Genomic DNA, 65,237 nt, shown 5'->3' with positions numbered 1-65,237 from the left:
ACCCATAGGGCGCTGCAGCCCAAACCAGAAGGTGGCCCCTAGCCAGGCCAGGCGCAGGGCCAGAGCTGCTCAAACTTTTCCACAGAGGTGTCCTTCTCAAAAGAACTCCAGTGGAGACCCGCATGGGGTTCTGAAACAGAATACCCTCCCCCTACCCTGCAAGAAAGAAGTTCCTTTGAAGTCTGGAATTTCGTCATTTTTAAACTGTGAATTTTGCATTCTCTGCCATAATTTAACCTAGTTTCTTTTAATGTAAAAATATTTTCCCTGTCTGAGTAAAATTGATGCGCCAGGAATATATGCAGTCCAACTGCCCCGTTTAGAGAAGGCTTCTAACTGGACAGGGCTTTGTCTTTTGTTTGCTTTTCCTAATGAGAATATGGGCGGTATGGGGCTGAGAGCGGAGGCACTGCTCTGGATCTGGGAATTGGAGGACAAAGTTTCCAGAAAAAGGCAAAATGAACAAGGCCCCTGCGTTCCTCAGCAACTTCATTAAGAAAACCGCAACATTCAAGACAGAATAAATCTTAGCCCAGAAACTCAGGCATGCAAGAAGCGTCACATATCCATTATTTTACGTAAATAACTCAGTTATTATATATTAGTAGCTGCCCCTAGCAGCTTATCTACTGGAGACTAAGGGAGTCAGCCTTCATCCTTCCTGGAGTTAGTTCCTAACACCAGGGCTATACACAGTCCCATGTAGTGGGTTGGGAGAAGGGACGGCACATCCATTTGGTCCTCTGTTCCCAAAAGATATGGCTGAGTTGTTTCCACTGCCCAAGCTGATGTGGCTGCTTGGGTTGATGAGCTCCCTACTACTTCTGTATCCCACTAGGGGCACAGGAATTTGGGGTGGGGTGGCGGTGGCTATTGTCTCATCTGCTAAGACATCCCCTGCAGCCATTCCTCCCGGGGGTCCTGCAGTTTCCAAGATGGTATTCCAGGGACACAAGTCACACATACCCTCAGCCTCAGGACCCACTGACCTCTGTTTGTCTTCCTCCCGCCCCTGGGCAATCTCCTTTTCAGTCTAGAGAAAATCTGTCTTTTCCATGTTTCTTCCTCACACTGTGCCCACAAACACCTTAAACCAGAGCCACAAACTCAAATGCCTCCAGGGGCCACTCAGGGATATGAAACAAGTAGTGGGAACTGTGGCAAATTGAGTTCATCTGTCCATTTGTGGCACAAGTGCACGCGGCCACTGCACATTTATGATTCCCCCCATCCATGGGATAGGGTTGATGGCAGGAAGTGGCTGCTCAGACCGGCTTCATGTTTCCCAGCTCCCTTTGCATCTAGGTGAGCCACATGACTGGGTTCCCCCAGTGGGATGTGGGCCAAGTGGATGTGTGTCACTTTCAGGCCAGGGCGGTTGAGAAATGGGTGTGCTTCTCCACTTCCTTTTTCCCATTCCACAGGCTGAAAACAAAAAACTCCCTGGCCCCTAAGGACAGTGGAGACACAGCAAAGAGGGAGCCCCAGGTCCCTGAATCACCTGCACCAGACTTGTCATATGTAAGTGAGAAATCAACTTCTTTTGTGCTATGTCACTGAAATATGAGAGGCGATTTGTTACAGCAGCTCACATTATCCTAATTATTATGCCATCCTAAATGCAACAGCTGAAGTTCAGATCCAGCTGGTTGTTGCCAAGCAGGCAAATGAAGTTGCTTGAGCTATCTTCACATTTTGAAAGAAAACCCAGGAACCCAGATTTTTATGTGACACCTCATTTTTAAACATCTACAAATGTAGATTTCAGCAAAACACTGTACAGATCAATATTTTGAGGGGCAAACTCCAGCTTATCTGAGGCCTTATTGAGCCTACAGGTAACAAGCTCTCTGAAGGACTGTTTATAGTGTTCTGCCCCCAAATTTCCTCCAGTTCAACAAGGAACACCCTCAGCTAAGTGCTTGAATAAAGCAGCAGCAAAGGAGGAAACATAATTTAATCTCAAAATATTATTTTGTCCTTCTTGCCTATTTTGCACTGATCTATAAAGACAGTCCAGGCCGGGCACGGTGGCTCACGCCTGTAATCCTAGCACTTTGGGAGGTGGAAGCAGGCGGATCATGAGGTCAGGAGATCGAGACCATCCTGGCTAACATGGTGAAACCCTGTCTCTACTAAAAATACAAAAAATGAGCTGGGCATGGTGGCGGGCGCCTGTAGTCCCAGCTACTTGGGAGGCTGAGGCAGGAGAATGGCATGAACCCGGGAGGCGGAGCTTGCAGTGAGCCAAGATCACACCACTACACTCTAGCCTGGGAGACAGAGTGAGACTCCGTCTCAAAAAAAAAAGACAGTCCAGAGGAACCCCTGCATGTGGGAGGGATCCTCCCCTCTTAGTAGAGTCTCATTTAGCAAGTACAAAGAAGCTTCTTTATGAAATACATATTTCGTAAAAAGGCAGAAATTCAATTTTCACAAATATTATTCATTGAGTACTTCTATATGTGAAAGATGCTGGGCTCTGCTGCGATTGCCAATCAGATCCAGCCATCCTGTTTAGAGAGGAGTGAGAAGAGAAGTAGGCAACATGAGCAGGGGAGAAATTCTGTTTGGAATGAGACAAGATTATATCTGCTGCCCTTTTTGTAGTTGGAGCTAAAGATCCTTTTCCCTTATCATTATTCCCAGAGAACGTGAGGAAGGGAAGATGGGCACGGTGGCTGACGCCTATAATCCCAGCACTTTGGGAAGCCTAGGCAGGCGGATCACTTGAGGTCCGAAGTTTGAGACCAGCCTGGCCAACGTGGTGAAATCCCGTCTCTACTAAAAAAAAAAAAAAAAAAATTTAAAAATTAGCCTTGCATGGTGTCTCGCACCCGTAGTCCCAGCTACTCAGGAGGCTGAGGGAGGAGAATTGCTGCCCCCAGCTCCAGCAACCACCATTCTACTTCCTGTCTCTATGAATCTGACCACTCTAAGTACCTCCTGTATGTGGAATCATACAGAATGATTGATCCCGGGAGGTGGAGGTTGCAATGAGCAAAGATTGCACCACTGCACTCCAGCCTGGGTGACAGAGTGAGACCCTGTCTCAAAAACAAACAACAATTTTAAAAAGTGGGAGAGAGGCAGTGATCATAGTTTATGTAGCAAAAAGAAACCAAAAGTCAAAGTCCTATTACTTTCTTTATTCTGACCCCAACAGATAGGAAAAGATATCCATCCTACTCTCTTTACCTCAATTTATTTCCTTGCCTACTTTGCTTCATTTCTTTATTGACAAAATATGCATAACATAAAATTTACCATTTTCAAGTGTACAGTTAAGTGGCAGTAAGTACAGTCATATTTTTGTGCAATCGTCACCACCATCCACCACCAGAACCTTTTCATCTTCCCACACTGAAACTCTGTACACATTAAACTATAACTCCCGCCACTCCCCAGCTCCAGCAACTACCATTCGACTTCCTGTCTGTATGAATTTGACCACTCTAAGTACCACCTATAAGTGGAATCATAAAGAATTTGCCCTTTTGTATGACTGGTTTATTTCACTTAGCATAATGTCTTCAAGGTTTACCCATTGTGCTTCACATTTTTTTTGTAGAGGTAGGGGTCTCGCTATGTTGCCCAGGATGGTCTCGAATTCCTGCCCTCAAGTGATCCTCCCACCTTGGTCCAACAAAGTCCTGGGATTACAGGCATGAGCCATTTTGCTGGCCTCATTTTGCTTTATTTTTAAAGATTAGTATAGATCTTTAAAAGATCTTTAAGCTTCGCACAAGTGAAACCCCTAAAGAGGTTATTTAAGAGGCATGCTCTCTGTGGACTAGTGGGCAGAATTACACAGGGGATGCACACTGCTTCTACCTCTTACATCCTAAAAAGATTTCAAAGTGGAAAAAGCATCAGAATTTATTTTTATTTTTTTTTAGAGAAAAGGGCACAACTCCTGGCACCATCTCTGTAACGAGTTTACACACTGGTATTCTCCACTCCCAGCCCCGCTGGCTCTGCTCATACGCGTGTGCATTTTTGGGATCAGCACTCTTCATGAGGGCTGCCTCACAGAAGGGTTCCACATGGAAGCCTGAAAACTAGCCACAGACCACTCATTTCACCACCTGTGCAAAGTCAACACATGCCTATTTCAGACAACCATCCAGGCTGTTTGAGAACGACTTTTGTAGAGTTAATAATCTGTGGGTTGTTTTGTTCTTTCCTTTTCTTTATGAGGCCAGAGGAAATACTAAGGCAAAGCACAGAGAGAGAAAATCCAGGGATGATGGGAGCAGAAGCCAGTTCAGGATGTGAAAATTCTTGCTTTTTCCTCTTCTTTTTCTCATGCTTCAAACTGAGTGCCAGCTCCAAAGAACCATGCACACTGCCTCAGAGATAAGCAGGGACTGTCATTTAATTGTATTGTTTGGCTTATGTCTTGTACAGAAAGGCAGCAAAGATTAATTAAAAATAACAAGAATTCAAAGCTGCTGGGGGTGAGAGGCATTTCTGTAACCATCAAAACGAACTGGGCAGGGGCAAGGGGAGCAGCTGGCTTGAGGGGAGGGAGCTGGAGGGGAGGGAAGACTGGCTCAGCATGTTGTGGTGTGTGCATCTGAGGCATATCCAAGCAGGGTGTGTGTGAAGATTTTTTAATGACGTAAGAATACGCCTCATATGAAATATCAAAATGAAAGAAAAAGCTGCTTCTCATCAGCACAACAATTAACTATCTCCAAAAACAATTTTTTTAAGCCCACCTCCTTGGAGTCACAAATTCTACTCAAACTTAGACAACAAATTATAGTCCCAAACCAGAACATCAACAGATGTGTTCAGATTCATTCATTCAACAAGTACCGTCACGCATCGCTTAACAACTGGGATATGTTTTGAGAAATGCATCCTTGGGTGATTTCATCGTTGTGTGAACATCATAGAGTGTGCTTACACAAACCTAGATGGCACAGCCTGCACACACCTAGGCTATATGATACAGCCTAAGCCTATACAGCATGTTACTGTACTGAATACAGTGAAGATTTGTTGAATGAAAGAATGAGGTTACATATACTATACCTATTGTGATAATTCTGCTAAAACAAGGAGAGGTCTGTTCCAAAGTTGATGTCTTCACCCCTAGAGACAGAAAACTGCTTATTATTATTAATTATCCTGCACCCCTTTCAGCAGAGTTTCAAAGGAGGTTTCATCTTTCCTCATTCTCAAATTCAATCTGTTCTGCTTCACAACTTTTCTCTGCTCTATCGACTTCTATCTTCATGCTGCCTGCCTCGTCCAAGCTCCCATGATCTCTTCTAGACTCCTGGGCCTGGACTCCTTGCATTGACATCACTGACTTAGAATCCAATCTCCAAACTGCAACCACAGTGAACTTTTGAAAACATACGTAAGGTAGATCATGTAGCTCCTCTGCTCAAAGCCCTCTAACAGCTTCCCGTTACATTTAGAACAACCATCAGACTCCTAATGGGCCCACAAGACCATACTTAGCCTGGTTCTTGGTCATCTCTTGGCTCAGCCCTTGCTTGTTTCTCTGGAAACTCACCAGCCTCTGCAATAGTACTTGTTTGTTGTCCATTTCCACACTAGACCGTAACTTCCCAGAGAAGCTGAGACTGCACCTGCCTTTTTCACTGCTGTATCCCCAGCATCAAGCATATTAGGTGCTTGATAAATATTTCTTGAGTGAATGTACAGGGCAGGAAGAAGGAAATTAATGAAAATGCTAACAGTCTGTTGCTGGGTTGATAATTCTAAAAGAGTGAGGTGAGGATAGGCATAAGACCACCAAAAACCCCTGAAGATCCTAGGACGCCACTCTGCACCCTTTGAGAGCCTGTGGTTCTCCAGGCTCATCCTCCCACAAGTCGTTTCTGCCAAGGCTGAAGGCCTCATCAAGTCCTAACATGTTGCCATGCAATTAGGATTCTAGGTCAGTTTCTTCAATGCTGAGTGAAGCTGCATGTGGAAGCTTACCAAATGATATGGTTTGGCTCTGTGTCCCCACTTAAATCTCATGCTGACTTGTAATTCCCAATATTGGGCGAGGGGCCTGGTGGGAGGTGATTGGATCATGGGGGCAGATTTCCCCCCATGCTGTTCTCATGCTAGTGAGTAAGTTCTCATGAGATCTAATGGTTTAAAAGTGTACGGCACTTCCCCCTACCACCCACCACCACTTTGCCATATTAAGACGTGCTTGTTTTCCCCTTGCCTTCTGCCATGATTGTAAGTTTCCTGAGGCCTCCCAGCCATGCCTCCTGTACAGCCCATGGAACTCTGCATCAACTAAAACTCTTTTCTTTATAAATTACCCAGTCTCAGGTAGTTCTCAGCAGTGCGAGAGTGGACGAATACACCAAATAATTCACCTCCATTCAGCTTGCACTAGATGCAGTCACACTTGTCTGAAATTGCACAACCACTCAAAGTTCATGGCAGACAATGGCAAGTTGCAGGTTGTTGAAGGGATGTATTTTGTGGAGGGCCCACAAAATACCCAGGCCCACAGGGTAGCATATGTTTGTTTCTCAAACTCACAGAACTGGAATGAATCTTGGAATGTCATTTAGAATCATCTACCCATGCATTCTGAGAACCAGTCTCTCCCAGCATTGTCCTGAGGCAGTGGGAAGGAGAAATTACATTGCCCTGTAAATCAGTACAAAGCCATTCCCAGATGACTGCCCAAGGATTTGGGTGGAGGTTTGCAGAACTGAGGAGTGAGATGAAAGAATTTTTAAAGTAATAACATTTATGCTGATTCTGTATATCCCTGCATACTTTAACTTTCATCGCCAAAATGGAACCCTTAGGTAACATAGAATGATTTGGTGTCCCCCGGCTGGCCCCAGTGTCTCAAGTCGTTAAACATGCATAAACTTCCTTGGACAGTCAAAGATGATTAATGAATCCTAATCAGGTATACTAACCATGTGGAATTAAGGAGCCAAAAGGAACTCTGTAAGCATTCTAAACTGTAAGGTTAGAGATCAAAGAAAATCACCAAGTGTGCTTATGACAAATAATGTCAAGAGCACCCACTCTCTTCCAGACAACACAGGGTCATTTTCATGTATGAAAATATAAAGTATTTCCAGTGTGTCTTACATACATTTTGGGGTGTTTGTGATTGAATTATCCAATTTGACTCACAAATCTCAGGAGTTCAGGCCAACTCCTTCACTTTCTGATGACAAAAATGGTGCAAGGAGGTAAAGTGATGCTGCGAGGCTGGGCCAGTTATTTCACCTGTGGCTTCATACATGGACGTCCTGGAACCTATTGGTAACGTATTTTTCCATTTCATAGAAAGAAAAGCCAAAACTCAGATCCAGGATTTGTCCAGGATCACCAGGAGTCTGTTCTGGGCTTTGAACCACGGAGAGAACATCAAATCACTGCATTTCCATTCCAAAGAATACAACTCTTTCTGTTAGGCACACTGCCCTATTTTAAAAATGATGTAAAGGTGTCAGTAATTTAAATTGTCCCAGAAGAGAGCAAGCTCCGAGTAATACAAGCTGAACCTGAGCAATCAGATGGGATCTAAGAAGTCAAGGGTGTGAGCCGAGAAAGCTGTTGCACAAGCGTGTGACATGCCCTGTCTTGCCCTGCTGCCTGGGGATGCTGCCGCTCCCTCAATAAAACGCTGCATCCTTTCCAAAAGGGAGACAAGGGCCTCAAAGAGTGCTCCTGTGGCTTTTTGCTGGTGATGCCCTTCTATCCCTCCACCCCCAGATTTTATCCAGAGTCTCTTAAGCAGCCTGGGTTAAGGTTTTCCATTTTTCTCTGCACGTTTCCTCTTTTCATGCTCAGCTAATTTTTACCTCTCATTGCCTAACATCAAGTTAGTTGTTGCCATTGTCCTGGACTTTGATGTTTCTGCGATTGCTGAGTGCCATAGGGAAATGTCTAACCATCCTAGGGGTATGGCTCAGAGGAGAAGCTATTGGTTTGCAATAAAAATCTTGAGATGTGTTTATGTAGAAGACCCAGTGAACGGAAGAGTCTCTCTCCTTCTCTAACTGGTTGAACTTGACATGTTTATACACTGTCTAGTACCTGTTTCTTCAGGCACTAAAATACTTTGCCTTTGTTTTTCTAGATCTCCTTATGTAGGAAAAATGTTAATAGCATTTGTTGTTCCATAACTGTTTTATCCCTTTTAAGGTTTCCTGAGGCAAATGTGATACATGATCACTTTTTTTTTTTTTTTTTTGAGACGGAGTCTTGCTCTGTCGCCCAGGCTGGAGTGCAGTGGCGGGATCTCAGCTCACTGCAACCTCCGCCTCCTGGGTTCAAATGATTCTCCTGCCTCAGCCTCCTGAGCAGCTGGGATTACAGGTGTGTGCCACCATGCCCGGCTAATTTTTGTATTTTTAGTAGAGACAGGGTTTCACCATCTTGGTCAGGCTGGTCTCGAACTCCTGATTTCGTGATCCAACCACCTCGGCCTCCCAAAATGCTGGGATTACAGGTGTGAGCCACCATGCCTGGCCACATGATCACTTTTAAATGTTCAAATACACAGAAAGTTGGAGTGTAGAAAGGGAAGAACCAGAAAGTAACTCACCCAAGATTAACCGCACATTAACGGTGGGAGTGGAAACCGGATCTCTCTCGTTTGCTCTTAGTCTAGGGTTCAAGATACTTTTCGTGCTACTCCTTGTTTTCTCATGAAAAGCAGGCAATAGCCTAGTCTCCTCCACCCTATAGGAATGCTGGGTGGCCTGAGCCTAATGCCCTGAGCTGTACCCCTGGACTCTTTTAATTGAAAGTGACAGATATCCAACTCCAACCAGCTTGGGCAGAAGAGAAATGGATCCATGCATGGAACCTGAAACCAAACCTCAGGGTGGGCAGACAAGGGTAAGTAAGGCTGCACTTCTAGGTCAACCCAAACAGAAAACCCAAATGCTGTGAGGTATGCATCTCTGTATGTCTTTCTGTTTTGTTTGTTTGTTTAGAGACAGGGTATTGCTCTGTTGCTCAGGCTGGAGTCCAGTAGCATCACCACAGCTCAATGCACCTTGAACTCCTGAACTCAAGCAATCCTCCCACCTCAGCCTTCCAACTGGCAAAGATTACAGGCACATGCCACTGCACCTGACCATCTGTGTATGTCTTTCTTTGGTTTTGTTTTTTCTCTTTTTTCTTTTCTTTTCTTTTTTTTGAAACAGGGTCTTACTCTGTTGCTTAGGCTGGAGTGCAGTGGCGCAACCTCAGCTCAATGCAACCTCCACCTCCTGGGTTCAAGTGATTCTTCTGCCGCAGCCTCCCTGGTAGCTGGGATTACAGGCGCCCGCCACTGCACCTGGCTAATTTTTGTATTTTTAGTAGAGACAGGGTTTCACCATGTTGGCCAGGTTAGTCTTGAACTCCTGACTTCAGTGATCCGCCCGCCTCGGCCTCCCAAAGTGCAGGGACTACAGGCTTAAGCCACTTTACCCAGCCTATATCTTTCCTTTCTAACTTTGCTTCTCTCTTCACATCATTTTATCCACTCAAACTGGCATTCTCCTCAAGCCTATAACCATGGCCAGTGATTGTATCATCTTTGCTGTGAGAGAGGAAGGGACTCTCTTCCCTTGTTTCCAGGTTAAACATCATCTCTCAAGGATTTCAATGCCTTTGAGTCACACACCCATCCTGTACCCAGGAAAGCAGAGCAATCAGATTGGGACCCACTGAACCACAATACTGAAGTGAGGTAGACACAGTTCAATCCTAAAAGGGGATGCTCTTGGCAGAAGAACCACAGAGGGCTGGGAAGGCAAATGCTGTATGTACCTCCCCTTCCCTCCTCCTTTACACAGCTCTGCCCAGTGACTCCGTTTCAAGGGTAAGGCTGCACTTCTGGGTCAACCCAAACAGAAAACCCAAATGCTGTGAGGTATGCATCTCTGTATGTCTTTATTTTCTGTTTTGTTTGTTTGTTTAGAGACAGGGTATTGCTCTGTTGCTCAGGCTGGAGTCCAGTAGCATCACCACAGCTCAATGCAGCCTTGAACTCCTGGACTCAAGCAATCCTCCCACCTCAGCCTTCCAACTGGCAAAGATTACAGGCACATGCCACTGCACCTGACCATCTGTGTATGTCTTTCTTTGGTTTTGTTTTCTCTTTTCTTTCTCTCTCTCTTTTTTTTTTTTTTGAAACAGGGTCTTACTCTGTTGCTTAGGCTGGAATGCAGTGGCGCAATCTCAGCTCAATGCAACCTCCGCCTCCTGGGTTCAAGTGATTCTTCTGCCGCAGCCTCCCTAGTAGCTGGGATTACAGGCGCCCGCCACTGTGCCTGGCTAATTTTTGTATTTTTAGTAGAGACAGGGTTTCACCATGTTGGCCAGGTTAGTCTTGAACTCCTGACTTCAGTGATCCGCCCGCCTTGGCCTCCCAAAGTGCAGGGACTACAGGCTTAAGCCACTTTACCCAGCCTGTATCTTTCCTTTCTAACTTTGCTTCTCTCTTCACATCATTTTATCCACTCAAACTGGCATTCTCCTCAAGCCTATAACCATGGCCAGTGATTGTATCATCTTTGCTGTGAGAGAAGGGACTCTCTTCCCTTGTTTCCAGGTTAAACATCATCTCTCAAGGATTTCAATGTTTTGAGTCACACACCCATCCTGTACCCAGCAAAGGGTACAGGAATCAGATTGGGACCCACTGAACCACAATACTGAAGTGAGGTAGAAACAGTTCAACCCCAAAAGGGGATGCTCTTGGCAGAAGAACCACAGAGGGCTGGGAAGGCAAATGCTGTATGTACCTCCCCTTCCCTCCTCCTTTACACAGCTCTGCCCAGTGACTCCATCTCAATTTTCATCAATAATCTGAATCCTGAGGTGTTTTGCTGATATACACTGTCTCCCAGACAGTCCAGTTCATCATCCACACAGGAAGACTACTTAGAATGAGTTACTAGCCCAGCAGAAATCTGAGTTTCAACAGAAAATCAATGATTAACATTTTATCCCAAAGTGCTAGGTAATATTACAAAAGCAAGAAGTTTTTATTTTAAAATCACTGAATCCTTATTGCTCTGAATTGCACATGACTTCAAATGGCTGAACTCAAAAGACCATACCTCATTGAGAAATATTTACCATGCAAGAATTCTTTATCTATCCCAGAGCTTTAGCAAAAAGCTCATCTTTCCTGCACTCCCTGTCCTGTCATCTCAGATTGTACTACTGAGATTTATTAGTTTTATATCTCTGACTAGGACAACTCAAAAATAATAAATATTTCACCTCTTTCTTTTGTTAGAAAACTACAGAATTGTTACTTCTGCAGAAATCTCAATGAATCTTCACTTCCATTTATGAATTGCATTGTTACAGATATTTTTCAGCCTCAGGATTCGAGCTTCCCCACATCTCACTAGTTTCAAATTATATGAAGGTCAGCAGTAGTGAACATTCAATGCTCTTCCCTCCACATGAATGCGGGCTCCTGTGTTCTGAGCTCACTGCCTGTTGGCCACGATTGGTTGCTTCAGGATAGATCTCCTGATCCAGGGGGTGTTCATCAAAAATCTTTCCCAAGATTTTTGTTTTAATTGTGGTAATAAACACCTAACATTAAATTTACAACTTTAAACATTTTTCAAGTGTATAGATCCGTTGTGTTAAGAACATTCACATTGTTGTTCAATCAATCTCTAGAACTTTTTCATCTTGCAAAGCTGAAACTCATTAAACATTAAAGCTGAAACCCATTAAACACCTCTCCATTCTCCTTTCTCCAGCCCCTGGCAACCACCATTCTACTTTCTGTCTCTATGAATTTGACTACTCTAGGTACCTCCCATAAGTGGTATCATATAGTATGTGTCTTTTTGTGACTGGCTTCTTTCACTTAGCATAAGGTCCTCAAGGTTCATCCATGTTGTAGCATGTGTCAGAACATCCTTCCTATTAAAGGCTGAAAAATATTTCATTGTATGTATTGTATATACCACATTTTAAAAATCCATTCATCCATCAGTGGACACCTTTGGGCTCTTGTGAATAATGCTGCTATCGACATGGGTGTACAAATATCTCTTCGAGCCCCTGCTTTCAATTCTTTTGGATATATACCTAAAAGTGGTATTACTGAATCATATGGCAGCTCTATTTTGATTTTTTGTTTGTTTTTGCATTTAAAGAAGTTTAAATAGACATAAGGTCTCACTTTGTTACTCAGGCTGGTCTCAAACTCCTGGCCTCAAGTAATCCTCTCAAAGTGCTACAATTATAGGAATGAGCCACCGTACCCTGTTCTATTTTATTTTAGTTTTTTAGGAAGCTTCATACTTTTTCCCATAGTGGCTACCTCATTTTACACTCTCATCAACAGTGCACAAGGATTCCAATTTCTTCATACCCTTGCTAACATTTATTGTCTGTTTTGTTTTGTTAATAATAGCTATCCTAATAGATGTAAGACACTTTCCCAGGATTTTAAACTGGAACTGAGAAAATCAGTCTTTCCTATGACAGAAGGTATGCTGTGGAGGTGGAACTCTACAGTTAATTGTTATGTTTCTTTTTCTTTTTCTTTTTTTTTTCTTTTTTTGAGTCAGCATCTCACTCTGTCGCCAAGGTGGTGCGATCACACACAGCTCACTGCAGCCTTGACCTCCCCAGGCTCAGGTGATCCTCCCACCTCAACCTCCCAAGTAGCTGGTGAGAGGTGAAGCTGGCTAGGCTTCTGGGTCGGGTAGGGACTTGGAGAACTTTTCTGTCTAGCTGAAGGATTGTAAACACACCAATCAGCGCTCTGTGTCTAGCTAAAGGTTTGTAAACACACCAATCAGCACTCTGTAAAAACACACCAATCAGCGCTCTGTGTCTAGCTAAAGGTTTGTAAATGCACCAATCAGCACTCTGTAAAAACGCACCAATCAGCACTCTGTGTCTAGCTAAAGGTTTGTAAATGCACCAATTAGCACTCTGTAAAATGGACCAATCAGCACTCTGTAAAATGGACCAATCAGCAGGACGTTGGCAGGGCCAAATAAGAGAATAAAAGCTGGCCACTGGAGCCAGCAGCAGCAACCCCACCTGGGTCCCCTTCCACACTGTGGAAGTTTTGTTCTTTTGCTCTTCATAATAAATCTTGCTGCTGCTCATTCTTTGGGTCCGCACCACCTTTATGAGCTGTAACACTCACCGCGAGGGTCTGCGGCTTCATTCCTGAAGTCAGTGAGACCACAAACCCACTGGGAGGAACAAACAACTCTGAAAGAGCCACCTTTAAGAGTTGTAACACTCACTGCGAAGCTCTGCAGCTTCACTCCTGAAGTCAGCGAGACCATGAACCCACTGGAAGGAAAAAACTCCAGACACATCTGAACAGCTGAAGGAACAAACTCCAGACACACCATCTTTAAGAACTGTAACACTCACCGCGAGGGTCTGCGGCTTCATTCCTGAAGTCAGCGAGACCATGAACCCACTGGAAGGAAGAAACTCCAGACACATCTGAACAGCTGAAGGAAAAAACTCTGGACACACCATCTTTAAGAACTGTAACACTCACTGCAAGGATCTGCAGCTTCATTCCTGAAGTCAGTAAGACCACGAACCCACTGGAAGGAAGAAACTCCAGACACATCTGAACAGCTGAAGGGACAAACTCCGGACACATCATCTTTTAGAACTGTAACACTCACCGCAAGGGTCCGCGGCTTCATTCTTCAAGTCAGCGAGGCCAAGAACCCACCAGAAGGAACCAATTCCGGACACACTGGGACTATAGGTGTGTGCCACCAGACCTTCCTAATTTTTGTGTTTTTTGTAGAGACGGGGTTTTGCCATGTTGCTCAGGCTGGTCTCAAACTCCTGGGCTCAAGTGATCCACCTGCCTCTGCTTCCCAAAGTGCTGGGATTACAGGAGTGAGCCACCATGCCCAGTCACTGTCATATTTCTTGACATGTGAAGGAAGATGATCCATGTTGTGTTTAGGGTACTAATTAATACTAATTTAGAGAGGACTTTAGGGTCCCCTCTAAAGTTCTGAATTCAACTGAAACCTGTTCACAGCAGCACAATAGACTCAAATAAAGATGGTAATAGCAGCTTCAGTCCTTTTTAAGGTGGATTGGAGACTGTGACTGGAAGCCAAATCCAGGTTGGTCTTCCCATTCCTCTTCCCCCAGCAAATGGAATTTACTTACAAGGCAGTGACAAGCCTGCTATGTCCTGCCTTGCAACAGAGGCAGAGAAGGCCCCCATGAATCAACTACAGAAAATGAACAAGACCAAAGGGAAGACTGCATGCTACTTGGGGACAGGCAAGATCCAAAAGAGAACCAGAGGAAGGAGGCCAGTCTGCATATTGAGACTTTAGCAATCTCAGCAGCCTGAATGAGTCACTCCTTCATCCTGCGAGGATACAGGGAGTCTGAAAAGAAGAAGGCTTAGTCCCCAAAACATCTGAGGAAGCCAACACTCATCTTTATGGACTTAGGCTGACATCTGAAGAGAGAGGGAAATGTCCCTCTCCCTTGCCTCCCCAGTGTTTGGCTTATGTTTGGCTTTCTTAGTTTTTGTTTTTGTTTTTGTTTTGGAGATAGGGTCTCGGTCTGTTGCCCAGGCTGGAATGCAATCGTACTATCACCATTCACTGCAACCTCCACCTCCCGGGCTGAAGTGATCCTCCTACCTCAGCCTCCCAAGTAGCTAGGATTACAGGCGTGGACCACCAGGCCTGGCTAATTTTTATTATTTTTAAAATTTGTATTTACTTTAAGTTCGGGGACACGTGCAGAATGTGCAGGTTTGTTACACAGGTACACATGTACATTTTTAAACTTTTTGTAGAGACAGGGTCTTGCCATGTTGCCTAGGCTGGTCTCAAACTCCTAGATACAAGCAATCCACATGCCTAAACCTCCCAAAGTGCTGCGATTCCAAGTGTGAGCCATGGAGTGTTGGTGTGCTGGCTTCGTTTGGCTTTCTTAACCCCTAGGGCGCAGCACAGCCAGATGCAGCTGCTCCCCCTGGGTAAGGGTGCTGAGTGTCCCTGAGCCTTCCCCCTCACCTGGAAGCCTGCTCCGGGCCATCATCACGACTCCTTCAGGAGTCCTCCTGAGGTCAGTGATTGGACCCTGAAGGTTCTGAAATGGGTAAGAACAGAACATTGGCTGCATTTACTGAAGGTCATAAATGCCATAGGTTGGAAATTCACTCCGTAGTCTGTTCTTCATTTTACATTTCCTCAGGTAGGACATTCAATAGAGCTCACTGGAGATTATGCAGTGAATGCAAATGAAGGCATAAAACTTCTCCAAATAATAAATGCCAGCAATATTAAAATGCCCTGATTTGAACTATATGAAATACTTCACATTATTAAATTCTCAGGGAGGTATTAAGGTCTAAAAAAAAAAGGCATTTTTCTTGAAAATTGCGGTCTAAAGAAATTAAAAGTCCCCAAATTATTCTGTCCAATTTTTTTTTTTTTTTGGTTTGGGGTCAGCCAGAGGGCTCATTTAGCAATGGTGGTAGACTCTGACTCCTTCTGCACAGCTGCAGTCCCCTGCAGAAGAACCTTGGCTTCAGGCTCTCCAAAATGCCACTCAAGATCTTGGGCAGCTGTCCTGAGTCCATGACTTATGAACTTAACTGGGAGAAATCCAGTCTTGTGAAGTCAGTCCTGCTGCTGTGGGGCCCTCCCTAACCCTGGCGGAAGTCCAGGGCTGGCTGAGGCCTGTGTTCCTGCTGGGGTAGATCTCCTCTGAAGCTGCTGCTTCTCAAAACCATTGAAAGTAAACCCAAGAGGCTTCTCTGCCTCTTTTGAGGTAAGACTTCCCCAGCTCTAGCAAGCACCTGCCTCGTCCACGTGGGACTGTGAAGTCCTTGGAGAAATGAAGTTATTTCTCATTTCCCTGGGAGTTTCTCTTGATAGGAGGCTCACTAGTGCTTCAGCCTGCAGAGCTATGACAGATATAGGAGGCCAAGGACCAGCAAGGCCAGTGCTTTCCAACTAAGGCCAAAGGCATGAGGCTTTCCTTCTAGAGAGAACAGGTGAGATAGAATAGCCAGAAGGGGAAGAATCCTGTTATGGTAGAGAAAAATCACAGTTTCCTGATGACAAACATGGAGAAATCCTAAATGATTATAATCTTTGTAAACTGTGAAGATGATTTAACTCAGATTTGTGGAAAGTTTCATCATGGTCCTCTTTAAGAAAGCAATCACTTGAAAAGCATGGCAAAATCACAGGCAATTGATGGTGGTGCCCGCCACCACGGCTGGCTAATTTTTTCTATTTTTAGTAGAGACGGGGTTTCACCATGTTAGCCAGGATGGTCTCGATGTCCTGACCTCATGATCTGTCCCCCTCGGCCTCCCAAAGTGCTGGGATTACAGGCTTGAGCCACCGCGCCCGGCCCAAATCTACTCTTATTAGTGAGAGAAAACACCGCACTGTAGCTTGTCTATTATATTCAACCACTAGGCCTTAAATACTATGGACTTCACATATAAGACGACTGATTTCCGGCTGGGCACAGTGGCTCACGCCTGTAATCCCAGCACTCTGGGAGGCTGAGGCAGGCAGATCACAAGGTCAAGAGATTGAGACCAGTCTGGCCAACATGGTGAAACCCCATCTCTACTAAAAATACAAAAATTAGCTGGGCGTGGTGATGTGCACCTGTAGTCCCAGCTACTCAGGAGGCTGAGGCAGGAGAATCGCTTGAATCCAGGAGGTGGAGGCTGCAGTGAGCCAGGATCGTGCCACTGCACTCCAGCCTGGCCACAGAGCAAGACTGTCTCAAAAAAAAAAAAAAAAAAAAAAGACTGATTTCAGCGAAAAGTTATTTAATATTTTTAAATATTTAATTTTTAAAAAACAAAAATGAATGGAATGGAAAGCCATAACAAAACATTTTGAGGCATTAGCCAATTTAAACTTGTAATTGTTATACCAACTAAATTGGAATTGGAAAAGAGAGCAACTGTAGAAAGTGATATAAGCCTAGGTGTCTCTAAAGAAGAGAAAATGAATACCATTTTTTTTTTTTTTTTTTTTTGAGACAGAGTCTCGCTGTCACCCAGGCTGGAGTGCAGTGGCGCGATCTCGGCTCACTGCAAGCTCTGCCTCCCAGGTTCACGCCCTTCTCCTGCCTCAACCTCCCGAGTAGCTGGGATTACAGGCGCCCGCCACCACGCCCGGCTAATTTTTTTGTATTTTTAGCAGAGACGGGTTTTCGCCGTGTTAGCCAGGATGGTCTCAATCTCCGGACCTCGTGATCTGCCCGCCTCGGCCTCCCAAAGTGCTGGGATTACAGGCGTGAGCCACCGTGCCCAGCCAATGAATACCATGCCTCACTTGCCGTTCCAGCCAGGCATCACAAAAACGGCCTGCAGTTTACTTGACTGTGAGCAGCAGTGTGGACCTGGGTAGAACTCACTCCTGCAGCCTCTCTGATACATAGTTCTGTTCTTTTGTTATAGTTGGTGACAATAAAAATTTGTGGAATAATATTTGTGTGGGAAAGATGCAAAGGCCACATGGTGAAGGAAGAAAACAGGTTTGGAAGTCAACAAATCCTGCTTCTGCCTTGTGCTACTTGAAGCCCTCAACCAAGTGAATCAATACCTCTCAGGCCTCATTCCTTCTTCTTTAAAATAATAACACCTTTTACTCCTTGTAGGTTTGCAATATTTGGAATAATATACAAAAGTGTCTCCTATCTGATTACAATAAGGAACTCAATTCTTAGGTAAGATTTAGGTAAAGTTTGGCTTTGGTATAAAGAAATTAGAGCTGGTTATTTGGCAAACTGATTTTAGTGTTTTCAAACCCTACTCAAATTTTATCATTTAAGCTAGGATTATCTAGCTTTGAAGATTTTGTGGAGTTTTCTTGTTTTCTTAAGGAGATAAAAGCCACCTTCACATTTCAAGGACTTTGAGGACCATCTTTCTAACACATTAAATAAACCAACTAATCTTCACTGGTCTCTCTGGAACAAGCTAATTATTATTTAATCTATAAGTGGGTCCTTATCTATTTCTAAACTACCAAGGTTGCCTTTTTTTTTTTTTTTTTCAGTTCACAGTGGTTTAAAATGTACAAACTGTACTAAGAGAACTCAGGCATTCTCTGAGCCTTTTCAGCCCCTATCACTCACTATGTGCCTTTGTGAGCAGCCAGCCATACCTTCTGAGCACCTCAGTCACAGGGCAAAGTCTTCTTATTTTTTAACTTTTTGACCAAATTATATGTGAAAATTCTCAGGTAGATGTATCAGTTTGAAAACTCAGGTTTTCAGTGTCACAAAAGGGTTCTGAAAACGGAAATCTAAAGAAAATTACCATAAGACTATAGAGAGTTAAAGAGCTCAAGGAAGGTAGGCTTTGGAAGTAATTTGCAAATGCAGAAATGACTTTTAGCCATAAAATAAAACAAACGTGGGAAAGACTTGCATTGCCCCACGAGTAGCAGTTTTGTCAGGGGTAAACAGAGCAGATGTTTGAAACACTCTAGCCAGTGTTTCCAAACAGTAGGACATGACCCATTAGTGGATTGTGAAACATACTTCGTGAGTTGCCAACATAATTTTCTTTAAAGGCAAGGAATAGAACAGAACATGAATTAGTCACTAGAAGTACAATCAGAGTTGTTTGATGCAATTTTCCATTAATTATACGTGCACACAAGGAAGGTGGGGCCAGGACTACTACTTTTAACTTTGCAGAAAACTTCATTTTTACTATGGGTTGTGGTTAAGTTAAAAACATTTGACTATGCCATGTAGGCGACTCCAACACTTCAGGAATACAAAGCTCTGAAAAGAGGTTATGTAGCAAAGCTCATTTTCATTCACATTGATAAGGAAATAGGTCAGACACATTTTTGAAGAAAAAAATGGACAGCGCGTAAAGGATAACAGAGTACACATTTTCATTTTCTATGATGAAAAGGAATTTTAAAAATTGTCTGTTGTACATAAAAACTTTTTTTTTAAACCAAACAACCTAGAATCAAATGGAGTAAAATGTGAGAAGCCCCCCTTTTTTCCTCCTTCAGCAGACAAAACCGCTGTCAATAGCTTGATATGTTATCACAGACTCTTTTCTAGGGTACACACATGCATATATGCTACGTATAGGTAAACAGGTTTTAACTATACAAATGTAAACAGGAGTGCGTGGTTACTGTGCAACTTCTTCTTCCTGTCAATGTCTTAGAAATATTTTCATGTCCACACTAGAGAGCTATTGTCTTTATCTGCTGCAGAGTGTTATATGTCAGAAATTGGTATGTACTAATTCAACAATTTCTGCATTTCTGTACATTTACGCTGTTTCTAATTTTTTATTATCTCAAAAAACACTTCACACAGTCTTGTATCTGACTCTTTGGGCACTTGTGTGAATATTTCTTCAGGCTGGATGCCTAAAATTAGTCATTAGATCAAAGGCTGGAGACATTTCACATGTTGATACACACTGTCAAACTGTCCATCCAAAAGCTGTATCAATTTCTACAATGACTGAGAGTACTCCTTTCCTCACATTATCTCCAGCACTATCATATCTCCAGCACTATCACCAATCTTTAATAATCTGCCATTTCAATGTATTGAAAAATAGTATCTCATTTTAACTTTAATTTTCCTGATTGCTTACAAGATTGAATGTTTATGTTTATAGTCTGTATTTCTTATTTATAAAATATTTTTATAGCCTTTGTCCAATTTTTGTTGTTTGTAGGTGCTCTTTATATTATCTTAAATCTTCTGTTCTATTACATGTATTTTCCCACTCCTTTATTTATGAAATCTAATTTTATCAAAGTTTTATAAAAAGTGAAAGGTTTTACTTTTTAAAAATGTAGTCAAATCTGTCTTTTTTTTCATGGCTACTGGGTTTTGTGTCTTGGTTGGGAATGCCTTTCTTACACATTTATTACAATTTTTTTCCAGTATTTTCTTCTAGTTATTTTTAGATTTCCATGTTTAATTCATCTTGATTTTTTTCATCCATGATATGAAATAAGAAAAAGTAGTAAATAACCTCAACATCATTTACTGAATAGTTCAAACCCTTCTCTACTGACTTGTGATGCCATTTTTAAAATACATATATATATACGTTGCTCTGTTCCTAGGTTCTCGGTTCTATACCTGTGATTATTCCTGTGTGAACAGCACATTTACCCTAACTCCGTGGATTGTTTTGAGATGTAATCAAAATTGCTTTATGCCTGATGTCTTTCAGATTAATGTTATAATCAGGTTATTACATCCATTTAAACAGCTTTACTGTGGTTATATGAAATTGCTTTGAATTTATAAATTAATTTGGTAGAACTATTTATTATGTTGGGTCTTATACATGGCATACCTCTATTTTTGTGTTTCTTTTATACCCTCTAGCATAGATTTATCATTTTATTTACATAGGCCTTACATTTCTCTTGTTAATCTTATTTCTAGATAATATTTACTTCTTGCAGCTATTGTGGATGCGAGTCTATTTCCTCATACATTTTCTAATTGGTTATTGCTGGTGTACACACTTTTCATACCGGTGTGTTGGTGTTGTGCACAGCCTCCTTACTCAGCTTTATTAGCTGTAATAGCATGCCAGTAGATCATCACTGGGGGTTTTTTGTCCAAAAAAAAAAAGACCCCATATTTACAAATAACGAGAGCCTTGTCTCATTTCCCAAAATGTGTACTTTTTAGTACCGTTTTTATCTTAGCAAAAACTTTTCACCAAGTTTGTTTCCTGTGGATTTCTGTTAGGTATATTTAATGAAGCCAAGAAGCTAAGCTAAGGAAGTTTCCTTCTATTTCGAGATTGTTAAGAATACCAGAGGATGTTGGATTTATCACATGCTCTTTCAGCTTGTGAAGATGACTATACTTCTTTAATCTGTTAATTTAGTGAGCTACAGTGAGTTACTCTTCACTCAATCTTGCATGTTTTGGTATAAATCTTCCTTGAAAATGATATATCTTTTGCTACAATGCTGAATTCAAACTGCTAGTTTTATTTTGGATTTTTGCACCTACACTAATTGAATTTGGTTTAGTTTTCCTTGTGTTTTATTTGTGCAGTTTGCTATAAGGATTACGCTAACCGTATGGAATGAATTAGGGAGCCTTACATCTCTTTTCTATCCTCTGGAATGGTTTACAAATAAATGTGCCCCTGGAAGATTTTTCTTTTTCTTTTCTTGAGTCGGAGTCTCACTCTTGCCCAGGCTAGAGAGCAGTGGTGGCATGATCGCAGCTCACTGCAGCCTCGAATCCCGGCCTCAAGCAATCCTCCCACTTCAGCCTCCTGAGTGGCTGGGACTACATGCACGCACCACCATGCCTGGCTAAGTTTTGGGTTTTTTTGTTTTGTTTTGTTTTTTAATTTTTGTAGAGATGAGGTCTTGCCCAGGCTGGTCTCAAACTGCTGGTCTCAGCAATGTTCCCACTTTGGCATCCCAAAGTGCTGGGATTACAGACATGAGCCACCACACCTGGCCCCTTTAAAGTTTTTCTAACTGTATTTTTTTTTTTTTTTTTTTTTTTTTTTTTTTTGGAGACAGAGTTTCCCTCTTGTCTCCCAGGCTAGAGTGCAATGGTGTGACCTCAGCTCACTGCAACCTCTGCCTCCCAGGTTCAAGCGACACTCATGCCTCAGACTCCTGAGTAGTTGGGATTACAAGTGCCCACCACCACGCCCGGCTAATTCTTGTATTTTTAGTAGAGACGGGGTTTCACCATGTTGGCCAGGCTGGTCTTGAACTCCTCACCTCAGGTGATCCGCCCACCTCGGCCTCCCAAAGTACTGGGATTACAGGCATGGGCCACCGCACCTGGCCTCTTTTTAAAAATAAGTTCTTGTCCTATTTTTTCAATTTCTCCTAAGATGTTTTGTTTATTTACGTTTTCTATTTTTTATCAATTTTTACAATCCATATTTTTAAACAGTCACATTTCATCTAGTCTTTCAAATTTATTGGTTTAACACTACACAATTATTTATAGTAAATTATAAAAGTGCTCTCATAATTAAAAGTATCTCTTCTAGTTGTAGGTATCCTTCTAAAATTATTCCTAATGCTGGCAATTTTTGTTAATTACTTCTTGCTTTTTTTTCTTTATCATATTTTACAAAGGTTTATCTTTCATTTTTAAAAACCTGTGTTTCACTGATCAAAATTTGCTATTTTATTCATTTCTGCTTTTACCAATTCTTCACCTTTCTTTTGGTTTATCTCTTTCTTAGCTTTAAATGTTTAATTCATCTCTTTTGTCTTCTTTCTTCCTGGAAAGTAAATCAAAATCTACACAATTTCCTCTAACACCTATTTGGTAGAATTCCTCAGCTTTAGAGAAGTTTTTATTAATTCTAAATAATTCGCAATTTGTTTTGATTTCTCCTTTAAATGAGTTATTTAGAAGATCATTTAAAAATTTCCAAGTGGACAGGCCTTTTGTTACTATTATTACATTATACAGAGCACATGATCTGTATGATCTTTGAATTTTGTTAGTTTTTTACCTTCATAGGAATCATTTATATGAATGTTCTATTGGTTTTCCAGGAGAATATACTTTGTATTCATCATGGATACAAAATATTTATGTTCAATGGTATCCTTCATATCCTGATCTACCGATGGGCAAGAGGGATGAATTTTTTAAGCGCTAATATTATTATACAGTAAAACTAATTTTTTTGAGAGTATGCAGTTCTATAAATTTTAACATATGTATAGATTCATGTTACCACCACCGCAATCAGGATACAGAACTGTTCATCACCAAAACAAACAAACAAACAAACTCCCTTGTACAGCCTCTTTGTAATCAACTCCTCCCAACCCCAACACCTGGCAATCTCCAATCTGTTCTGTCACTATAGTTTTGTCTTTTCAAGAATGCCATATAAATGGAATCATACAGAATGTAGCCTTCCGAGACTGGCTTTTTCACTCAGCATATGATGTTGAGATTCATCCGAATTGTGGCATGTTTGCCACCATATGGATACATCGCTATCCATTCACCTGTTGGAAGACATCTTGGTCACTATGAATGGAGCTGCTATAAATATCCATGGACAGGTTTTGTGTGAACTAAGTTTTCATCTCTCTAAACACCCAGGAGTGGGACTGCTTGGTCATATGGTATGTGTATGTTAGCATTTAAAGAATCTGCCAAACTGTTTTGAGTGACTGAGTCATTCTGCATTCCTACCAGCTGTGAGGAACTCCAGTTGCTCTGCATATTTATCAGCATTTCAAAATGTTAGCCATTCTAGTGTGTGTGGAGCAGTCAATCCACTGATTCTGAAAAGAGATGTCTTAAAGCTTCTCGTTATAACTGGTTTGTCCATTTTTCCTTGTATTTCTAAATTCTTACCCTATAATTTTAAGATGAAAGTTTTTGTTTGTTTGAGACGGAGTCTCCTCTATGGCCCAGGCTGGAGTGCAGCGGTGCCATCTCAGCTCACTGCAAACTCCGCCTCCCAGGTTCAAGCGATTCTCCTGCCTCAGCCTCCCGAGTAGCTGGGATTACAGGCATGCGCCATGACACCCAGCTAATTTTTTTCTTTTCTGGTTTTTTTTTTTTTTTTTTTTTTTTGTATTTTTAGTAGAGACGGAGTTTTGCCATGTTGGCCAGGCTGGTCTTGAACTTCTGACCTCAAGTGATCCACCCACCTCGGCCTCCCAAAGTGCTAGGATTACAGGCGTGAGCCGCTGCGCCCGGCCTAACATCAAGTTTTTAAATTGTAGATATATTTTTTTTAAAAATCTTCTACAACACTGTACTCATCAGCCAAAAGAATCTTTTGTCCCCTTTACCAATTTTCACCTTGGGTTCTATTTAGTCTGCAGCTAACACAGCCACATTTACTCTTTAGCATCTGCCTGGTATATTTTTGTTCATCTCTTTATAATCTATGACAGCGTTTTAGATTTTGCAAATAGCACACAGTGGGATTTCATGTTTTTACTCAAGCCTAAGGATTCCAGAATTTAACCTGTTCATGTTTATTATGAGTAAAAAACTTGATCTTGCTATATTGTGGATTTTTTATTTCTATGTAGCTTGTTTCTTTTTCTTTCCCGTCTTGTTAGATCTAAAAATTCCATTCCCTCTTTCCAGGTAGTTTTGTAGCTATTAAAGTTGTTGACATACATTTGCTTCCCTCTCTTCTCATGGCAAATGGCAATTCTGCACTTCCCTGGTCTGTTGAACTCAGGCATAACCATGTGACTTTCTTTGGCCAAAGAAATGTGAACAGAAGTGACATATGTCACATCTAGACAGAAGCTTTAAGTCACAATATATGCTGCATCATACTGTCTTTCCTTGGACACTGCAACCAGCAATGTTCCAAATAGTGACGTTCCACCAGCCTCGCTTCCAGATTGAGGTTGATGTTGAATAGGGGCCTCTAGCCAATCTGCCAAAGGCAAACTGCATGGGCACAAATAAACCTATGTTGTTGAAAGTAATTAAAATTTGGGAGCTGTTAATGCAACATCACCTAACCTATCCTTACTAACATACCCTTAACTTTATATATATTTTAATATATTTTTTCAATCAATACCTAGAATCAAACACTACCTGTATCCTTCCCATGAATAAGACAATATCTAGGACAAGCTTTCACTTTCTGTGTCCTGCCATGCCTCCATTCATGTTCAAACCTAGAACTTTGGTTGGACTTTGTTTTCATATGTCATTAGTATTTATTTAGACTTTTTCTGACTACAGGCACCTCTGGTGATTATAAAAGGGGATTTGCAGGTCACAAAGCTGAAGTAGTTTGTCTCATATCTTTATCAGTTTATTTGATCTAAACATCTTTCATGGGGCTGGGCACAGTGGCTCAGGTCTGTAGTCTCAGCACTTTGGGAGGCCAAGGTGGGAGGATCATTTGAGGCCAGGAGTTCAAGACCAGCCTAAGAAAGAACCCATCTTGGCCGGATGCAGTGGCTCATGCCTGTAATCCCAGCACTTTGGGAGGCCGAGGCGGGTGAATCACCTGAGGTTAGGAGTTCGAGACCAGCCTGGACAACATGGTGAAACCCCATCTTTACTAAAAATACAAAAATTAGCCAGGCATGGTGGTATGTGCCTGTAATCCCAGTTACTAGCGGGGCTGAGGCAGGAGGATCACTTCATGGTTGCAGTGAGCTGAGATCGAGGAGGCTGCAGTGAGCTGAGATTGTACCACTGCACTCCAGCCTGGGTAACAGAGCGAGACTCCGTCCCCCAAAAAAATAAAAAAATAAAAGAAAGAAAGAACCCAACTCTACAGTAATTTTTTAAAACTTCGGCATGGTGGTACATTGCAGCTACTTGGGAGGCTGAGGTGGGAAGATAATTTAAGCCCAATGGTTCATGGTTACAATAAGCTGCGATCCCATCACTACACCCCAGCCTGGGTGACATGAGTGAGACCTTGACTCAAAAAAAAAACCCCAAAAAACAAAACCACACGTTAATGGATTCATTGTTCATTTTGCTTAGTTACTCTGAGAAAGATTTTTTCTAAGTAATTAAGTTGCTGATGAAACGTCTAAGACCAATTAATACCTTCCATTTCATGAATTTAAGCTTCAAATGAATCCATTCTGCTGTGTAGTCCATCTTCTGAGTGTTTCAGTTTCATAATCAAATTTTTAATTTCCAGAAACTCTAAATATTTTTTTCATGGCATCCTATTCTTTATGAACACAGTATCTTTATGAATTGCTGAAGATTTTGATTCATTAATTTAAAAATTTCATGTTTCTCCTAGTAACTATCTTCTTGAACAGGTTAATTTTAATTTCATGCCTCCTTTTATGTTACTGGTTTTCTTCAAATTTGATGATTCTTGGTTGTCCATATTTATAAATGAGGGCCTAAGATTAAAGTTGGAAGTGTTGTTTTTTCATCCAAATGGGAATTCTGGTTCACTTTTAATGAACACAAATGATTACAGGCACTTATATGGTGATTATAAATGGAAGTGGCAGGTCATCATAGTTAGAGAGATCATGTGGGCAGCTTAACTTCAGTTCCTCTTCGGAGCCATTTTGGATAATTCCCTTATTCTCCGATCCCAGCATTTCTTGGGTCAGAGCTCCCACTTCAGATAGCTGCTTTCTTAGCCTGGTGGCAAACTCCAGAATCAGATGCTCCAAAGATGAGTGGAATGGCTTAGCTGTTCCATCCTTTAATTAACTGGTACTTAAATCATCTGCTTCTTATCTTCCAGAAATTTCACTGTTCAAATTTCTGGTTTTCCAACTCTGCTATTATTTTTATTTTAATATTTCTCCAGTCATTTCAATGGGATTCTAGAAGCATAAAAGAATGTGTTCAGTCATCCATGTTAATGTTCCAGCATGTAGTTTATAATCAGAATTTTTCAAAAAACCAATCATCTCCTATCATGCCGATCCTCTGAAAATCAAGTGTTACTGTCTTGAGATTAGAGATTCTGTAAATACCCATTTGAAATTGGACGAACTCATTATTGGATATAGAACTGGATGGGCAAGCAAGAGTGATGATTTTTGACCACTAGTAATTATGTGTGAATTTAAGACAGGATGACAAGCTCTTTGCTACAGTATCACATCTGACTGTTTTCTGAAAAGGGTCCTGTTTGCATACAGATTGTATATGTGCTGGTAAGTACTCAGTAAAGGTGCATAGTAATTTCTCAGTAAAGGAACACACTTGTACCTTTCTCTAAACCAAATGAAAATACCATATTTCAAAATTAAATGATATTATTTCAGGTATATTGAAAGTTTAACAATTACTTGCAGGGCTAAAATTGTATATATTAAGCAGCAAAATATCCACATTTATAACTCTTAATGTTATGGTTTTAAATGTTTGATAAAATATATGTAAAATATGGAAGAATTTTAAAACTATAATTATGTGATTGTGTGTAGGTCTTGTAAAAATCCATGGTTAAAGAAAACTGGGGTTACCAAGTATAAACTAATTTAACTTCTAATTCTTCCCATTTTTGTCTCTGTCCACACTTCCCAGGATCCCCCAACTCTACAATAACTTTTACATATTTTACAATGTGACCCCATCCCTGATTTTATTTTCTAATCCATATTTCTTTCCCAGATTCTCTAAGTTACTTATCTAACCATTTTGCACTACATGTATGGGAGTCATCTCAAGTTCATCAAGAATTCAAATATGTACATCCCCATCTGTTCAGATCTGTTTCTTTTAGTCTTAAGAACATTAAAGTATCTCATGTCCCTGCTTGTCTGAGATCCTGCTGCATAAATGAGCCTCTCCTTCTTTACTTGGTTCCTTCCTTTCACCTTACAAACATTTAAGTCCTTCTTAGTCTAAAAAATTCCTCTTCAGCTAACTCCATTTCCTTTTATCATCCAAACTCCTTCAAAGAGTAGTCCTATACCTAGTTTTCATTGCCCCCTCAGGGCATTCCTGCCCCTCAATTTACTGCAATCTGGCATTTTCATCAACCAATTCAGTGAATTGCTCTCATTAAGGTCACCTGGGACCTAACTGTCAAAATCCCGTGGACACTTATTCTCTGCCATGTGACACTGTATTCTACTTCTTCCTTCTTGACACTTATCACTTGTCTCTCTCAGAATCCTTTCTTTGCTTATCACTTAAACCTTGACAGTCCCCACAATTCTGTGTTCTCATCAACTTTATGATTTTAACTACTGCTTATATGTGCTGATGACTTTCAAATTCTTTATTTCCATGTCTTCATATGCACATCCAATCATCTACCAGTCATTTCCTCCTGAAATCTGCAGGTGATGTATTCAACCTGCTCCAAACTAAACTCTTCTTTCCAAAGCAGTTCTTTATCCCATATTCTCAGCCTCAATGATACCACCACCCAACGTTAGTCACAGAAACACAAGTCCACCCACTGCCTCTTTTTTCCTTACTTCCCATAACCAAATCTTATTTAATTGCCAAAATAAGATTAAAACTTATTCCCTCCCTTCATCTATACCTTATTTTAGATCCCTTTCTCTTCTTGCTAAGTCGTAAGTTACTAAATTGGCATTTCGTGGCACCAGTTGTTAGGCACTCCTATTAAAAAAGGATTCTATAAACAAGTATATTTGAGAAGGGCTGCATACCATATGCCTGTCTTGAAGACTCAGAATGAACATTAGCCTCTAGCACCCTTGAGAAGTACTACTGTAAAGAAACCTGCGGCCGGGCATGGTAGCTCACGCCTGTAATCCCAGCACTTTGGGAGGCCAAGGTGGGTGGATCACGAGGTCAGGAGATCAAGATCATCCTGGCTAACACGGTGAAACCCCGTCTCTACCAAAAATACAAAAAATTAGCAGGGCATGGTGGCAGGCACCTGTAGTCCCAGCTACTGGGGAGGCTGAGGCGGAGCTTGCGGTGAGCCGAGATCGCACCACTGCACTCCAGCCTGGGCGACAGAGCAAGACTCCATCTCAAAAAAAAAAAAAAAAGAAAAGAAACCTGCTTAATTCTATTTATGCGAGGGTCTCCTTTATGTTTGTCTAAAAATTATTTCAGTAGGAGAGGAATTGGGAGGATAAGTCCCATTTGAAAATCAAAGACAAATGCTCTTCAGAAAAGTGTGGAAAACTGATCTCCACACTTCTTTAATGTATCAGCCTAAAGCTAATGATCTAAAATGCAAGCCTGAGCATATAATTTCCATTCTTTACTAGCTCATTATTTACTGAAGAAAAAAAAACCAGCTCCATGCAACATGGATTATAAGACTCGATCTTGTTCCCCTAGCTGCCTCCTTGAGCGACATCTGCCAGTGCCTGATGACATTTCGGTAACTCTCAACTACTTGTGTTTGTGGTTCCTCAAACGCACATACTCACACTCACGGCTCTGTACTTCTGCTCATGCTATTCCCTCTGCCCTGAGTATCCTTCCCCTTCACCTTCTTATTCACCAGCCTGTAACTCATTACTTTTAAGACTTAGCTTAGAAATTAACATGACCTTTGGTCTCTTTAGTTGGCCTTTCTTGGCCCCACTGCTCTCCTCCTTTTTCCCCAAACACTGACTAAACTCCCTCAGCATTTCCACCGTAGAATGTAATATACGGTATTACGACATCTGCTTGTGTATCACCCCTTCACTCAACTGTTAAAAAGCCAAGATTACATCTTGTTCATTGTTTCATTCCCATAAGTCAATCCATGATTAATGAACTCAGTAGTATTGTAGTAGCCCTTTTGATAACAATCAGGCAAGACCATCCAGAAGAAATCTGACACTCCAGCTTTTCTCTCATCTCATCTCTCAAGTTATAGTCTGGTTGTAGGAAAGGACTTATCTATGCATATTTTACCAGGGAGGGGTATTTACTCCAAAGATTTATATCCATACTCTTACTAACTCTGCCTTTGAAAAATTCAACCCAGGTGTGCTTTCTGATAGCCCCACTCTTTTCTACTTATAGTGTTCATTGGCTTTTTCCTGGAATCTTCCTTAAGTGGTTCCTCTCTTAACAGTGAAACAGGATAGCTGATTAAAGTATGGGTTCTGGTTGAGATCCCAGCCCTACGCCACCTATTTACAGCCGTGCAACTTTGGGCAATTCACATAATCTGTCTCCTCAGACACCTCATCTATAAAATGGGCATAATAATATTAATAGTTCCCTATCTTATAGGGTTGCTATAATCCATGAACATGCTTAAGCATCTAGACATGTTTGCTGCTCTGGTTATATATTAGAATATGTCAATGGCTTCTGGCCATGTGATATATATTTATTTCCACATTTAAAAAAACAGTAAAATTATTCCATTTATTCACTCCCATCCCTTTCTATTCATCGTACTCTGCTTTGTTGTTCTGTTTTCTCCCTCCACAGAATGTTAGTTCCTTGAGATTAAAGGCTTTGTTTCGTTCACTGCTGAAAGCCATAGCACCCAGAATGATATTATACATACTAGCCCCTCAGTAAACAATTGCTGAATCAATGTTGTAAACTATCAAAGGGAAAAACAGACCAAAAATTTCACTATAATAAAAAGTATAGAGAAATCTTCCTTTAGTGGCTTCCAATCCTATATTTTAAGACACCATATGCCATAATAAAAACATAAGAAAATTTATTAAAATTTAAAGGTAAAAACATAGTTTCAAAAGATTTAGTCATATGAAAGGTGTGATAGAGAATGGATGCTTTCTTGAAATTCAAAATCACATCCAAGAGTATCACTTTCAGAATGTTCTAGTGGACTGGATTTACTTTTATTTGTCTTGGATGAAACAGTCACTATTCTATTTTCTTTCTTGACAGAAACGTATTTTTTCAAAGACCTACTTTTAATTGGTTCATTAACCAAAGAACTAGTTTCCCTAGTTCCTTTGCTTTTCTGGTTTTCAGGACAGTCAGATCAGGAATGCAGGTCCTTTCCAGGGTGTTGCTTACCAGAGTGTTTTTTGATATATTCACCTGTTTTGGTCTTTTTCTCTGAAGAAGATCTGCTATTTCTGGACAACTCCTCTTCTTTTCTTTGACTTCCAGTTCCAGAAGTCGCATCTGGTGAAGGAGAACACATTCTAGCAATGAATCCTTCAAAAGACTCCTGCCGCTGCTCAGTAGCTGGGACTCCTAGGTTGTTGCTGGAAGTTCCTAAGCCCTCTGGAGTAGAAACTGGGACAGGAAAGGAGTTGAGAGGCAAAGGAATTCTAGCATCACCTGTAATTTTCTGAAACTAGAAGGAAAAACAAAACAAAAATTTAGTGACAAACAAAGCCATCCATTAAAAAATCGAGTTCAAAACGTCAATGTTATTCTGTGATCTTAGAAGATTTCCAGGTCATTTTTGCCCTAATTATATCTTGCCAAGTGATTGCCAACTTAGCTATAGCCAGGAGTAGGTCCAGCACATTTTCAGACTTCTGTGTTTTGTGTAATTATTACTAATTTATCTCTCCCTCATTAAAAAAAATAGAACCTTATTCTATAAGAAAATTAGTATCTTTCCTATCCTCTATGCACATGTAAGCAGTATCCAATTTATAAGTAGACTGAGTTTTCAAGTCGTCAGTTGCCAAGACCAGTCTGAGACTGGCTGAGATGGGAGATGGGGGCTCCAAGTAAGGCCAGAGGAAAAGCAGCAGGGGACTCCTGTGGCAGACAGGTTTGCCCCTCCCATTCCCATAACTAGATGATGCCTATAATATACTGCCTGTTATATATGAATTACTTATTCTGAAAAATTATCTATATCAGTACTTGTACCTTCATTAGTGTTCCTTCATTGTAAGCTGACTGCATACAAATAGAAACCTAGATGAAATATGAATAGAATAGACATTTATAAAATTGAAAATTGTTTCTCTAATCTTTCATTTCTTCACTGAGGATAGTCTACTTTAAATCATAAAGTTTCAAAAGAACTTTCTTATTTTTTATTTACAACAATACAATATAATGAAATGGGCACAAACTTACTAATCTCAGTCTTGGAAAGGACCCCAAAGATGCTTCTGGTCCCTGAGCATGTGCACAGATCATTATTCTTTTCTCTCTGACTTAGTAATTCCCTTTTTTGCTAATCACTTGTAGAATCACTAAGTTCTGTTCTATTCACTTACCTGGATATTTTGCATTTGCCCTAGGGCATTCTGCTTTGGTTCTGGTTTTTCATCTTCAAGTGCCTTCTTTTCTTCTTTAGGTGGATTACTAACAGTAGAAGTCATCTGGGGATGACCTAGTAATTGAAAATCTGACTGATCTATTCCAGCCATTGTGGCAAGCTGCCCAAGCCTGGTCAAGAGAAGAAAAGGAGGAAAAGGCAAGGATTACTAGAAGCACATAAGAACAGCTTACATTTCCCCAAACCTACAATCATTAAATACTTCTAAAATCTTAAAACCCATTATCCTACTCCAGACTATACCCCATCCCTCCCAATTTCTCAGACCTTCCCACATTTATTCTCTGAGACAAACCATATCATATCATCCAATCCTTTAAGCACTGTCTCTTCCCCCAACAATGTATTAGATACCTCTTGACTTCATTTCCTTACTTATTCCGTATTTTACATACTGTCTCAGTAGAAGCTGCAATTTCTACCACACACCTACTACCTCTCACCTTCATCCCCACACATCTATACCACCTTTCCTCCAGTCCTCAAGAATATGTTTGTTCCTTTCCTCACCAAACCGTTCACCTACAAAACATAACTCTATCAATTATCTATCTCCAACTCTTTCTTTCAGTATATTCGTTCAGCAAAATCATTCTTGGTTGAAGACCACTGATCCATATCTATATCTATATCTACCCTGCAGATTAATAACAATTTTAATATCTCAAAGTTAATTTTAATTCAAACTTATTTAACAAGCAAAGTGAATAAAAGAAAAATTCCTATACATTCCTGAATACTTTCAATTAAAACTACCTTCAGTTTGGTCTTTAACAAGAATTACAGCTACCAATTACTCTATCTACAAGTTACTCTTTTTTTTTTTTTTTTTTTTTTAAGAGATGGGCTCTTGCTATGTTGCTCAGGCTAACCTTGAATTTCTGGGCTCAAGTGATCCTCCTGCCTCAGCCTCCCAAGTAGCTGGGATTACAGGTGCAAACCACCAAGCCAGATAAGTTTACTCTTTCATATTGGGCCCTCAACCAAGGCAGGTTTGTCATTTTGCATTTCTTTTAAAATTAATTCCACATTTAAAAAATCAAGTGTATTACTTACAATTACACAGTAAATATGACTTCAGAAAGCTATAAAAATTGCTCAAGTTCCTCAGCAAAACACCATTAAAGTCATGGAGGGACGAATGTCATAGGGAGAAAGTAACTAACCCAGCATCTTTAAGGAGATCCAAGAAAGCATGAAACTTCTGAAAAGAATTCTCAATGCTGCCCAAAACACCTTCATCATCCAGGATCATATTTGTCAATGACTGTGCATGAAGGGCTTCAGACAAAGAGAAATTTATATTTCTTAACTGGGCATTTTCATGTTCCAGCTATAAAAGAAGATTGAAAATGTGAGACATGATTTTCTCTCATTATCACCAAAATAGTTTTTATGAAACTAAAATAAAACACTTTAAAAATGTAATTAATTTGCAGTTAATCTAACTCTCCACCAGTAAAGACAGACCATATTAAATAACAATCAAAACCTGGAGATAACTGACAAAACCTCCTACATAAATAATATAAATAGTATTTAATTAATTATCTTTCAAAAAGATCACATTTCTAACAGGTTAAATACATACCTGGATCATTCTATATTTAAAAATTAGCTGTTTAAGGTTTCCCTTAAATTAGACAATGAAATAAAGAGTAAGCATTTTACAATTTGGCTGTTAAGGACTAATTTTTGCCAGTAAAATACTTAATATATAAATTTAAAAGTCCTAATTCATACCCAATTTACTAACTGTACAATTACCAATATTCCCCCTTTGCTTCTTGAAAATATGTACTCTCCTGTACACCAAATCTATTTATCTAATACTACACATAAGTCTAACTCTAGTATTTCTCAGAAAGGCCATTGTGTTCACAAAGCACCTTTTGCCTTATACAATCAGGTGCTCAACCTTTACTGAATGATTAACTGTCTTTCAAACCAATGCATATACTTTCAAAAATTCCTCCTTAAACTTGCTTTGTAATAATAAATTATAGTTATGTAGAACTTTCTAGTTTATGCCCTGCTCTTATGCACATTCACCTAATTTAGTCATCATGGTATAGATTTTTATCTTTCATTGCATTCTTACTGGTTTTCCATTATCTTTTACCTTATTTATTCATTTTCCTAATTCCCCTTCAGTAGATAGTCTCATCCCCATCTTTTATGCAATTGTATATACAGTATAAGCCTAATAAATGCACTCTTGAATTGATGCATCATGAACAGAAAATAAGCTCCAGTCATATAAAAACAGAGGAAAAGAAAACAAACTACAATTTTTACATTTTTAAAAAACATGCTTTTTGGAATACAGATCACACGGTCACCAAATATAAGTAAATACAAACATTAACACACTGTGACCATTTGCAATACACTATATTTTCTCACTTTAAAGTTTATAAAGTGTGTGTATGTATGACTTAAAGTTAAACCAAAACCAAAACAAAAAACTCTCAAAAGGTAAGAAAACTTTTATTTACCTCACTGACTCGTTTATCAACCTTAAGCCTTATCACTCTTTCTTCCTTTAACTGCTTTAGGCACTCCTCCAGTTTTTCCTAGTATTAAGTAATAAAGTAAAAATTATAATTAATTCCCAATATGATCCCCAAAACTCTTCCAGCTGTTGAGCTCACCAAGTGTTTAGGGACAGAACCAGAAGTGAACTCAGATATCAGGATTATAGCCTACTGCTTGTATAATATCATACCATGCTAGGGAAATTAATTACCAAAAACATCAGATTTGCACATTACAGATTTATTTCCACTTTCCAAAATAAATTTATGACAGCTCACCATAGAAGGCATACACATATATTTATTGAGTCAAATAAAAATTAAGGCTATGAAAAAGAAATTCTATTCTTATTTGTGGATCCCTTATAATAGGAAGCCCTATTAACACACTTAACACACCTGAATTATGTAACAGCAAATTAAAAGTCAAGTAACCAATTAAAAGGGACAGGGCTCTTTCTGGTAAAGATTGAAATACAAAAGGAATTAGACATGATGGAGATTCTCCAATTCCCTCCAGAGTGTTGAGGGAAGGAACTCTACCATATACTTACATTAGAAAAAGAAATTGGTGCCACTTTCTGGAGTAATCTTTAGTAAATACTACCAATTCAATGTCTGGGAATTTACCTTAAGGAAATCACCAAACATGTGGACAAAGATTTATCTACCAACATAACGTCACAGGACTGTTTACAACTAAAAGCCTCCAAATTGTGATTGGTTAAAAAAAAAAAATAGCACATCTCTATGATGAAATGCTCTATGGAGCCACTAAAAACAATGATATGGGTCTTAACCAGAGTTAATGAATGGTCGTTTTTCTTGGGAAATGGTCCATAAGCTAAGTAAGTAAGATTCTCTGATGTGGAAGAGCATTCAATGACGTGACAAAATATTTTGATATCTTTTTAAGATAAAAGGGCAAATTACAAAATATCCAGGTATGTGTACCATGCAGAGGTGGTTTTTATTTCCCTCAATGTTTTTCACGATTTTCAAAAATTTTCTCAAAGGGCATATATTTTTATACTCAGAACACATTTGAAAAATCAGTAAATGTCCTAATAACTACAAATTCTTTAATGTTTCATTATCAGTTAAAGCCAACCAAGTTTTTATAGGAAAAAGGAAAAAGAAATTGCAAAATTCCTCTACTTATTATTTATATAATGGTTTTAATATTTAGAACTGTTATCAAAGAACTTCTAACCAAACATGGAAATAAGCAAAAAACTTATCACAATTGGAGAAAGAAGAATAAAATCCTCCATTCCTAACTAGTTCTAAAAATCACATCAAAGCACAATTACATGAAATTGTTTCTCCCTCTAGTGGAGGAAGTGAGAACATAATGTTACATATTTATGAAAGTTCCCTCCTCATTACTCCTTTAAAGAGTAATTCACGCTCCTTAAAGAAAATAAGGAAATATGAAATGAAACAATTAGAAAGTAAAATCACTTAACATTCCACTACTTAAAAACGACTAATGATAAAGTGTTGTAGTAATTTTCCTCCCTGACAGCTGCTCCCCTTTCTCCCTTCTACACATGGAAAAGTTTATATTTTTTCTGGAACACAACCCCAGAAATATCAAATGTTATCCTGTACAACAACCCTTGAATATCAAGGGCTTGAAGTATGCAGGCCCATTATATGTAGATTTTTTTCAACCAAATGCAGATCAAAAATACAGTATTCTGGCTGAGGACGGTGGCTCATGCCTGTAATCCCAGCACTTTGGGAGGCCGAGGCGGGCAGATCACAAGGTCAGGAAATTGAGGCCAACATGGTGAAACCCCGTCTCTACTAAAAATATAAAAATTAGCTGGGTGTGGTGGTGTGCACCTGTAATCCCAGCTACTCAGGAGGCGGAGGCAGGAGAATCACTTGAACCCGGGAGGCAGAGGTTGCAGTGAGCTGAGACTGCGCCACTGCACTCCAGCCTGGCAACAGAGCGAGACTCCATCTCAAAACAAACAAACAAACAAAAACAAGTATTCTCCAACGCAAAAGTTCATAAGGAGGACTGACTTTTTATATACCCTGGTTCCACAGGTCAACTGTGGGGCCTGAGCATGCCTGCATGGATTTGGGTATATGCTGGAGGATGGGGTCATGGAACAACCCGAGTATGCTGAGGGAAGACTGTATATCCAATTTTATGTTAAGACATTCTTCCATTTAACACTGAATCAGAGAACTCATAACTCTGACTTTTTTTTTTTTTTTTTTGAGATGGAGTCTCGCTCTGTCGCCTAGGCTGGAGTACAGTGGCCTGATCTCGGCTCACTGCAAGCTCCACCTCCCAGGTTCACACCATTCTCCTGCTTCAGCCTCCTGAGTAGCTGGGACTACAGGTGTCCGCCACCACGCACAGCTAATTTTTTGTATTTTTAGTAGAGACAGGGTTTCACCATGTTAGCCAGGATGGTCTCAATCTCCTGAACTCATGATCCGCCTGCCTTGGCCTCCCAAAGTGCTGGGATTACAGGCGTGAGCCACCGTGCCTGGCCAACTTCGACTTTTTTAGTGGGCTAAATAAAATATTCCACTGAGCCAGCTTACTGGTTCATGTAATCATTCCTTTATGGCTAACAAGACTGTTTCCAACTTTTCAACATTATAAGATAAAATAACCATTTTTAAGCATGAAGGTTTTGTTCTCCCATATTTAGAATAATTTTCTTGCAATAAATAAAAAAGGAATTTTAGGTCAAAGCAAATAAACATTTTTAAGGCTCTGCAATACTTACATCCAAATTGCTTTCCAAAAGATATCTAAGATTTTATACTGCTACTGGCAATGAAACAGTCTATCACTTGGATATATCACCTCTACTCTAACTGTTGGCTTACCTTCCCACTTAAAGTGCAAGATATTCAAGAGAAGGAAGTATATTTTATTAAGTGTTTATCCCCAGCATTTATGTGTACCACAAAGCAGACAACCAATAAATAATTGCTGAATAAAGAAAATCCCTGCCAATATAAGATTTATGTGTGTGTTAAAGACAGACTGTGTGTTTTTCTCTAATAGATAAAAGGTTACTGTCTTCCTTAAATGTGCACTGTCTTCCTTAAATGTGCATTTCTTTGCTTACTAATTAGTACTTAAATTTCTCTTTTAGGTTATTTTTTGGAAATTCAGATTCTCTGAGGCAAAGTTCTGGCCCTACCCATCAGCTGTATAACCTTGGGCAAGTTCAGTAACTCTAGGTCTTAATTTCCTCATCTATAAAATGGAGATAAATTCATGTATCATAGGGCTCTTGAAAGGAGTAAATTAATTAACACACATATAAAACTGAGAAGAGTGCCTGGTGTACAAAATATGATCAACGCAAAATGAATAAACATACGAATAGAATTAGTAGAGAAGAGCTTAAAATGAAAGTTAATCTCCTCCTCACTCACACATCCAGCTTCCCAGAGGCAACCATTTCTTTAAGCAGGTTTTTTAAATCACAAAATATGCTATACATACTGAAAAGTGCATAAAACACACTATTAGGGAATACTCATGTAGCCATATACCCAAGTTTGCAAGTACAACTAGCTAGCATCTCTGAAATCCCCCATATCTTCTACTTATCACAAGCCCCTCTCCTTCTCCCAGAATTAAACACCATCCTCATTTTCCTAATGATCATTTCCTTTATATGCATGCATCCCTAACAATCTAGTTTTGCCTACTTCTAATTTTATGCAAAGGGAATCACAGTGAATGCAGACTTCTGTATCTTCTTTCAACATTGTTCTTACAATTCATCTGTTGTTGCCTGTAGCTCTTGTTCATTCAATTTTATTACTTTTATAGTTTTCTCAGTGTACAAATGCAATCTAATTTTTAATTCTTAATGGACATCGGGTTGTTTTCAGGTTGGACTATTACAAATAATGCACGTGGACCCTTTTGCACCTGTTTTTCTGGTGCATATACCCTCGGATGACTTGTTGGGTCCCAAGGTATTTATATACTTTCCATTGATAGACAATGCTAAACACTTTCCAAAGTAGGTGTGCTCACTTATACTTCCGGTGTAAGCAGGGTGGAAGATTCTTATTACACTCCAGATCTACAATACCTGCCACTATAACATTTTATTTTTTGCCAATCTGATAGGAGTGTAGTTGCATCTCATACTGATTTCAGTTCATTTTTCTCTGATTACCTACATGGCTGAACACTTTTCCATACTTATGGGCTACTTGGATTTTTTTGTTTGTGAGGTTTAAGTCAACCATTCTTCTTTTTAATCCTTCTCTAGTTCTAAATAACGTATTAGGTAACTACATGACTGGATTTTAGACATTATTTACTAACTTCCTGCTTTACTAAGTAAGAGTTTGGTTCATTCTTACTTATTTACTTACTTATAGCCACTCCTCTCAATAAAGTTGTTATCACCATTAGTTTTTCCATTGGTCATGATCTCTTCAACTTCTAGTGATATACATTACTTAAAAAATTTAAATTGTTTATCAACTCTAAATTCTCTCAATGCCCTGCTTTGTAAAATAGGGACATGTATACTTTTGTCCCTTCTTTCCACCTGTGTCCACCTTCCAAACTTAGCTTTTACACTGTTAAAGTTAATATTTATATTCTGTTCTATATGCAGAGCTGTTTGTTTTTTGAGAGACAGATAGATCAGTGTTTAAGAGAACAGGCAGAAAGCTTAAGCTCAAATCCCTGATCCAACTCTAAATTTAAGTACAGCTTGGGCTTACTTAAATTTAGCTTCTTTTCTGAAAAGTAGGACTAATAGTAACACCTACCACAGGTTATTCTGAAGATCAAATGAATTAATATAAGCAAAACACTTAGAACAGTGTCCAATACGTGCTAAATCTGATACAAGTTAGTTATTTTTGCTATCACATGCAAATTGATAATCAAAGCTGCAGACCACGGCAGTATTTCCATTACTACGATTAAATTAATACTGCCTACTGCAGAGTTATATTGTAACTCTTGTGTATATACAGGTTACACCACCTTCTATACAGTTTCAGTGCCACAGCCCTTGTATAGAGTGACCGCCTATCTTAAGTTGCCCTGGACTGTTCCAGTTTACAACCCTTGTCTTGATGTTAGTGTTAACAGCACCTGCTTACACTATTAAAAAGTGTTCTGGTTTGTACAACAAATTAGATAGGTGGTCACCGACTGCTGTGCCACTGAAAAGGGCGGACAAGCTCAAGTGGATTTTTTTCCCTTTTGTACATCAGTGGTAGCTCAAAAATCTGCCATAGTTTAATTTGTTTTATGTTCATGCCAACAGAACTTTCTCCTCTGAAGTTTGATTCCCTCCTTCCCTCTTTTCTCCTCTCTCTTTCCCCCTCCCTCATTCTAACAGTGCCTAATACATAGTAATATGCTTCAAGGATTTTTTAAGCTCTCAGTCACACAACCAATGGAAGCCTCTCAAATCCAGACCCGCTGCTCTCCACACTGAAACCACTGAGCCCTGATATCCTATTATCTTCCTTCTTGGTTTATACCCTCATTTTGCGGGACTATGTTTTCAAATAACAAGAAAAAGTATAGCACAGGAGGTCCAAAACGTCCTATTCAGCCCCAACTTAGATGGACAGTTTGGCTGGATGGGAATCTCCAGGTTGTCAATTATTTTAAAACTTTGGAGGTATCTTTCTAATTCCAGGATCCATGGTAGCTGATGAGAAGTATAATAAAGTCTGCTTTTTATGGTTTTTAAGTGACTGGTATTTTTCTCTTGGGATTTCTTTCTTTCCTCAGTATCTTGAAATTTTACAGTGAAGACTGTCTACTTACATGTGTCTATCTAAGGTAAACTTTCTTATAATTGTTTTTTTTGTAATTTCCTTCCATCCATTTTTTTCTGTCCTCTGAGATTTCTTACAGTAACATGTTAGACCTCCTAGATGCAACCTCGCTAGCATATGATTTCTGTTGTATTTTCCATTCCTGCCTTTCTGTTCTATCTACTGAGAAATTTCCTTAATTCCTACTGAATTTATTTCAACCATTATAATTTCCAAGAGACCACCCTTGCTTTCTGCTATTCCTTTTTAAACAACACCCTATTTCTTTTTTACAGGCACTGTATCTTTCTTTTGTACTTGTGCTTAACAAACCTAAGGATGTTAAGTAGAGTTTTTTTCTTAAAGTATTTTTGTTCTTTTAATCAGCTCTGGTCCTATCAGGACATATTTTTCATCTTTTATTTTCCCTGTCATGTTGTGAGTTTTACTCAACTCTCAGGTGAACCATGGTTATTTTCTATTTAAGAATAAGGGAGCAGAGGATCACTGGGAGCTGATGACTAGCTTCTCTTATGCATGAAGAAGTGGGTAGCCAGTATGGCAGGATATCCTCAGCTACCCTTTTCCAGGGTGCAAAATCCACACTATCTACCCTAGTTCTCCCCAGTTACTTTACTGTTTTTCAAAGTCAAATGATCTCATTTCAGGAGAGTGAAGGTAAGGCTAGGAGTCAACTCTTCCATATACAAACTGTCAAGGAGCTCCCTCCATGTTAGTCACATTTCTAGCTCCCTTCCTTTTTCCTATATGCATATCTGTGTATGGAGCTGTTTCTGGAGTTAGATTAGATTCCCTCTGAGCTGTAGGCTTCCCCTGTGTATATTCTAGGCGATGGTTTTCCTCTGTTCTACTGCATCGGTTTCATACTCATTTCCATCTGTCATCTCTATTTCAAAAATATGTTGAAATCTCTTCAATTCTCTTGATTATTGTAGGCTTACGTATGTTAGAAATTTTGATAACATCATTTTATGGAGTTCTTAAAATAGAAAAGAGCTAAGAGAATTCTCAGTGCATCTTGAATCAGAAATTCCCAAGTTATATTTCCTAACCTTCTTGGTCTCCCCAATGGCTATAATCACTTTTAGAATAAAATTTCCTAATCCCCTGAAGAAAATAAATACAACACATTTAAAACAATAATGAACATGAATCAGACATTCTAGGATTTTGTTTTTCCTCTGGAACTTAGTAACAAACCACTTAGGTACTACAAACAATAGTTGCTCATTTATAATAGGGACAATTCTACATTATCTATAGATTTTTCCCTCTAATATTCTATCATTTTTGTAATTATCTTAAAATTTCTCTATATAAATATCACTAATTTAAAAAATGAAAATCAGGCTTCATTTTTTGAAAATCAAAAAGTGATTTCCATAGTCACATAAAAATAAGATAACTGCCCTTCCACCATGTGAGGACATGGTGAAAAGCCATCTATGAACCAGAAAGCAGGCCCTCGCCAGACACCAAATCTGCCTGAGCCTTGATCTTAGACTCTCCTGCCTCCAGAACTGTGAGACACACATTCCTGTTGTTTATAAGCTACATGTAAGTATATAAAAAAGGGATAATTACTTCTATATTTGTAAGTTTCATATAAAAGAAAATTGTATTAATTTTTAAAAATTAATTGTGGACTTCCTAGCACACACAAAAAGATAAGGCCTCCCAAAGAGCCCTGAATCAGCTGGTTACATTCATTCAGTGCTTAATTTCTTTGAGTTTATCTTATGATTATTAAGGTCTTCCCTAAATCTAATTAATATTCTATGATTCTAAGGAAAGGAAAATATATTACTGATGACATGTTTCAATTTGTATTTCTTAGAGTGCAGACGTCCTCCCTTTTACCTTGTTCTAAGATAAAGAACCATTCAAGGGATATGAGATAGAAGGAAGGCGAAAACAGAATTCCCATGCAAGCTGTCCAGTTCACAATCAAGCTTTCACCAAAAACTAACTAGAGTTTGAAATGATCTTCTCCATATCTTTAAAGTGATAGCTTTGTACCTGTAATGCTTCTTGTTTTATACTAGTTTTCTCAGGCACTTCATGAACACTCTCTGAAGAATCATCAACCTCTTCAATTTCAGAGGATGAAGGACTCTCTACTGTCACAGTCACAGGAAAACCTGGTTGCTTAAAAAAAGAGGACAAGATTGTATAATAATATAAACCGAATACCAAATACTAAAGGACATCTAATCAAAGTGATCTTTCTGAAGTGTTAAGTCATTCTCTATAAATGTCTATCACTACTCCTTAGTCTAACACAATCAATAACAAAGTAAAAAGACACTAACTTATTCTTGCTATGTCACTGAAATAATTCTCTCATATAAGGTTTATAATTAATAATGCAATCGCCCATATTATTTTTTTTCTTTTTTACATAAAATCTTTCCGAAAATAACCCATATTATTTTATTATACTTTTTTCACATAAACCAAGCGAGGAGGCAGGATAAACATTTTTTCTCAGATCAACTGCAGATGAGAAATTTATTCTCTACCATCACACACAGAGTCTTAAAGACAGGACGATTTTTAAGAGAAAAAATTCATCCGTGGAGGCCTCACAAAGAATTGGAAGAATAATTTAAATTGTGAATAATAAACACTAGAATGGCCTGTAATCCCAGCACTATGGGAGGCCAAGGCAGGAGGACTGCTTAAGGTCAGAAGTTCGAGACCAGCCTGAGCAACATAGCAAGACCCTGTCTCTACAAAATAAAAACTAGAATTAAAAAAAAAATTAACCAAATACATGCACACAACTAAAACTGAGACATCAAAAACCTCATCTTTTCCTCATTCTTAAGCCAAAACTACTGTAATAACAACACAATTCTCCTGTCAAGTTTCAATGCCACTGGAATGTTGTCCAATACGTTTCCAAATATTTCAAAATTGACTGTGTCACAATCCCATAAAAAGTCCACAGATCAAAAAGAAAAGTGCCGGGATACATAACTGTACAGAAGAGAAGTCACGAGAATGCAGTATCAACTACAAGCATAAATCCTGCAGTACCTGAAAATCCTAGGCGGTAGAATGAGATGCACGCCCCTACTTTTGGCTATGCGAGGGGCAGTACGGACACACAGGTGCTCCTTCATCTCAGTAGTGCTATCTTTTACAGAGAAATTACGGTCTCTAAAAACAACTGAAAAGGAAAATCTGATACTCTGACAGAATTCACTTGCTCTAATACCATGATGCAGAATGACAGGGAATGTGTTTGATCCTGACAAGGGAGAAAGAAAAGCTCTGAGACAGCAGAGGCTTTAGGACTGGTTGCTTTGTTTTAGCTTTAGAATCTGGAATTTATATATATATATATATATAAAAATATGTATCCCCCAAGAACATTTCTTTTAAACTTAAGGACATTCTTGACTATGATAGCTCCATGTGTCGGGTGAGAAATGGTGGTCAAATTTGTTTTGCTGGAGGCAACAGCTGATTTGTGGACCCAGAGAAATGACTTCCTGTCTACACAGATGAAACCACAAGGCCTCCACTGTGTGACATATCCACACGACTATACTGTGGCACCGGGAGAACCCAGAAAATTTTTAATGAATTTACTTCAGGGAGGGAAATGTTTCTTACGACTCTATTCAGTTTAAAGAGCACAGAGAATGATCTTCCACCCTTCCCATTCCAATCCCCTACATATTATAAACATGGTAACTACGTACCTGCAACTGATTACATATATCACGTGTTTTGATTAATGGGAAACCCCTAAAAAGATATCGATAAATTAAGTTATATTTTGATGTAAATACACCACCAGTTAACACTAGGTAATAACACTTGCTAGTATTATGTATACTATCCATACATAACTGTGCATAGAGATAAATCACCTCCAAATAAGGGCTTGAAAAGCTCTGCTATGGAGAAAATTGAACAATTTAGCAGAACGGCTTTGGGATAAGACTCTGAAGATGCAGGTAGTTCTTATGTTTAGGATGGTTCAGATTTCCGGTCTAACTTCTTTAACTGGTGATATTAATTGTTCTCTAATTCACAACTCCTTGTGACCAAGATGGGACTTGAAATTAGTAAGTATCTCAAGAAGATATGAAACTGTGAAGTTATTATATGAAAGTGTAAAGACTGGGGCCTCAGCACTATAGTTTATGCAATAATAATTCACATTACCAGTTGTGAAATAAGTATAGTCATCAGTTGCCTAATAAAGATTATACATATTCAATTTAATCTGAGCAATTGAACAGATATTTTACATAGCACCTATTTCCAGTCCTATTTAAAATCAATCCTCTTTGTTTTCTTAAGCAATTGTTAATCTCCAATTTCTTGAATACTAAAAGTCAGTCATTCGAAAATAATTTATAGTAACTAATTCATTTATTAAGCATAAAATTATAGTACAACATTTTTAAAAGACTTTTCTGACAAAAATTACTATGAATAGCTATCCCCTAGGTAACTGGCTAAAACTAGTTATATCTGGTTTGATTCACTAAAATGAGTTAGGCCAGTTGGCTGAGTTAGATTAAGTCTAATCAACACTTCCTATCATTTTGCATTGAACAATTTCCTATGCTTTACAATGCCCTTTCCCCAGTCTTAAATATCCAAATTCCTATTTCTGCCCTATAGGACTTGGTTTAACTCCACATACTTTAAATGAAACCTTTTCTCACCTGCACAATTGGAGATAATTTCAGTTTCCTCTGGACTCCCACAGGGATACAGCTTGCTGTGACACTTAATAACTTGAAACCCTACTTAGGATTATTTTTTGTTTTTCTTCCTTAAAGGATTCATGAGGCAGAAGCCACATGAGTCATTTTTACCCTACAGACATAAGCAGAGAACTCTCACATAATAGAAGCTCCAAAATAAAGAATTTTGAATCCCATTTTTATCCTAAAAGATAGGAAATAAAAATACCCTACCTGTGTCTTTTTGCACGTTCTGCAGTACGCCATGGCAAGAAACCAGACACACCAGGTGGAAGAGGTGCGGGCGCATAATATTCTTTACCAAGGGAGTGTTTTCTGCCACTATTTACAGGTTTCTTTGTAGCCAATCCTACTTGAGAAGTGTTAAAAAGAAAGAATCAAGATGCACTAAAGGTCTACAGATGAATAGGCACATGTGCATACTCTTAAAAGAATACAAATGGGCACCTGACAATGACACCAAGTCCATTAAATCAGGATCAATTTGTAAATACCTTTTTACACAGGCCAGTAATAAATATAAGAATACATATATTTTTAATATACTTAAATATAAGTAATAAATATATAAAAATATAAGTTGTCTAGAGTAACAAGTTATCACTTTAACTAAAATATAAGTTGAATATATGAGACATGCAGAGCACGCAAAGTTAAATAAAACATGTAACCCAAAGAATGAAAGATTATACGTGATACATTTCATATGCATTATGCAGAAATTTTAAGTTATTAAATCTCAGAATATTTTAGGCATTCCTGAATCTCAAGGACAGAACATAGATACACCCATGACTCCTACCAAACAGAACCTTCTGAATTGGAAAAAAATTTCAATTTGAGATTAATTTTATCATGTAAAAACTATCCAAGTTTTAAGACTGAAGGTAGCTGGGTAGTAGGTGAGCCAATGTTGCCGCCTATAAGTCTGTCCACCTTCAGTGTTCATTTGCTTTTACAGAACACAAAGGAAACAAATGAAACCTACTGGATAATAGAACGAAGTATAAAGTCTTATCCTACATTTCAGTTTAAAGAGTCAAGTTTTTTAAAATAAATATTTGGTAGCAAAAGCTAGACCTACCTATTCATATTAATAAAATTCACACTTAAATATATAATTGTTTCTGATATCACTGAGAACAAATAATATAACTTTATTAAAACGGTTATATTTATCCTTCCAATCTATTTTACTATGTAAGATCTACTTTAGCAGCTTTAGGACAGCATCTACAAGAACGTGTATTTGGTAATACAGGACAAATATTTCCCGTGGTGTAACTTATTGATAATTACCACATCGTGCTGTGCAATTTCTCTGGACAAATTTATATACGTCTTATAAATATATAGGAGCTCAGTTCATTGTGTGCTGTTTTTAATTATCCTAAAAAAAAGTTACTGTGTATTGTTTGTGGTATGTGTAGAAAGTAATGCAAATATAAATTTTTTTTTTAGTTTGGAGACAAGAGTCTCGCTCTGTCGCCCAGGCTGGAGTGCAGTGGCACAATCTTAGCTCACTGCAACCTCCGCCTCCCAGGTTCAAGCAATTCTTCTGCCTCAGCCTTTCGAGGAGCTTGGATTACAGGGGCACGCCGCCACGCCCAGCTAATTTTTTGTATTTTAGTAGAGACAGGGTTTTACTGTGTTGCCCAGGCTGGTCTCCAACTCCTGAGCTCAGGCAATCCACCCGCCTCGGCCTCCCAAAGTGCTGGGATTACAGGTGTGAGCCACCGTGCCCGGCCGCAAATATAAATTTTAATTAAAACCAAACTAATTTACTTATCTTGTTAGATGAAAAAAATTATAAAGTTTCCTATCTTCTGTCTGCACTCGTAATTGCTATATGAATGTGACATAATTTACATAAATTATATAACCCCTATACTCACTGACACCTAACTATTAAATATAAAGCCAGACACTGATTTGGCTTACCTCTGTGTCTCCAAATTACTGAGGCAAATACAAAAAAAGCCCGAGAAACAGTTACTCTTAAAATAGCTCAGTGAGCTTGTAAACTTCAGTCACATTTCCAATTTCTTTAATCATGCTAAGAAAAAAGATTTTTGTTTTTTATTCTCATTCAATGATGTCCAATTATATATCACTAGCTACTAAAATTATATAATTTCTAATGTTTTATATTTTATGTTAAATTGTTTTATATCTTAGCCATTTTTAAGTGTACAGTTCAGTGATATTAAGTCAAGTGATATCCTTCAAAAACTTAAAGTAGCATCCAAATAAAAGATTATCTGGTGTTAATTGTTTGGTGATCTTAACGTACAGGGTATGAACTAAAGTCACCACAAACCTTTTTCTGGGAAACTGGCAGACTATAAACATAAAAACATTAATTTTTTTCTCTGTAGTAGTCTTCATGGTTTTACTGTTTCAAAATTCAAAGTTACTTACAAGAAAAGGTCACTTTCACATTAGATTTCGCTTAACTTATTCCACTGTCACTCATTCTTATCAGTAAAAAAAGGCTACTTATGACTAAAGATAATGTGTTCTACAAAAGTTAAAGACTCTTTAAAAAAAAAAGAAAATATCAGTAGAACTAGATTATACCAAATTTATGTATTCAGGAGAATGTGAAATTTATGCCATTAGCTGATAAACAGTTTATAAAGTCTTTTTTCATTATTCTTGGTCACAAAATTATAGACAATTTCAAAATTCTAGACTATTATTTGGCAGATTAAATAAACCATAAATAGCAAACATTTAGGGAATGTTTGTCTAAAATGTTCCATCTCTGGGTAATAAACTTACCTGCAGTATTGTTTTATAAGGATTACATATATTTTAAGGTTATTTCATCATTGAAAGAAGCAAGGTGCTACCTAATTCAACAACTTTGGGTAAGAATTTGCAAGGAAGGAGGGAGGAAACAAGGGAAAAAAAATGGAACTGGGAAGAAATTTTGTTTTCTATAGTATGAAAGGATAATTCTTCATTAACAACAACAACAAAATCATACAAAAGCACTGCTAAAACTGTCATCAAAGTGCATCCCAAATTTCAATTGCAAAGTATCAAAAGTAATCATGAATCAGAAAACATATCCAAAATGATGAATATTGTATGAAAAACAAATAAGGGTAATTTTTTAAATGGAAGCACTAGCATCCCTTTCCTAATGATTCATTTACTATTTCTACATTCCATAAATTCTCATAATCTTATCAGAACAATTACAGACCTCATAATATGCACGGAGTCAATATTGGTTGTTACTGTCAATATCATACAATGAGAAGAGATTTTAATTTTAACACACTAGAACACTAGTAGCATTAAAAAGCCAAGACAGAAAAGGTTACCAATTCTAATAGTAGCTTTTCCTTTGTGACCACTTCCTAGAATTATAGTTCTCCTTTTCTGTTTAGCAGTTTTGGATGGTTCCTTCACTGATGGAGAAGTTATCCACTGGTACTAAAAGAGAGAGAATAAACACTATATTTCAGTTACAGATCATTTATGAGGGCTACATCTTAAATGGAAATTGTTAAGATACTCTATGTTAATAAAAGGTTTGCAATCAGCAGTTCTGGGACCCAAAATTAAAGAATCATACGGTATTTACAAAAACAGAGAAGACATTTGATTTGACTGTAAATTTAAGATGGCAGAAAAGTGCCTTAATAGTTTCATTTTATTAAAAACAGACGAAAAGCTGGGCACAATGATATATACCTACAGTCCTAGCTACCTAGGAAGCTGGGAAGGGGGAAGATCACTGGAGCTCAGAAGTTTGAGGCCAGGCTGGGCAGTACGGTGAGATCCCAGAAGAAAAGCAATTAAATAAGAATTCTTTCTGGAGAAATAAAACATGATATACCTCTGATTTGGCACTCCTTCCATTCTGGAGGACTTTTTTGATAACTGCTTTCATCATAGAATGATCTAAAGTAAAATAAAAATTGAAATTATAGTAATTATTTCCCAATGAGTGGCTATTCCCATTTAAAAACAAAAGCCAACCAATTATTGCTTTTTCCCATGAAATTGAATATGAATACCATATAATGTAATCATATACCTTTTCCCCCTTTGAGTATTCTAACTTCTTCCTCAAAAACAAAGTATTCCTACACACATATTGTCCCTAATGGCTACTATTTTGGCAGCAGCAAAGATCAAATGTAAACACTTTGGAACTAAAGTAGCTTTAGATACCTCTAAATAGGAAATCAAAAGCCTAAACACTGTCCAGATACTTAGATGCTTAAAAGGCACCTAATATACCCAAATCAAAGTCATGATGCGCCCCCAAAGCTGCTCTTCTCCACAGCCTCCTTTTCTCTATAAACAGTATCACCCAGTTGTATGCAAAATCACCTAGAACTTTTTTAAAAAATTACTATTTCCTTTATACCCCACAAGTCTTGTTAGCTACACCTTGTTTCAACCACTTTTTACCACCTCCAACCTTCCACCCTAAGCGAAGCCATAGCCATCTCTAACTTGGACCAGTGTGAGTCTCCTAACTGGCCTCCCTCTTTCCCTTTTATAGCCCCCTACAAGTGTATTCTCCACACCAAGTCATCTGATTGAATTACTACTTGGAATATAACCCTTACCAGCTCAAAATCCTCCCATGGTTTTCAGCTCATTTAGAATTATCTAAGTCCTTACCGTGACCTTCAAACCTTACAAGATCAGGCCCCTGGCTAGTTCTCTGACTTTGTAGCATACCAGGCTCTTCATCACTCAGTGCGCCAACCATATTGGCCTTCTTGCTTTTCCTTAAACACTCCATCCACCCTGCCACCTATGTAACTACATATTCATTGCTTCCTCATCCTGGAAGGTACTTTATCTGCATCTTCCACGGCTTGTTCCTCTCCTAATCAGGTCTCTGTTCAAATGTCACTTTTTTAGTGAAGCTGTCCCCTAAAAAACCTATCTAATATAGTCCCACCTGCCCCCATCTGTCTTCTTACCTTACGGTATTTTTGCACTTCCTACTATCTAAATTACATTACCTATAACTCCCCAACTAGAATGTAAGCTCTATGAGACCAAGAATTTGTCTAGCTGGTTTACTGCTGTATGTTTAGTGCTTAAACCAGTATCTAGCAGATAGAAGTATTCAAAAATTACTTGTCAAATCAACAAATGAATGAAATACTATTTCCAAGAATTCAGAAGTTCCACAAGAAGAAAATAATGCACTTGGTGGAAGCAGATTTATTATCTAGGTTCACTCCTATTCAGAGTAGCAGCCAAGAGCAATTTAAGTATAACTCTTTTCATCAGTAAATTATCTACTAAAAACATAAGAAAGTGCAAGATTACAAAAGTGTAAGATTAGGGAAGGAAACACATTAAGTTTTCGAAACTGTCAATACATGAGAAATTCTTTTTCTTTTGCTATTTGTTAGTCAATAAAAAATATTGTAGCGACATACCAATGAGTGGATTTTTTCTTATATCCAGAACGACCAGAGTTGTATTGGTTTCAAGGGCCTCTAGCAAAGCCTTTGCTCCTTCATTGGTGAGGCCGCACTGTTGCAGGTCAAGAGCTTTTGATGAAAGACAAAGGGTCACTTGCTAATTCTATACAGATGTTTTGTTTGTTTGTTTGTTTGTTTGTTTGTTTTTTTGAGATGGAGTCTCACTCTGTCACCCAGGCTGGAGTGCAGTGGCACTATCTCCGCTCACTGCAAGCTCTGCCTCCCAGGTTCACGCCATTCTCCTGCCTCAGCCTCCTGAGTAGCTGGGACTACAGGTGCCCGCCACCACACATGGCTAATTTTTTTGTATTTTTAGTAGAGACAGGGTTTCACCGTGTTAGCCAGGATGGTCTGGATCTCCTGACCTTGTGATCCGCCCACCTCGGCCTCCCAAAGTGCTGGGATTACAGGCGTGAGCCACCTCGCCCGGCCAATTCTATACAGATTTAACATACAGACAACTCCCACTTATTTGTTCCTGGAAGACTCCTGCCCAAGACTACTCATGGCCAGTTTTTAATCTTGGGTATTGAAAAAATAAAAATAGAAAACCATATGCACACACATAATACAAAAAAGAAACCCTCTTCATAGATGTGTCATGATTACCCTCCCTTTAGTACCAATAAATTACCCAACATATTTTACAATTACAGAGTTGAAAAATAACTCTACATAAAACATCACAGAATGAATATTTGTTCATAATTAACAAGGATGCTAGTGGCAGTGTAAACCTCATAGGCAAAAACTGGGTGGAGCTCAGAAATTGCACTAGATTCATCATCAAATTCAAATTCAAACTCCAAGTGACTCTCAAAAAATTACATTAAAAAAGTGAAAAGAAAATACAAAAATGTAAACTGTTAGTTTTAGAATAAAAATGACAAAGAAAGAACTCTAAGGAGATAGAAATAATGAATCCAAAGAATGTGTGAATAGAGATTATAGAGATTATATACTAAAAACCTATCACGAAAAAATAATGGTCAAGAATTCTCTCTCAAGTAAAAGGTCAAAGAACTAAACAAATGCTCACGAATACTAGTAATACTGAGGCTGAACAATCTACTCATTTCAACTCAAAAGGATTATCACAAAAGTACAGGCATGAAAAAAGATTACATCAGAGCAAAAGCACGTGTATACCATTACATTAAAATAACTGAAGTCTTTCAGAACCTCATTTTATGGACTACATGTCTGTATTCCCCAAAAATGTATATTGAAACCCTAATCCCCAACAGGGTAGTAGTATTAGGAAGTGGGGCCTTTGAGAGGTAATTAGGTTTAGTTGAGGTCTTGAGAGTGGAGCCATCATGGGATTAGTGTCCTTATAAGAAAAAAAAGAGACTAGAGTTCTCTCTCGCCACCATTTAAGGATATAAAAGCCTTCCATAAGCTAGGGAGAATGCCCTCACCTGACACCTATCTACTGGCATCTGGATCTTGGGCTTCTCGGACTCCAGAACTGTGAGAAATGAATGTCTTCTCTTTAAGCCACCCAGAATATAATTCTGTTATATGCTTCTATAACGGAGTTATATAATATATACTATATATAATATAGAATATTCTATGAAGCCCTAACTAAGACACCACAAGACACACAGAAATAAGTCAGATATATGGATCTGATAGAATATGGTAAAACCTTTACAAACTCTTGCTGCAGAAGAATGAGCATAGGATGTAATTATCCAACTAGCCAAATTAATAAAAATAGCCAGTAAATCTCACTAGTAAATCTCACTAGTAAATCAAATGAATATAAACTAAAACAATTAAATGTGATTATGCTTCTATCAGATTGGTGAAGGTCACATTTTAAAAAAACCTTTAAAATGTGCAGACTCTGTTAACACAGCAACTCTCCTTCTAAGAATTTACCAGAAGGAAATTATAAGAGACACGGGCAACAACACGTATCAAAGTACTGTTTGTAACAATGAAAAACTGGAAATAGCTTATATATCTAATAGGAATGGATAAGCCAAGTGTACTATTGCATATTAACATAATGGAACCCTGAAGAGTCACTAAAAATGATATGGTAAATGTAAACTTATTGATTTAAGATATGCTAGACTGAGTGAAAAAAGTTATAAAATTCAGAGACCAATCCCATTTGCATTAAAAAAGAAAAAGCAGGGGAGTTCTCATTTTTGTAAAGTTTAAGGTTTTAAAATAGACACAATCCAGCATTTATGAGACTATAATATGGCACAGCATTTCTGGAAGGCAATTTGGTGACATGCATCAAAAGTCTTTAAGAAATATATTATACTGAATTACTCAACTTTAGTAATTTATCCTACAGGAGTAACTTCAGGCTGGGCACAGTGGCTCATGCCTGGAATCCCAGCACTTTGGGAGGCCAAGGCAAGAGAACTGTTTGGGCCCAGGAGTTTGAAACTAGCCTGGGCAACACAGCAAGACCCTGTCTCCACAAAAATTAGCCTGGCGTGGTGGTGTGCACCTGTAGTGCCAGCTACTCGGAGGGTATAGTGGGAGGATACTTGAGCCAGGAGTTTAAGGCTACAGCGTGGTATGATTACACCATTGCACTCCAGCCTGGGCAACAGAGAAAGACCCTGTCTCAAAAAAAAAAAAAAAAAAAAAAAAGTAACTTCAATGGACACAGAGACGTATACACAAGGAGTTTACTACAGAGTTGTTTATAACAGGGGAAAAGCACAAACTGCCTAAATATCAAACAGTAGGGAATTAAACTATTATGCCTCAACATAATAGAGTACTACATGATACATCATTAAATAAAAAAAGCAGGGTTACAAAATGGTAAGTGCACTATAGTTCTGTTCTTGTAACTCTAAGCACACAAATGTATCTGCAGGAAAAAACAATACTGAAAGTGTATACACCAAAATGAACAGTTTATCTCTAGGCATTGAGATTATATGTACTTTTTTTTGTTGTTGTTACTTGGTATTTTCTATAAAGAATATATATAACTTTTATAAAGGCTTAAAAACAAAATAAAACCTATTAGAAAAAAGAGGCTTTTTAAAAAACCTTAGGACAACATTACTGTGCCAAGAGTTAAGCATATTTAATATCAAAAAATTCAATATTTTCCACCTTACAAGTTCATTTAACTTACCTCTCAGCCATAAATCCTCACTGAGAGAGTCTGCAAAAGCACCTGCACCTAGGTCACCAATAAGTGTGTTGCAATTCAGTGTGATACGTCTTAAGCCAGCCATACAGTCAAGATCAGGTCTCCTATAGCGAAGACTCTCAGCCCAGGTTTCTTCATGCCTTCTCATGGTCTGATACTTCAAAGATTTAATAAGATGAAATTAATACACTTGGATAAAGAGATAGGAACACTAAAAGGAACTAAGTACAGCTGATTACATCAGAGCTTTACACACACACCAGGTACATATGCCAGGTGGGTTAATCTGACAGACTGATTAAATAGTAGATTTTGAGTAAGGAGTCCAGTGACCCAGATACTAGTCTGTCACTGACTAGCTGTGTGACCCTAACCACTAATGACCTGTTACTGATTGCTTTATGTAAACTGACAACTTAGTTAACTTCTAAGAATTTTATTTTCTTTATATGCCAAGTGAAGGTATTGGTTCTAAATTCTATCATTGCTGAGCCTCTAAATCATATCATTCTGTCCCCCAGTGGTCTCTAAACACTTGACTGGACATCCCACAAGTAAACATTTAACATGTAAGTTATTTATTAATAAACTATATACAGGAAGTTCTATATACATATTTTATGTATATTACAAATCAAACAGAAACAATAGGTATGTTTTAAATGATATAAAAATATAGAGGTTAATATTTTCTTCTCCTAACCCAAGGGATCTCACATATTTCTTAGGGTATGCACACCAAATTTAGAGGCCTAGAATATACAAAGCAAGGTTGATATGCCTTCGGAAATTGGTGGTTTGAGTTTTAACCACAGGTATTATCTTACAGACATAATCACTTCTCTATATCCATAAAGTAAATTTTGGTAACAGGAAACACTGATTTTAAGAGAAAAAAAATCTCATTACATTCTGAAACAAAAGATTCAAAGCTCCTATGACTCTGTCAAATGAAAATTGTCAGTGTCATTTGCTATTCATAATAACTGTATAAAAGCAATAAGAGGAAATAACAGCAAACACTTAGATAGCCAGGCACTATTTTATACACATTAGTTCATTAAATCCTAAGAATGACAGACACAGTAGGTTTTCTTATTACACACATTTTATGGATAAGAAAACTGAGGAACAGAGCGGTTAACTAATTTGCCCATGGTCACAAGTTATTAAATGGGAGAGAGCTCGGGTTTTAGCCTAGGCCATCTGGCTTCAGAATCCACATGCGTAACCATTATCTATCCCACGGAGAGTGGACTTGTGCTGTAAAGGCCCCAAAATAAACATTTTCAGCTTTGTGGGTCATATAGTTTCTTTTGCAACTACTCAACTCTCCTAGTGTAGGGTGTAGCAATAGTTAATATGTAAACAAATGGGCATGACTATGTTTCAAAACTTTATTTACAAAAATAGGTGATAGGCTAGATTTGGTCCACAGGCCATAGTTTGACTACCCCGATCTACACCATCAAATTACTAAAAAGGCTTCATGTCACATTATTATGTAATTTTATCCTAAATACAGTAGTAATAACCACTATAAAGTTGTTAAGGCACCTTTAAAATTACTGTTTTACAAACCATATTTACAGAAAAATCTAATTATTATATTTTAGGTCTTCTATTTCTAAGATTAAGCATACTACCTTTACTAAATGGTAGAACCCCAGGCTGAAAATTGGTCACATTCTTTAAACAAAACGAAAACTGCAATGCCCGTATGTATCAAAAGACAAAAATAACTGCTGTCTTGTATCAAAATATTAATGTGTGGCAATCATATAACACATTTTCATGAAAGGTAGAACATAAAGTTACCTTTAAGATCTTGGCCATGTGATCTGCTCCCTGCCATGTCAGATTACATCCTGTGAAGTTGACTGTCTTAAGAGTGATAGAGCTCTTTATACCTTGACAAATAACTAAAATGGAAAAAAAACCCACATACAATAAGATGAAAAGCGTATACAACCTAGTCAGTCTTGATTTATTTGCTCTTCTTATATCTTTTCTATTTTATAGTTGTATTCTTAAAATCACTATTTACAATCTACCTAAGCAACTGATTGGTACATTCTAAAATATGTCAGTAACAAAGAGTTACTCCAGTTTATTGCAATAGTTCAATTCTATTTAGATGCCAAAATTGAATAGACTGAATATTGCAACCTTACTCCAGACCACAGTAAAGTTCTATATACTTTTTGAGACATCTGAAAGAAAAACATAAAAAAAAAAAAACTCTTCCTATTTTCATTTCCAAGAGCAGACCTCAATCTGTTATTAACCAACAATTCAGTGTCAACTATAAACCCAGAATTTTATTAGGTGTTATACTAGAGCACCTAATGTACTAGAACAATAGAAGACAGAGGCCTTTTAACTCTCTGCTCCCTCAAATTGAAATGCAGGTTTCCTTACCCCTCCAGACCACTATTCCACACAACGAACACAAGACTTCAGAATCCCAACCAACAGTCACCTTCTGTGATTATTTCCATGATCCCAACCCTTTCCCCCCAAGTCTGTCAGCCTTTTATATGCTCCTATACAGCACTTTGCTTATATTTCCTATTTTGGAACATACCACAGTGCATTAAAATTGATTGTATATATGTTTTAATTATTTAAAGTAATGATGATTTTTTTTTTTTTTTGAGACGGAGTCTTGCTCTATTGCCCAGGCTAGAGTGCAGTGGTGTGATCTTGGCTCACTGCAACCTCTGCCTCCCAGGTTCACACCATTCTCCTGCCTCAGCCTCCTGAGTGGGTGGGACTATAGGCACCCGCCACCATGCCTGGTGAGTTTTTTTGTATTTTTTTAGTAGAGATGGGGTTTCACCATGTTAGCCAGGACAGTCTCAATCTCCTGACCTCATGATCCACCCACGTCGGCCTCCCAAATTGCTGGGATCACAGGCGTAAGCCACCACGCCCGGCCTCTTTACATCTTGCTATTTCCTTCCCATAAATATTTCTTGAAGAAAAACTCTAAAAGATGAACAAACACAAAAAACAGAGAATACCAGATGGTATATATTTGTGTGGTCTGTGGTTTAACACAAACTTAAGTAAAGTTAGTTCAGATTACATTCAGCATGCCAAGCTTTCATGGTAGACTTGAGACTGGACCAAGGTTTGAACAAGCATATGAGGCAGTAGTAAGAAAAAGGTACAGACAGGAATTAACATGGCATGTAGGGAAACATGAAACCAGCCTGATAGGACAAGAGTTAAATGAGATTTAAACTCACTTTCTAAACCTCCATCTCCAATTGGACAATTTGCAAGAGACAGGTGCACCAAAGAAGCCGATTTATTCAATCCCTTTAATGAGGGGGAAAAGTTAAAAATGTTATTGAGGTTTTTTTTCCTCTAAAAGCAACTATCAAATGTCTACAGGCCAAATGAGACAAAGCTTACCTTTGCTAGAATAGTTAAATCCCTCTCTCTCAGAATTAGTCCATTTAGCTCCAGGTTCTTTAGCACACTTGATATACTTAAACAGCCTTTAAGAGCTTTACACAACTGGAAGGTCACATCTTTGTATCTTATCGCAGGAACACGACTTCTGCAAAATTTATTCATGTCAGAACCTAAAACAAAGATAAAAGAAAGTTAGTGACTTCAATCATACAATGTATCATTCAAAAACATCTGCTCTGTGCTAAGACATAGAAATGAGCCATGTCCTTTAAAGTCCTCTTAAGCATAGACACATGTAAACTCAAGCCACACGGGATATACCAAACTATGTACATAGAGGTTCTTATGGAAGCAAAGAAGTTGCACTGAAAGGATGGCTTCAAGATAATCCTGAAGCTGAATCTAGAAAGATGAGAATGACAACATGGGGTGAGAGTGGGTGATGCATTAACCAGAGGGAGCAGCGAGGGCAAAGGCATCTAAGCCTGACACCTGCCGGGCACTGGAAAACTGCAGGTGGATCCGACTAAAGCCCAGAGCTGTAGTGGGAAGAGTCAGAAATTTACAAAGAGGCAGGGAGAAGCAAGCCTAGGAGAGTTGACTTTTACCTCACAGGTGATGAGGACCAGGGCTACCACTGACACATTAAGGATACCCCTAGCAGGTTAGAAAAATGTACCTCACTGTTGGAGTATCAAAGAGATAAAGGAAATGAGAAAAAGCTCCCCTTCCTCAAGACCAACTAACCCCAGGAGGCTTAACAGAACACAGCTGAGATTTCAGTGCCTCTGTGCAGAACACAAGCAACCAATACACACTGGTCCTGCGTGGGCATGCCACTTTAAGCATGTCTTTTCCTTTTTGAAAGATCACTTGAACCAAAGTAGGCAGATGAACTGAGAAAAACCAAGCTTAGCGGCAGCAAAACTAGCTAGGAGCGTCTGCAATAGTCCAGGCAAAATGTAATTAAGGATGGACAAGCAATATGTAGGAGGTTAAAATCTACAACCTAGACCCACTAGATGCAAGAGATAAAGAAGGTTCAGTGAAGAATATCTGACGAGAATGGTCTGTAATACATTTTTCTTACATTCAGTGCAAAATATTAGGCAAGATCTAGTAGGCTAGCCTTGACTCTGAAGTCCCTCCCATCTTTATTTTGGTTCCTGGTTTTTTTATTTTTTGTAGGGGGAGGGTCATGGACAGGGTCTTGCTCTGTCACCCAGGCTGGAGTACAGTGGTAAAATCATGGCTCACTGCAGCCTCAACCTCCTGGGCTCAAGAGATCCACCAAGCCCAGCTAATATTTTTTACTTTTTGTAGAGACAGGAGTCTCACTATGTTGCCCAGGCCAGTCACAAACTCCTGGCCTCCCAAAGTGTTAGGATTACCAGTGTGAGCCACCGCACCTGGCCTGGTTCCTGATATTATTTTGGTTAACTAAAGTCCATTCAGAGGTACAGAACAGTTCCTGCACCTGAATGAGATGTAGAGAACAATCTGACTTATTTTCAGAAGCAGATGTGTTGAACTGTCCTTGCAGAAGAGATGGTGCTAACCCCAGAGCCTAGAAAAGGGCCGGGCACACGACAAGTGGTCAGGTTGTTTTTAAATACATCAATAATCATTTCCTCTCCCAGATCGCACACCCTCCCTCTTTCTCTCAGCTTATAAACATGTTCACGTCCATATCCACTTAAAAAACACCTTTCAGACCTACAATTATCTGGATCTTCTTTGTGGGTAATCTAGGTCCCTCCCATGCCTTCAAATACCTGTCCTCCCACAAAGCCTAAATCTTGGGCCCAGATCTGCCTAGCAGACACATTTGGATGCCCCACAGGCCCCTCTTAAAACATTAAAGACAAACTGAGATCCTCTTCCCACCCCCAATCTCATTCGAGTTAACTCGGCTGTGTGTCATGGAAAGACGCTGCTGTGTTTCACTTACAGACGCTGCTGTAAACTGTCACCCATACTTGCTGCCCCCCTCTTCTAACTAGTCACCACGCCCATCCATTCTCTTAGATATCTGAAATCCTACCCTTCTTTTCTTTTTTTTTTTTTTTTGAGACAGAGTTTTGCTCTTGTTGCCCAGGCTGGAGTGCAACGGTGCAATTTCAGCTCACTGCAACCTCCACCTTCTGGGTTCAAGCAACTCTCGTGCCTCAGCCTCCCAAGTAGCTGGGATTACAGGTGCCCGCCACCACGCCCGGCTAATTTTTTTTTTTTTTGTATTTTTAGTACAGATAGTGTTTCACCATGTTGGTGAGCCTGGTCTCGAACTCCTGACCTCAGGTGATCCACCCCCCCCCTCCCCCCCCCGCCAGCCTTGGCCTCCCAAAGTGCTGGGATTACAGGCATAAGCCACGGTGCCCGGCCCCAGCCCTTCTTTTCTATACCTTAGTTTGGGCCATTAGATTACAATTCACCATCCTTCCAATTTTAATTTGTCTTCCATATGGAGGCTAGACTGAGCTCCTATGGAAATTCCATCTCATCATCCTACAGCGGTTTCCCAAAACCTTCAGGATAAACATCCAACTCTATGACAGGACAAACGAGGACCCTCCCTGTTTGGCCCCCACAAGGTTTCCAGCCTCAACTCTCTCTGCTCTTTCTCAAACCTAAATTCCAGTCCTGTAACTCAGCTTGCATACTCTCTCCTATTTCCAAAACTTTTGCACAAACTGTTCCTTCCTGTTACCTAGCTAGCGTCTATAGGAAGCTGCCTCCATTATGTACAAAATGCTAAGTGCTCAAAGGAATAACAGCATTTTGTCATATATCATAGTTGACCTAACATATTTTCCGAATAATCAGAGAGTCTGGATCCCTAATTATACCACTATACATTTACAAATGGCTTATATTTGTAAAGCACTTTACAAACTTCTTACATACACCTCAAAAAATGAAGACAGGCCGGGCGCGGTGGCTCATGCCTGTAATCCCAGCACTTTGGAAGGCCGAAGCGGGCGGATCACCTGAGGTAAGGAGTTCGAGACCAGCCTGGCTAACATGGTGAAACCCCATCTCTACTAAAAATACAAAAATTAGCCGGGCATGGTGGCGCGCGCCTGTAATCCCAGCTACTCGGGAGGTTGAGGCAGGAGAATCACTTGAACCCGGGAGGCGGAGGTTACAGTGAGCCGAGATCTTGCCACTGCATTCCAGCCTGGGCGACAGAGTGAAACAGTGTCTCAAAAAAAAAAAAAGACAAAGGCTGACATGTATTAATTTCCTACCTGCTTAGTTCTCTATCAGGCAAATCAAAGTCATTCAATAAAATAGGTAACATCTGTCAAATGTTTAATGATGTCCCAAACTGTGCTAAGAGCTCTGCAGGCATCAGCAGCGCAGGGAATCCTTGCGAAGGCGCACATAACCTGGGTCTCGTTATTAAGCCCATGTTACGGATGAGCACACTGAAGCCCTAGAGACCTTAAGCCACTCACCTAGCTCGTGAGTGTCCAGGCCGCACACCCCGTCTATTGCACACATACCCCGGCAATGGACACCACTCACCTAAAAACCCACTTCGCCGCACCGACTGAGGGGCCCTGGAGGCGGGAACTACAAACCTGTGTCCCCCAGCCAGGGCTGGAAGAAGCTCTTGATGGAGACCAAGGGCAGGTCTTTATTGATCGTGAGGGTGCTCAGCAGAGGCGCCCAGTCCACCCCGCGGAGGCGGTCGGCGTTGAAATCCAGCACGCCCTCCCGGAGACAGGCGCGCACGGCGGGCAGCGGCACCGAGTTCTGCAGCGCGCACAGGTACTCGTAGTGGGAGAAGAAGTCCGCCGCGCTGTCGCGGCGCAGCTTCACGGAGTCGATCATGGCCCGAGGGCGGCCTCGGGGGATGCCCGCCGCGGAGACGCCGCCCGCGCCCACCCAAGAACGCTGAGTCGCAACCCGGCCGCTCCGGCACCCACGGCCAGGCGATAGCGGCAGCCCCGCACCGGGCTCAGGAGCGGCGATTCGGTCGGAAGACGCAAGGCCAGAGCCCCAAGTTAGGCCGGCCCCTCAACGCCCCACTCCCGCGCTGTCTCCCGCCCTGCGGCCCAAGCAGTTGGCGCCCGCCTCATAGTCCTCTGAGGCGCCGGGATTCAAGCCGGTGGGCGGTGCCGCGGAACGGTGCGCCAAGACGTCAACGTGCTCGCTGTGCGTCGGCACGCAGGTCCCGCCTCCTGAGGACGGGTGAGTTTGCTGCTACCTGAGATAGTGGTCGGGAGAGTTTGAGGGTTTGCGAAAGAGTTTACTGATCGATCCGAATAAAAGTGAAATGTGTGGTCGGGCGCGGTGGCCCACGCCTGTAATCCCAGCACTGTGTGAGGCGGAGGCGAGCGGATCACCTGGGGTCAGGAGTTCGAGACCAGCCTGGCCAACATGGCGAAACCCCGTCTCAATTAAAAATACAAACATTAGCCGGGCATGGTGGCGGCCGCCTGTAATCCCAGCTGAGGAAGGAAAATCGCTAGAACCCGGGAGGCGGAGGCTGCAGTGAGCCGAGATCTTGCCATTGCACTCCAGCCTGGGCGACAAGAGCGAAACTCCGTCTCAAAAAAAGAAAGAAAAGAAAAAGTGAAATGTGGATGTAACAACGCACTTTTAAAAAAAGTCTAAACATCTGAGGAATGTGTCTGTGCTTGCAGTGTCCAGCCAGCACAGAGACTGCACTCAAGGGATGTAGGAACGGCTGATTGAACGTGAACTGCGGTCATTAAATCTTTTATGTCTGTGTTAATGTCTACAAATAAGCCTTCATTTCTGTAGTTTCTGCATATCTCACACGGTTCCTGGCAAATTGAAGAGTGTTTCATGAATTCAGGACTTTACTGTGTTTGCTGTGAATCAGTTTGTTTTGTACTGACGATGATGTTGGCTAACTCCCTTATAACTAGTACTTATTTGAAATAATGCCCTCGGGATTATTTTAAGCACTGTTTAAGTATGAAATCATTTCATTCTCCTAACATCTCCTCAAGGAATATACTATTATATTCTACTTTACAAAAGGGGAAACTGAGGAACGGGGAAGTTAAGTGGAAGAATCCAGATAATTGACCTCTCCTTCTATTGGTATGCAATTGCTAGAGCAATGATAGTCCTCCGGTAGAGCCTTAGACATTGTGTTTATTGCATTCCTCTTCCACCCACTGCATTCCGGATACTCCAACTTACTTCCAACACACACATGCAGGCGTCTCTAAAATTCCGGAGATATGGTCACCAATTATTTTTATGTGCGAAATGCTCAAATCTTAATATAGTAAACGCTTGTATATTCATAAACCAGCTTAATAAATGAAACATTACCATTCCTGTTGAAGAGCCTTGTGTAACCACCTTCCCAATCACGACTACTCTCTGACTCTGAGATAACTGCTCTTCTGAACTTGGTATTCATCATTGCAATGTATGTCTTTATATTTCTGCTACATATGTAAGTAAGCAGTGTATAACATTCTATATTTTCTTTTCCTACTTTACTTATCGTTACCTTTACTAGGTCCATCCGTGTTGACATATAGAGATATTCATTTATTTTCCCTGTTGTTATATGGGAGTTCCATGTAGAAACATACAGTAATGTGTTTGTTTTTCTGTTGATGGTAATTTAAATTGTTTCCAACTTTACGATTTCTTTGTTGCTCTATCCATTTTCTTTCTAGTCTCCAGCATCAATTAATGTAGTGTCCATTACCTTTTTAAAGCTCCCTCCTCCCTGGTTCCCATGAAGCCACCTGATTTCTTTTTCTTTACCTCTCGAATTTCTTCTTCTCAGTCTCATTCTTTGGCTTCTCTTGCATATCCACTCTAAATATTGCTGTTCATCAGGTTTCTACCCTCAGCTTTCACCCCTTCTGACATTTTACAGTTTCTCTGGGTGTTCTTGTCTTCTGCTCAGCCTTAACTTCCCCACTCTAGGCAGGTTACTTCTAACACAGATAGATCTCTTCATCCATTAAATTGCCCCCTAGAAAGCCAAGATTTCTCATTGCCCTCAGTGTCAGATCTATGTCACGTGGCTTGACATACAAGCTCCTTCATAATTTGACTATCTCTGTTGTCTCTCTCCTTGCTACATTCTTCCTGGCATGTCTTCTCTAGATAACACAGAACTGCTTGAACTTTCTGATGTCCTATTGTTGCTGTCTGGGTCTTTTCATAGGCTGCTCCTTTATTTAGTCGGCTAACTTCCATTCTTTTCCCAGCCTTGGTTTGGGGCACCTTCCCTAGAAAGCCTGTTTCTCTCTAACCCTCATCTCTCCTCCCTTGCTTGTTTAGCACCTCACTGCTGTGCTCCCTGACATCCCTGTAGCATAACACTTAGAACATCCAATGATAAACATCTTTTTAGATGGTTTTCCTTCCAGAGTCTGAAAGCCCTTTGAAGGCAAGAACCATGTCTCATTCATGCTTACATCCCCTATGCCTAGCACAGTGTTAGCACAGAGAAAGTGCTGACTAATGACTAATTGTAGGAACATTCTTCCCTATTATCCCCACAAGCTATTGCCAGCACCCTGTAGCCACTGCCTATGAATGCAGCTCAGAGAAGTCTTCCTCATATTAATAATCATTTAACATCATTTAAAATTTATGTTTCCTGTGCTTACTTATTTTTAGTGTGGCAAGATTTCTTTCAAGGCTTGCCTGATAGTCTCTTCTCTGCTTCAGTTAAATTATGACTTAATAGTTGCTTCAAAAAAAGAATGGCTCCAGTTCTCCTTTCAGCATCTGGTGGGTTCACCCACACACTTCCCTGAACACTGAATGAAAACTATCTCTCTGTGGCACCTCTGGGATCCTCTGACAAACCAGGCTCATACCTGGCCCAAGACAAAATGCCTTGGCTTCATTGCAGGTACATGACTTGGGAGGGAAGTTCTACTGGGTGGTATAAGAGATGAGCTCTCCTCCAGGGGATCTGCTGAGTGAGTGTTTGAGTAGAATACAGGTAAATGGTATCATTTAAGCACTTGTTCACTGTACTCTACTCCCAGTCAATCCAGACTGTTATACCCCGACTTCCTAGCCCACTTACCTTTCCATAGAACCACAATGCCATATCATCTGCTCATCTGTAACATTCATCCTCTCTGTACTTGCTTCCAGAGCAGTGAGGTTTGATGGATCCAGGCACAGAGCAATGTCAACCTGGCCAACAACATAAGCTGTCTTATGTTAACGGACGTGTGGTCCCCATTTCTTTTTCCCATTACCTTCCTTGTGGCTATTCACAGTGGTTGTTCCAATTCCTTCTCCTTCTTTCTTTTCATGTTGCTGCTTGATATGGTTTGGCTGTGTCCCCACACAACTTTACCTAGAATTGTAATAATCCCCACATGTCAAGGGCAGAGCCAGGTGGAAATAATTGAATCATGGGGGTGGTTCCCCCCATACTGTTCTTGTGAAAGTGAATAAGTCTCACGAGACCTGATGGTTTTATAAATCGGAGTTCCCCTGCTCAAGCTCTCTTGCCTGCCGCATGTAAGACGTGCCTTTGCTTCTCCTTTGCCTTCTGCCATGATTGTGAGGCCTCCCCAGCCATGTGGAACTGTGAGTCCATTAAACCTCTTTCCTTTATAAATTATCTAGTCTCAAGTATGTCTTTATTAGCAGCATGAGAACAGACTAATACACCATAACACTTCATTCTACATCCCTGAACAGGACACCTCTTACTTCACCAGGGAAAACAGTTCCAAATGTAAACTTTCTTGTCTTCTTTCTTCTGACTTCAGCTGCCTTCCAATCCATGCTCCACACTGCAGCCACCACCACCTCCTCTGCAAATCCTTCTATGACTTCCCTTTGCTCTCGGGATAAAGACAAACTTCACAATGGTCTCAAATAGTGCTCCACTCAATGTGGAGTCCACAGACTAGCTATTGATTTTAGAACTGTTACTGTTCTTATAAGATGAGGAGCTCAATTCAGAATGTAAATCACACATGCACTAAACATACTGCTTAGACTTTTTTCATGAAAAGAGCAGTGTATTGCGTTACATTCTAGAACAAGCTCCTTATCTCATTGTCCAGTGGCACTTTGAGTAGCACTAGTCTCCAGGGTGCTGCATCCTCAGGGCATGGTGGAGTATGATCTCTGCAGCTTTGTCTTGTATCCTAGTCTCTTTCATTCTCAGCAGTCCAGCCTATAGTAGTCTCCTTTCAGGCCTGCACACTTAGAATAAACCACTGTCCATGCTGTCCGCTCTGCATGAGATGTCCTTCCCTTCATTCTGCACCTAATTAGTGCCTCCGCATCTTCTCATCTCAGCTCATGTGTCACTTTGTTGAGGAAGCATTTCCTCCCTCCCTGACTCATCACATCCCCTATCATAAGCTCTCATAATACCACGTAACTCTTGTTGATAGCCTTCATTCTATTTCGCATTCATTTTGAAATAAATGTTTACCATATGGTCCTTGAGGAAGGGATCGTGTCTGTTTTGCTTAT

At 39.6% G+C, this 65,237-nt stretch overlaps 1 protein-coding gene across 12 annotated transcripts; it reads right to left on the bottom strand.

The window, feature by feature from the left end:
• Positions 1-18,532: 18,532 nt before the first annotated feature.
• Positions 18,533-64,361, bottom strand: CEP78 (centrosomal protein 78). Of its 12 annotated transcripts, none has more exons than XM_031014785.3 (17): positions 60,356-60,899; positions 56,769-56,941; positions 56,600-56,672; positions 55,164-55,267; positions 53,328-53,502; positions 50,159-50,272; positions 48,586-48,650; positions 48,068-48,179; positions 44,946-45,084; positions 43,713-43,758; positions 42,019-42,147; positions 34,147-34,224; positions 32,815-32,981; positions 31,587-31,758; positions 31,231-31,278; positions 30,439-30,700; positions 18,533-26,300 (listed from the first exon to the last, which is right to left on the bottom strand). In XM_031014785.3, exons 1-17 carry the CDS (start codon positions 60,606-60,608, stop codon positions 26,290-26,292), a joined length of 2,121 nt encoding a protein of 706 aa, XP_030870645.1. In that variant the 5' UTR covers positions 60,609-60,899; the 3' UTR covers positions 18,533-26,289. The 12 variants fall into 12 exon arrangements, with proteins under 12 accessions (XP_030870645.1, XP_030870647.1, XP_030870649.1 ...); XM_031014787.3 differs by having other exon boundaries at positions 44,946-45,081; XM_031014789.3 differs by lacking the exon at positions 31,231-31,278 and having other exon boundaries at positions 44,946-45,081; positions 60,356-60,917.
• Between the last annotated feature and the right edge of the window lie 876 nt (positions 64,362-65,237).

Source organism: Gorilla gorilla, chromosome 13 (genome assembly GCF_029281585.2).
Source record: "Gorilla gorilla gorilla isolate KB3781 chromosome 13, NHGRI_mGorGor1-v2.1_pri, whole genome shotgun sequence".
NCBI classification, from domain to species: domain Eukaryota; kingdom Metazoa; phylum Chordata; class Mammalia; order Primates; family Hominidae; genus Gorilla; species Gorilla gorilla.
This window is presented reverse-complemented; position numbering and strand designations above follow the sequence as displayed.

Excerpts from the sequence above, each read along its gene's own strand:
- CEP78 (XM_031014782.3), bottom strand. The coding sequence starts at position 60,608 with ATGATCGACTCCGTGAAGCTGCGCCGCGACAGCGCGGCGGACTTCTTC. Across the intron at positions 56,673-56,768 it reads ATTTAACTATTCTAGCAAAG|GGATTGAATAAATCGGCTTC; the intron begins GTAAGCTTTGTC and ends CCCTCATTAAAG. Across the intron at positions 53,503-55,163 it reads ACATGGCCAAGATCTTAAAG|TATCAGACCATGAGAAGGCA; the intron begins GTAACTTTATGT and ends AAATCTTTGAAG.